A 72,089-nucleotide genomic window follows, 5' to 3' on the forward strand; every position below is an offset into this window, starting at 1 on the left:
GGTAGAGTATGGCACAAGCCCATTTCTGATAGTGGAAAAACAGAATAAATCTTAAGTATAGGTGAAAACAAGAATCAGGGTTGTGTGGACATTGGAGGTTAAAAAGATGATGTGTAAGTTCATGTAGCAGTGACTTGTCGCTTCAAGGTTTCTTTTAAAGTTTATATTTCATGTATGGGCCTCCACAAGTCTTAAAAATGAAAGCTTTAAAATGTGGAGCCTGCAGGTTTATCCCATTCCCCACTCCTCAGGACTAAGGTGGTTAAGTCAAATAATGGAGAAAAGAGGACATGTACTTCTATTCATTGATTCTATTATGCACCAGGCATTTTTCACATATTATGATGTTAAATACTCAAAAAACATTTCTGTAAAGTATAATCTCCATTTTGCAAAAAAAAGGAATTATAAATTAATATTTATTTATGATTACTGTGAGGTATTCAAGTGAGTAAAATAAGGCTTAAAAGATAAGCTACTTGTCTGAAATGACCAGCTTGTGATCTGGTGGAGCCAAGGTTCAAAATCAAGATGTGCTAAACAGATATAACACAAGGTTGGATTTTGCATCAATCCATTCTTTTTTTTTAATAAATTTTTTTAAAGATTTGATTTATTTATTCATGAGACACACACACACAGAGAGAGAGAGAGAGAGGGAGAGAGAGAGAGAGGCAGAGGGAGAAGCAGGCTACATGCAGGGAGCCCAATGCAGGACTCGATCCCAGAAATCCAGGATCACATCCTGGGCCAAAAGCAGATGCTCAACTGCTGAGCCACCCAGGCATCCCTGCATCAATCTATTCTTAATGGTAAACTATACCTGATCTTGTGCCCAACGTCTTATAACTAAATTTCTACTCTGGACTAGAAGCTGCCTTCTAATAATGGAAACATGATCCTAGGACCTCCCCATCCTAGACCTAAGGCTCTACTTTCTTCTTGGTACCCATACCCCCTACTCAGAGTGGTATGATCCTGAGAGATTCCCCACTCAATGAATTAAAGCCTCACTTTCTGATTTTCCTGCACTAAAAAATTGCTAGACAGCCAAGGTTTTCAAATATAGCATCTCTTAGAATTCCCCCCTCAGTATTCATTCCTTATCCATTGGGACCTGATGTTTGAAACTGTGTTGCTCTTTTCCTGAAAATCTATATTCTGATATCAGTTTGGGAAACACACTTTGCTTAAAAATTGAACTTTGTATTAATGCTTAAGATAAGTGCAGTGTCTCCCTGCCATATAACTAACATATACTGCAATAAAATTCACTCTAAACTTCATACAAATGAAGACTACTATTTTTAGAATTTTCTTCCTATCACCTAAGAAATCTTAAGGAAGGTATATTTTCTGAGACATTAAAAACTCTAAGAAGTTAGAAGCCAGATTAGTGAGCATTTGATACATATTATGAGACTAAATATTTTATAGTCAGTCATAATCCCTTTTAATATGCAATTAAGCCATAATAGCAAAAATACCCATTTTCAGCTTTACTATTCAGTATTATAAGCTTATATCCTTCAACAATGATCTATCAGCATTTTAGTATATGAAGAAAATTTTCTTTTATTCCCCTTAGTGGCCTCTTCCTCTTTGTTTCGTCATTTCTCATTAATTGTACTCTTACATATAATTTTATCTTGAGATTAATGTCCCACTTCAAGTAAGAATGATCATACTTGAAGAAAAAGCCAAGCTGGTTTCCTGCATTATGTTGTCTACAGAGGACAAATTAAATCACAGGAAATTGGTGCCTATCAGCTGAGTCAGATAAATGTTAAAGATCATATTTTCAAGTTTCACAAAAGGTTTCGATCATTCTAAATTTTTACATAAAGCTGTTAGATTCTTGGAGATGGTGGTAACTGATCTGAAAACAGCTTTCATTATAGAGGGCTCAAAAGTTTGAATCTCTATTGCTTATACCCATCAATTTAAAAAATTACAATACTAGTTTAACACACACACAAGAATATACACTTCAAATAGTAAATATAGTTTAAGATTATCAGATGACATCACTTCTGAAAACTTCAAGAAGCCTCTGAGAAATCTAGACCATCTATGACTGCTAATATCTGATCTTTTAAACTAGCATGTCATGAAAGGTGACAACTGTAGGCAACAGATTGCTTCTCTCTATTCCCTATAAACTTAGTACTAAATTATGTCACTGACTAATTTAAAATGTATAGTTACCCACTCTCTCCTCAGTTAACTTCCTTCCTCATTCTTTATCTAGAAAAGATGTGCTTCGTTTATTTCAGGAACAATTAATATTCCCAGAAAACAAGCATCCATATCTGTCACTAGTTTCATACAAAACAGGAATTTTGTTATCATTTCAAGTTTAAGAATGACCCCTGGACACCCATAAGTTTGTTTTTAGCTCTCTGAAAATAAATGATATATGATTATTTGTAAAAATGTATTTAAATGTTGAATTACCCAACCTATTTCTAAAGTCCTAGGAAATGTTTACTGATGAGGAAACTGAAAGAATGTAAAACTACCAGCAACTAATTAAAACATATATATGTGTGCACACACTCTCTCTCTCTCTTTCTCTCTCTCTCTCTCTCTCATACACACACACACTTTTTTATATTAGAGTAATTCCTGAATAAAGAGTAAATAAGGAGCCATATTTCTTTGCATGTATTGTTTATCTTAATGGTAATGCTTTAGTGCTTAATTCCCAAGCTAATGAAAGGTAGCCATGAATATATTTTGCAAGATTTACAAACCCATATAATAATATACCTTATGTTCATGTGTCATTTAGTATTACATTCTCTCATTATCACAATAAACTTCATGAGAAATTTTGTAATCATATATTATCTATGTTTACAAATGAGGAAACAACTAAGACTCAGACAAATTAATAGATTTGCCTAAAGCCACAAAGCTACAGTGTCAGGAATGAGACTCCTTCCTGGTCTTCTGCCCAGAGTCTGGGACTGCTTATTCCATAAAGGCTGCTTCTGTTCCCAGTGAAAAGTAGCTTCTCAGACATAATCCTAGAACCTACACATGGTACAGAACTTGAGCAAGTTACCAAGAATAGGGTTTTTTAATTTTGATTGTTATTTATTTGAGAGAGAGGGAGAGAAAGGAGAGGGAGCATAGGCAGGGGGAGGGGCAGAGGGAGAAGTTGACTCCCCACTGAGTAAGGAGTCTTACTCAGGCTTGATCCCAGGACTCTGGAATCATAACCTGAGCTGAAGACAGATGCTTAACGGACTGAGGTGCCCCAAGAATATGTTTTAAAATGAGTGACGGAGGAAATGCTACATAGCATAGTAAAAAAAAAAAAAGAGCTTTGGACTTTGTCAAGACTTGATTCACATCCTATCTTCTAAACTAGCTAGCTCTGGGACCTTGGACAAATTATTCAACATTTCTGTATCATAGAAATTGCATGGAATTATTGTTAGTAGTAAAGGTAAAGTACCTGCCTCATTATAAGCATTTACACAATGGCAGTTGTAAAAAGAGCCAGATACCCCAGCAGAGGTGGAAAAATCTGATTCATCATCCGAGTCACCTGTAGAACATTGGAAGACCATAGATTTCTGGGCCCCCACCCAAATAGAATCTGAATCTGAATCTGTAGAATCTGAATCTCCATAGATACAGCCTGGGAATCTGTCTTTTTACAAGATGTTTTAGGTGATTGTGATGAACAGCTAGATTTGGAAAACCTTGATTAATTCATAGAATATAAACATTTCCTCTTATTCTTGTTTTAGCATTGAAATGATAAAATATAGAGAATTGAGACAGAAACCAGACCAAGCACTTGATAGCAATTTATCACAGCAACACAACGAGATAGAAAAATTTTTAAAGATTTTATTTATTTATTCATGAGAGACAGAGAGAGAGAGAGAGAGAGGCAGAGACATAGGCAGAGGGAGAAGCAGGCTCCATGCAGGGAGCCTGTTGTAGGATTCGATTCCGGGACCCCAGGATCATGCCTTGAGCTGAAGGCAAACGCTCAACTGCTGAGCCACACAGGCGTTCCAATGAGATAGAAATTATTTTTCCCTAACTAAAAAAACTGACACTTGGTGAACTGAAAAATAATGGAGCCAAAACTAGAACTTAAGTCTATCCATGTATTTTCACTCCACATATCATGTTTCTACATATTCATGTTGGCTGCAGTTATAACATATGTTGTCACTGAAACCGCTCTCCAAAGTTAATGTGATTATAACAATGACGTACTCTGAGCCATAAAATTGTTGATTCTAATTAATGCCACATGAGGTGAATAGAGTGGAAATATACAGCATTGTGTAAATCGTTAGATTTTCTTTTTAAGGACCATGATTGTTTACTTATTTCTCAAGACTGGGCTTCTGAATATAGATCATTTGCCTGAAATGAATCATCTCTTCTAGTGATATTTAGTATAGATGTAGTTTTCAAGTAGAAGCTTCAAAAACTTAACCCTTTTCAATAAAACTATATCTTATAGGCTGGGACAGCCCACCCACACAATCACAAAAATGTGTAGTAATTGACACTGTTTCACGTTACATGTTACATCATGTTGCAGATTATCTACCATTTTTGTAGGAAGTTTAACTGTTCCAATAAGATATTTCTGATGTTAAATTTGAACATGATAGTTTAATGTCTAGAATAGCATAGTCATTTATCATTCATTCCATTTTTCCTGGAATCATTAGAGGGAGTATATATATTATATTAAGAATATAATGATGAATAAAACCATCAAGTCTTCTTTAAAGGTTTCAGTCTAGGTGGAGAGATGATTCTTACTCAACTAATCATACAAATAAGTATTAAAATGGAACTTTTAGTACCATAAAGAAAAGGTATACAATAGTACCATGAAGGGTCTGATGGTTCATTTTATGTGTCAACTTGACTGGGCCACAAGATACTCAGGTATTTGATTAAACACAATTTCTGGATATGATATTAAACCCAGAATGGTATGTTTCTGGAAGAGACTGGCATTTAAATTGGTGAATGGAGGAAAGCAGATGGCCTTCCCCAGTGTGGGGGCATTTAATCCAGTGTGGGCTTCATGTATCCTTTTGGTTCTGTTTTCTTGGAGAATGCTGACAAATATAAGGGGTTATAATTGGAAGATTTTTTATGAGACAGTGACACTAAATGAGGTCTAAAAGATGAATAAAATTCATTAGGTAAAGAGAGGTAAGAATAATATGCCAGGCAAAAAGAAGAGTCTGTGTAAATGCTCATTTCTATGTAAAAACTAAAAAAAGGTGAGTATGAGTAAGAGAGAGGAAGCTGTGGTGGGAGGTAGGTGAGACCAGGTTATACAAACCTTGTCAACTATGTGAAGAATTCTTTCTTTACCCTAAGAGCATCCACAAACATTGAAAAGTTTTATGAAGATGAACTGTCAAATTTGTATTTGAAAAAGATCCTTGGCTGTCAGAGGGAACATAAAGGAGACAAAGGAAGGTATAAGAGAGACAGAAGGTATAAGTGAGCCAGAATAGTGGTGGTAGATTTAGAACAAAAATTACACACACAGAAAATATATTTAGGGAGTAAAATAATAAAGAAAGCTTTTCTAGCTAAACAGATCATACTATAATTCACTCAAAAGGGAGAAACAAAGACAGGCAGATTTGATGATAAGGAGAGGTCAAAGGACTCTTAAAGCTTGAGTCCCATTTTGGATACACCAGGTCTGAACTGGCATCATAATATTCAAGTGAAATAAGTAGGCTTTTTAAGATTTTATTTATTTATTCATGAGAGACACAGATAGAGAAGCAGAGACACAGGCAGAGGGAGAAGCAGGCTCCCTGTGGGGAACCTGATGCAGGACTCAATCTCAGGACCCCAGCATCATTCCCTGAGCCAATGAGAGATGCTCGACCACTGGAGTCACCGTGGTGTTCCTCAAAAGAGCAATTTGAAAAACAAAAATTTGGGGTTCTTGGGTGGCTCACTTGGTTAAACATCTGATTCTTGATTTTGGCTCAGGTTATGATTTCAGGGTTATGAGACCCAGCCCCATGTCAGACTCTGAGCTCAGGGGGTGTCTGCTTGAGATTCTCTCCCTCTCCCTCTGCCCCTCCTCTCCAGGTTTGCATGCACATGTGCACACACACTCTCTCTCAAATAAATAATTCTTTAAAAAATACTAAAAGAGAAAAAGATCAACAGCATCTTCTACTGCTATGAGATTAAGTATCATGAGGTCTCAAAAATGTCCAAAGTTGTTCTATTATTTTACTCCATATTGCATAATATATGCCTCTTTATTACTTTAAATATGTATAGCCCTATATTTAATTTCCAAAATAGTTTATGGAGTAACAAGGCATGAGAAACTTTTGTAAACAAAGGAATTTTGGGATCCTGACAGGTACTAACTAAAATAAAAAGCCGGACTTCCAGATTATTTTTCTCAAATTAGACAATGAACTCACTCACCATGTAATAATAACACATGCACATAATCCTAGAATCCCTGAACTATAAAATATCATGTGGGATCAAGAGCATTTTGGAAAGAGATTTCAGAATTTCTCAGTGATAAGTACATTTGTTAGCTAAAAGTTAAGTGAGAGGTATAAAATTCAGGTAGATCATAAAAACAAAACCTATCTACTTTATATTTACATATTTTTAAATATTTTACTATATGAAATAGTAAATATTTTACTATTTAAGAATATGTAAAACATGTATTTTTTAAAAGCATTTAAGGAAGACTAAAAGTAAGAGAACAGGAATGACATGGATGGATATATAGACAGATTTATAGATGAATAGATATGTGAAAAAGTGAGTATATTAAAATGGTATAATTTAGATAATGGGTCCTATGTAAAGACTGGTTAGCTTCACTGCATACTTGATAATTCTCATAATAAAATATTAAAAAGTAGGCAAATATTAATAAATCATAAAGTTCAGTCCTATCTACCATACATTCTCTAATCCCAATGTAATAAAATTAAAAATAATACTAACAGAACTTAAAAATTCCAAACCACTAACAAATATATTTAAATAAGAAAAACTCTCAGAATCAAAATTGCAGAATATCTAGAAGATAACAATAATGTAAATATTACATACAAAAACTCTTGACAAACAAGAAAAAGAACAAATTCAAATAAATTAATATAAACAATCCACTAAGTTTGAAAAAGACTATTAATTGCAAAAACATGAGGGAGGCAGAAGAAAGAAATCAACATGATAAAGTCAGGAAATACTAACCAGATAAGAGCAAGGGAAAAACTAAATAATAAACCCATGATCTACTTTTATAAACAAAACTAATTAACAAATCAACCATTAGCTAACATAGCTAATCAATGGAAAAATCCCCCAAACAACAATAAGAAATCTAAATGAGAGAAAAAATCATCACACTTATGTACTAGAAATTGCAATAATAAAAATTAAATTCTTTATTCCATTCTATTAAAACATTTGAATATCTGAATTTAAAAAATCTGTTGTGTTCAAAAAATGTAAAACATATCTGAAATAAAAAGGAAAAGGAAATTCAGTTTGTAATAGAAAAAAATGAGCAAGTGGTCAAAGACTTGCTTCCTAAAATGGTATCAGATAAACACAATTTCACAAAGCACTCAAGTAATTTATACCAGTTATCACTCAAATAACTTCAGTAGTATTTTACTTATTCCAGGGAGAATATTAGAAAACAGGCCTCCTACTTTTCAGGAGCCAGGGCTTCTGGTTTTGTCATTCAACACTGTAACCTCTGCATTGACTGAGGCATTCTCCATTCACCAAGCCAGCTACTTCCACTATAGAAACTGGAAATGCCAGTCACTCATTTTCCCAGCCTCCTGTACAGTTAGAGCTAGAATAAAACCCAGGTTCTGGGGCACCTGGGTGGCTCAGTCCGTTAAGTATCTGCCTTCAGCTCACGTCATGATCCCAGGGTCCTGGACCCAGCACTACATTGGGCTCTCTGCTCAGCGGGGAGTCTACTTCTTCCTCTCCCTCTGCCCTTACCCTCCATTGCTTGTGTGCACAGTGTCTCTCTCTCTCTCTCTCTCTCTCTCTCTCTCAAGCAAATAAATAAAATCTTAAAAACAAACAAAACAAAACAAAACAAAACAAAAACACCTAGTTTCTGCCTGGCAGATGTTCCCAGGTAGACTGTGAGTCAGCCAGTGACCCAGAACCAGAGCCTATACTAAATAAAATCTAACAGCAGAATAAAATGACAGCAGAATTGGTTGTAGCCATTTCTGTTTTCCAGAGATAATGGTGGAAGCAGATCCCCTCTGTGGCACCATTGAGATTCCCGTGTTCATCATGTGGGCTGTTCAAGTCACAATGTCTGGTGCTCCCCAGTGGCAGATGTGGTAGTTTCTCTACACTATCCTGGACAGTGTCTTTGGGTCATTGCTCTGGCTATGTAGTCTCCTGGTCTAGTTCTCGGTATTCCAAGATATTCTCTGAGCCTCACAAATGCTTTCATGAATCCCCTTTCCAACACTGTTCAATAAGTTTCCATTTCTTCCAGTTAAGAATCCAGACTGGTGGTGCCTGGGTGGCTCAGTCAGTTAAGCATCTGCCTTCCTATTCAGGTTGTGATCCCCGGGGGCCTGGGATTGAGCCCCTTGGCGGACTCCCAGCTCAGCAGGAAGTCTGCTTCTCCCTCTGCCCCCCGCCGCCCCACACTCATGATCTCCCTCTCTCAAATAAGTAAATAAATAAAAATATTTAAAATAAAAAAAAAATCCAGACTGACGCACAATAAGACATTGGTAACAGAAGCTGACAGAAACATCTTTTAAAACTGCAGATCTATCTCACATGCAAGTATCAATGTTAATGTAAAAATCATTTAATATAATCTAGAAGCTTATAAAAGGAATAATTCATCATGACTCAGAGGGGTTTTTCCAATGATTTCTCACTGTTAGGAAGTCAGCTATAATTGATATGGTTAAAAGGTCAAAGGAAATAAACCATTTAATAATCATCACTATAGTGATGCCAAAAAGACATGTGATAGAATTAAAGATCCATTACTGATTCAAAATACAATCTTCATAAATCTTGAAGGATATATTTTAACATAATAAAATATATTTTTTCAAACTTAAATTACATTCATATCTAACAAGGAAGCTATATTCATAAGCTCACTAACATTAGGAACAAGATAAACATGCTTACTACCTTAATTGTTACCATAATTTTTGAAGAACTGGACAAAGTAACTAGAAAAAAGAAGAGGGGCCCTTGAGTGACTCAGTTGGTTAAGAGTCAGACTCTGGGTTTCACTCAGGTCATCTCCAGGTCCTTGGATTGAGCCCCACTTTAGGCTCTGTGCTCAGCAGGGAGTCAGCTTCAGGATTCTCCCTGTCCCTCTGTGCCTCCCCCAGCTTTCTCTCACTCTCTCTAAAATAAATAAATCTTTAAAAAAAGAAAAAAGGAGTCATAAAAATTGAAGAACAAGTGATAAAGTGTCATTTATTTCAGATGGTAAGTTTGTATGTCTGTAAGCTCAAGGGTATCAATTGATTTTCGATTGTAAATAAAAATAACTAAGCTGGCTAAGAACAAATCAATTTGCAATATCAACATCAACAGTTTTCCTCCAATGCCTTTCTTTATAACCTGTTAGGAAAATGTGATAAAAGAAAAGGTTTGATTTACAATAGCAACAACAAAAATATCTAGGAATAAACTTAAAAGTGTAGAATTATATGATGAAAACTATAGCCAAAGAGACATAAATAAAATTGAATACATAAATTAAATTGAATACAATGAAACTCGAAGTTTCATTGTTACGGTTGTGTTTGCTCTTCTCAAGTTATTTTACATTTTACAAATGCAATGCAATCTCAATAAAAATAAAATGTCTTTTGAGGGAACAAGACAAACTTACTATGAAATTTGTATAAAAAATAAAGATGGTAATAGGTAAATATAGAAGTAATGAAGGACTAGTTTTATCAGATATTTAAATCCATTATATAATTATAGTAATTATAGCATATGATAATAGCAAATAAAAAAGATCAATGCAATGGAGGCATTCAGAATGAGAGCCAAAGAGAGAAATTTATTTATGCTAAGGCAGCGTTTGCAATAGTGGAAAATGGCAAACTATCCAATATATGGATATTCTATCTATCTATTTTGAAATTGTTTGGCTACTTAAGAAAGGAAAAAATAAGCTATTCCTACCCAATTCCTCAAATGTTGATAAATTCCAAATATATCCAACATTTAACATAAATAAATAAAAACTAAAAGTGTTTTTTTCTTCTTCTTTTTTTTTTTTTATTAAAAGTGTTTTATGAAAGCATGAAAGGGTTTTAGTGGAGATGCCTTTCTTCACATTCAAACTATAAAAGGCATATTTTGACAAATATGAGTGCATTAAAATAAAAGTTCTAAACAATGATAACAACTATGTATACACAAATGTATAACTGCAAATATCAGTATGACTGTGTACATTTTATGTGTGTATGCATGTCTGTTTGTATAAGTGCCAATAACTACATGAGATAAAAACACCCTGAGAGCAAGTCTGGCAGGAGCTCATCCTGAGAAAGCCTGAGCCACTCCTGGCTAAACCTTGAGGAAGATAGAAAGGAAGATGATGAAACTCATTCTCTCTCATTCTCTTTCCAGTCTCTCCTCATGGGGGACATGAACCATCACACATGAGAAGGAGTTAGGAAGAGCTCAAGGAGAGACTGGGTCTATTCAAAAGCCTCCCCTCCAGTCTTGAATGTCTGACGCCTAGCTCCAGGGTCCTGCTGGGTACAAGTAGACAGTGTCTTAGCTCAGGTTCCTCAGGAAACACTGGAGGCTTTCACAAAGGCACTTTGCCAAAGAATGCTCTGAGAAACAGCATCCTTAGGTGGTCAAGGGAGTAGTAGTAAGCAGTGGAGTCTTTGAACTCACAGGTGTTAGCCACCAGCCCTCCCAAAAGTTGAGATATTAAATTCCTCAGCCCTGAAGGGGGATCCAGGCAATGCTCTACAGCATCTATTACAGACTGCAAGGGTGCCTCAGAAAAGCCTTGATTTTGAGATGAAGAAATGTAGAAAAAATATTTTCCGAGCATATAACTTTTGTCACCTAAGTCTATTGAACAGTCTCAAACTTGCATTTTATTCACTGTTATATCCCTACACATACATGCATGCATACACATATACACATAGATAGATGCATATATAGAAAAATATCTTAGATTCAATAGATGACTAGTTAAAAGATGTTGGTTGAATGATTGTATAAATAAATAAATAAACAAACAAACAGGGGAGCCTAAGTGGCTCAACTGGTTAAGTGTCCACCTCTTGGATTTCACTCAGGTCATTATCTCATGGTCGTGAGTTCAAGTCCTGCTTCAAGCTCTGCCCTGATGTGGAGTCTGCTTGAGATTCTCTGCCTCTCCTTATCTCCCTTTCCCCCAACATGCGTATATGTGCATGCTCTCTCTCTCTCAAATAAATAAATAAAACCTTATAAATAAATCAAACAAATAAGACAATTCTTTCAACCAATTGGCAATATCTATCAATGTTTTTAATGTATTATATCCTTTAGCTTTTCAATTTTATATCTAGGAATTTTTCCTATAGTTATATTCACATAGATGAAGAAAACATTTGTGATAATTACTTGCAGCATTGTTTATAATATTAAAAGACTGCAAATGCTATAAAGTTTACAAATATGTAACTGACTTTAATCACAGAACAACATGATGCAGTGAGTACCATGCAGCTACTCTAAAGGAAGTGATAGGATGTGCTGAGGAACTATTTCCAAGGTATATTTTGTAGTGATAGAAGTATGGTGCAAGACAGTGAGGATAGTGTTCTCATGTTTGATAAAAATAAAAAATATACATAAATAAAAATAAAAATCAGGTAAGAATATAATAAAATAAAGTGATGGTCTCCTGTTAAATTTCTCTTGGTTTATCAAAGGTATTTGTCATGCTTTTAATCTTATCTATTAAAGCTGTTTCTTTTACCCTAGTGTTACTTTACCCCTCCCAAATGCTCTCAGAGCAGTTATATCATATTTATCTAGAGTCTAATTTGTAATCATTGCTGATTTCAGGCACTCTTTAAATTTAGCACTTTTCTGATTTCAGCTTTACAAATTAATAAATAGATGTCTCAGCATTTCTTACTACATATAAGCTATATTGTTGATCTACATGCATTTTAAATGCACTCTTTTATTTTCTAATTTGTTTATTTCCTCCTAGTATTTTCCTTCTAGTATTTCCTTCTAGCATTATAGGAATTTTTATAGCTGAAATAAACTCTAGAAAACATTTTTGATGTGATGACTCTGGCCCATAGAGATGAAAAGCATTATCCAAGATTTAGTGCGACTTCGTACCAGAGGCTGCTAGAATGCCACATATCTGAAAGCAAGCAGTCAAGGGTTCTCTTTGGTACAAAACAATCTTTCCGTTAGCTTTCATCTGGCATGAGCTTCCTGACCTGCTAAAAATAAATTGTGATTTGGCGAGAGGAAAATATTAATCATCTAGTATAAATTTCTTTTCAGAGATAACATGGCAAAAGTAATCACCCATTGTGTAGTTTATACCTAGGCTAACTAGGTTGATTTTTACAGTGAGAATATAATATAATATAATATAATATAATATAATATAATATAATATAATATAATATATACTATTATGTCTTGAAATAAACATCCTGAGAAAAATTAAGAAAAGTGTTCTTGTAGGACTCTATTAAATAAATCCTTATGTAAATGCTCTACTTTTTTCCCTAAAAGAGTTTATATTTCTGTTTAAGTAGAATGTTTGAAAAAATATATCTGTAAAGCTTCCTCTAAAAACTTAACAAAGCCCAAAGCTTATTTTTAAAGAACAAGAAGCTTTTGCCCTTTTCTGTTAGCACATGATAAAGAGCACAAATGCAATCCCTATCAAAATATCAATAACGCTTTTCACAGAACTAGAACAAACAATTCTAAAATATCTATGAAACTACAAAAGACTCTGAATAGCCAAAGCAATCTTGAGAAAGGAAAAAGAAAAAAAAAAAAGCTGGAGGTATCACAATCCCAAATTTCAAAATATACTACAAAACTGTAGTAATCAAAACAATATGGTACTGGCACAAAAATAGACACATACATCAATGGAACAGAATAGGCAGCCCAAAAATAAACCCACAATTATATGGTCAATTAATCTACAACAAAGGAGGCACAAATAAGCAGTGAGAAAAAGACAGTCTCTTCATTAAATGGTGCTGGGAAAACCATGCAGCTCATGCAAAAGAAGGAAACTGGGCCACTTTCTTATACCATACACAAAAATAAATTCAAAAAGGATAAGACCTAAGTGTGAGATCTGAAACCTTAAACATCCTAGAAGAAGAGATAGTCCATAATTTCTTTGACATCACCTGTAGAAATATTTCTCTAGATATGTCTTCTTTGATAAGGAAAACAAAAGCAGGGGCACCTGGGTGGCTCAGTGGTTGAGCATCTGCCTTTGTTTGGCTCACGTCATGATCCTGGAGTCCTGGGATCGAGTCCTGAATCGGGCTCCTAGCAGGGAGACTGCTTCTCCCTCTGCCTATGCCTCTGCCTCTCTCTGTGTCTCTCATGAATAAATAAATAAAATCTTTAGAAAAAAAGGAAAACAAAAGCAAAAATAGACCATTGAGACTTCATCAAAATAAGACTCCTGCACAGCAAAGGAAAAAAAAATCAATGAAATTAAATGGTATCCTATGGAAAGGGAGAAGGTATTTGCAAATGACATATCTGGTAAGTAGTTAGTATCCAAAATATGCAAAGAACTTGTAAAAGTCAACACCCAAAACCAAACAATCCAATTGAAAAACGAGCAGAAGACATCAATAGACATTTTTCCAAAGAAGACATATGGATGTACCCCTGTATTTATCGCAACATTATCTACAATAGCCAAGATATGGAAGCAGCCCAAGTGTCCATTAGCAGACGAATAGGTAAAGAAGGTGTTGTGTGAATCTGTATAAAATGTATATATACTTATATATAAATATTTATATAAATTATGTTATTATAATTATGATACAAATTATTTTGCTTATTATACATTGATAATATATTGTATTTATATATAATTTTTAATATATATTACTCAGCCATAAAAAAAGACTAAAATCTCTTGCCATTTACAAACGGATGGATCTAGAGGGAATAATGCTAAGTGAAAAGAGTCAGTCAACAATAGCCAAACTGTGGAAGGAGCCTCCGTGTCCATCGAAAGATGAATAGATAAAGAAGAAGTGGTCTATGTATACAATGGAACATTACTCAGCCATTAGAAATGACAAATACCCACCACTTGCTTCAACGTGGATGGAACTGGAGGGTATTATGCTGAGTGAAGTAAGTCAATCGGAGAAGGACAAACATTATATGGTCTCATTCATTTGGGGAATATAAATAATAGTGAGAGGGAATATAAGGGAAGGGAGAAGAAATGTGTGGGAAATATCAGAAAGGGAGACAGAACATAAAGACTCCTAACTCTGGGAAACGAACTAGGGGTGGTGGAAGGGGAGGAGGGCGGGGGGTGGGGGTGAATGGGTGACGGGCATTGAGGGGGGCACTTGATGGTATGAGCACTGGGTGCTATTCTGTATGTTGGCAAATTGAACACCAATAAAAAATAAATTTATTATATATTAAAAAAAGAAACGAGTCAGTCAGAGAAAGACAAATACCATATGATTTCACACAGATGTGGAATTTAAGAAACAAAATAAACAAACAAAAAATAGGCAAATCAGAAAAGAGACTCAACACTAGAAAACAAACCAATGGTTACCAGAAGGGAGGTGGGTGGGGGGATGAGTGAAATAGGTGAAGGGGATTAAGAGTGCACTTATAGTGATGATACTGAGTAATGTATAGAATTGTTGAATCATTATACTGTACACCTGAAATTAATATAACACTGCATGTTAATTATACTAGAATTTAAAAAATTCCAGTGTGTATATGTGTATCAAACGAGTGGAACAATTTGAGCCATTACAGTGAAAAATTACCCTTGCAGCCCAATAAAGATGCAATTGCACCCACCCTCCAAAAAAAAGAAAAAAAATTGCCTGTATCTATGAACAAAATTAAGTATTCTTAGTATCTAACAGAACACAGTCTACTGTATCACACTCTTTTGACACTGAAATTTTAAATAAAATTGTAAAATACTTATGTTTATAAAAGTGATATAGATTTGTTTAAAAATGTAAACAAAAGATTAGCAAAAAGATAAAACTTAAGGTTATCTTCGGTAGCAACACTAAGAGATAGTTACTCCCAAACAAACATTAAGTGCTCATTATCTACCAGATAGGACACAGTCTCACAGACCTCATCTCCTAAGAGCTCCTTCACTCCCTGCCTACCAGGCATACTGGCCTTCTTGTTCCTTGAACATTCCTAACAGTGACCATTTTCTCTCCATTACAGATATGTGCGTAAAGATATAAAAAGATTTATTTGCATTTAAAATCTCTCTTCATTACAGATACGTTTGCAAAAATGTAGATAGTATTCATTTCATTACTAATTATCAATTTTTCAGTTATTTCTGAATTTTATTTGCATTTCTTTGTTTCTTAGTGCAGACTATATGTTCTTATGATTATTGCCTTATGACTTTCTTATGGGATTACTAACCAAGTCTTATGATTAGTTTCTTATTATTTTCTTATGGTTACTAAGCGATTGTCTATTGAATTAGTTGATCGTGGCTTTTGCCTGTATACCAATTGGCATGTTCAGAATTTTTTATTCATTTGTAAGTGTTCTTTATTTAATAATATTACAATTATTTGACAAATAAAATTTCCATAATCTTTCTTTTACTTATTTTTTTGTTGTATTTAAAAAATACATAAGTATTAAATGATTTTATCAGGGACACCTGGGTGGCTCAGTGGTTGATCATCTTCCTTCAGCTCCAGGCGTGATCCTAGATCCCACATTAGGCTCCTCACAGGGAGCCTGCATCTCCCTCTGCCTATGTCTCTGCCTCTCTCTCTCTCTCTCTGTCTCTCATGAATAAATAAAATCTTTAAAAAATAAAAAAAAAAAATAAAAATCTTTAAAAAATAAATAATAAATAATTTTATCTAGTTAACATTTTTTTATATAACCATTGGCTTGATCATCACATATTCTTTTTTTAAGTTTTTTTTTTTTATTTGAAAGAGAAAGAGCAAGCATGAGTGAGGCAAGGCAGAGGGAGAAGGAGAAGCAGACTCCCCACTGAACAGGGAGTCCAATGAGGGGTTCGGCTCGATCCCAGGACACTTGGATCATGACCTGAGCTGAAAGCAGATGCTTAACCAACTGAGCCACCCAGGCACTCTGATCATCACTTATTATCATATTCTTATTCCTTTGTTCAAAAAATATTTTGAGCCTTGATGTCCATCAACAGATGAATGGATAAAGAAGATATGGCATATATGTGTATATATTTATATACAATGGAATATTACTCAGCCATTAGAAAGGATGGTTACCCACCATTTGCTTTGATAGATGGAACTGGAGGGTATTATGTTGAGTGAAGTAAGTCAATCGGAGAAGGACAATCATCATATGGTTTCAATCATACGGGGAATATAAGAAATAGTGAAAGGGATTATAAGGTAAAGGAGGGAAAATGAGTGGGAAAAATTAGAGAGGGTGACAAGACATGAGAGACTCCTAACTGGGAAACAAACAAAGGGTAGTGTGGAAGGGGAGGTGGGTGGGAGGATGGGGTAACGGGGTGATGGGCACTGAGGAGGGCATTTGATGGGTTGAGCACTGGGTGTTATACTATATGTTGGCAAATCGAACTTCAATTATATATTGAAGTTGATATATATATATATATAAAACAACAGAACAAAATTATTTTGAGAACAGACCATGAATTGGGTACATGTATTTGGTGTTAGAGATCACAGGAGTGAACTGAAGAAACAAGGATGATACTCTCACAATGAGTATATTTGAGAGAGGAAGACAATAAGCAACTAAGTAAATTTAAAAAATTAGATTGTAAAAAGTAAGATGAAGAAAAACAAGAATATATAATGGAGAAAGAAACTGGGGTTACATTATTTGAGCTGATAGCTGAGAATCAAAAAAAAAAAAAAACCTCAGAAAAACCACTCTGGGTAAATAATAGCAAATCCAAAGGCCTTTCAGCAACAAAAAGATGTGGCTAAGACACACAAAACCCGTGTGACTGGGTCATAGTGAGGGAGAAAGTTTATAGGCCATTGTAAAGAGTTTAGATTTTATTTCAAGAGTAATGAGAAGCTATTAGACCTAACAGATGGGACATGATGGTTATTACCGCTTTTAAGACCATATGTTTTAAAACAAAGATTAGTAAAAGTGACGCATGTTCAGCCCAACTGCGTATGTATAGTTATTGGAACTCATTTAGCAAAAAACCCATAGGTAGGGCAAACTCAAGGGTAAATTGACCAGGACTCTATCTCAGTAATGCCATCAAGGACCCAGGTATTTCTTAACCTTCCATTCTTATACCATTGATATATTGACTTGTACAAGACGGCCAAAGCAGCTCCAGGATTCACACAGCTAGATGTTGCCCACAGCGTCTGCCATAACCACTGCATTTTAAAGAGCCTTAAAAACGTAGATTCCTTTGACTTGAATATTCCAACTTTAAGAAATGACTACAAGATGAAGTAAAAGTCATCTCATTTTTAAAGTCTATTTCACAAAAGATAGATTCACCCATTTATTCAATAAAAGATTTATTGATCTCTAGTAGCACTGTTCCACACACTTGGAATCAACAGTGAAAAAAGCACCTATATTTGTAAACTTTACATATTTGGTGGGAAAGAAAGACAGTAAACAAAGTAAGTAAAATAGGTAGCATGTAAAACGTTGATTAATACAAAGACATAATTACTCTGGGTGGGTTGTAAGCTCGTTAACTCCAATGGAGAATATGAAAGGAAAATAGCTTTTTGTTGATGATCTGTTTGGTTTTTTTTTTTTTTAAAGGCTTGAAATGTATTTTAAAAGTTGATGCTGCATTACTGCTCCATTTCTCAGAAAAACTCCAAAGGTATCAGGGACAAATGAAACATGGTACACCAATAGAAAAAAAAAAAAAAATGCACGGCATAACTACCTAAGATGGCTAAGAGCTACTGTCTAGCCTTCAGCATACAGCAACCCTGTTCCCAAGATTGTACTAGGTCTATCAAAAGCTGTGAACAGCATCATAGATAAAAAAGGGCCTTTCCTGGGTTGTCCTTACCCAGAAAAAAGATGGAGGCAACTTAACACAATATTTTTTTTAAAGATACACTAAAATGAAAATCTCTAAGAGAAAGGTCTTCCTTGGGACATGAAGGGGTAATATACGGGATATAACAGAATCATATGTATGTTGTCTGTGATCTCTGTGGACATTTGCCTGATTTCCCACCTGTGAGTGAATGGAATGGGGCTAAGGTCATTGGGGGATGTTTGTTTTTGTGGTGTATGGAGCAGTGTCTATGGGGTTGGAGGATATAAGAATGAGAATGCAAAAAGAACAGGATGGACAAGAATGGAATGATCAAGATTAATGAGGCTCTAACTGGATCCATTTTGCCATGGTTCCACCCCCACCCCCCACCCCCAAGACCCTTAAGAATCACATGAGACTTCAAGAATGCACCACACCGAATCAGTTAGTTAAAGGATATACCACACAGAACTGATTTGTTAAATATCGCCCCTCCCTTGCCTTCAGCCTCCAGTAAACGCCCTTGAAGTAGTACAGGCAAGAAAGACCTCACTATTGGGAGGAATCCGTAACACTTTTCCAGGGCAGAATTCTGGGTAGTCCAAAAAAGGTACTGCTTTTAAGAGTTTTGGGGCAACTAGACATTGAAATTTTTATTAGTATCGGCGACGTTTGTTTGGAGCAAATTCAGCTCCAGGCGCTGCATGGTTGAATGCAGGAGGGGTTCCACCAATTGCCCCAATTCCTTCCATTGTAGCAGCCTGGCCAAAGCGTTCAGTTGTTGGTGGGGTCAATCCCAAGGTTCCATCTGGCATCATAGTGGCAGGTCCTGGAGGAGCTGGGGTACCAGCTGGCACTAGAGCAGGGGGCATGGCACCTCTATTGTTTATGCCCATAGCACTGCCCATAGCCATCTGGCCCATCCATATCTCTTGTTCTCTTGCATTAGGGAATGTTCCCTTGAATCCTTCCTGCTGCCACCGCATCTCTTCCTCTCGACACCTGCGCTCCTCCTCTTGTCTGAGCTCCAGTTGCTTTCATTTTTGCACTTCTTGGTTGTACAGCTCCTCCTAAGTTCTTCTTGACGTCTGGGTGACTGCTCTCGCTCCTTGTGAAATTGCTGGTTCTTTATTATTTTTTTTTAAGATTTATTTATTTATTTATTCATGATAGAGAGAAGCAGAGACACAGGCAGAGGGAGAAGCAAGCTCCATGCAGGGAGCCCAACGCGGGACTTGATCCTGGGACTCCAGGATCGCACCCTGGGCCAAAGGCAGGCCCTAAACCGCTGAGCCACCCAGGGATCCCCAGTTGCTGGTTCTTTATAACCAGTTTCTCTGGAAGTCCCTCTTCATCATCCAACTGGGCCATGGGCTCCACAGTCACAGGCCGAGGAAATGTGGTTAGCAGGCAGGAGCCTTCCCTGCACCTGTCCAGAGCTTTCCAAGCAGCTGGCTTCCCTGAGAATTCAATAATGCCTTTTCCTGAGGGCCTTCCTCGATCATCCACAATGACTACAGCCCTCTCCACCTGGCCAAACACGGAAAAGGCTTCCTCCAGCACTTCACTGGAAACATACTGAGGAAGGTTTCGGACTGTAAGGGATGCGCTATGGTAGGCAAAGCGCACACGCAGCTGCTTTCCACGAAGTGGCATGTTGTCCAATTCTACTTCGGCAATCTCCACCAAGGTTCGGGTTTCCAAATGGATAAAGCCAAAGCCCTCATCCTTATGAATGAAGACTTCACCTGCTTTCCTGTATTTCTCAAATAGTTTCCTCATCTCCTCTTCAGTGATATCAGGAGGAAGATTGCCCACGAAGAGCTGGCTACGTTGGGTGAAGGTCTTCTCTCCTGGTTTCCTAAAATTCTTCAGGTCAATGGTCAAGCCTTCATTTTGGCTACTGGCTTGTTGCCCATTTGCAGGTATTGGTGGCGGTGGTGGCTGCTGCTGTTGCTGCTGGTGGTGCTGCTGGTGGTGATGCTGACGATGCTCCCTTGGAGTATGGTTTTGCTTCTCCAAGTTAAAGGTTTTATTACTCTGCGTTTTTGCACCCCGCTACCGACTCTTCTCTCCTCAGAGTAACGGTGACCCTGTTTGGTTTTTAGTATGGTCAAATGAAAAGATCCAGTTGGAAAAGTGGGTTTGAAATTTGGATTTGATTCTGAGGTACAGATACAGCTTTAGAAGCAGGAAACTCAAACTCCAGTTGAAGCAATTGAAAAGGAACCAAATATCTAAGACAAGAGAATATAGATTTTCAACAAAGGGAGAAAGAGGCCTTTTGTGAATGCTATCTCTGGATAGGAAAGGAATGAGAGAAGGAACAAATTCTTCAGATATTTGCAAGGGAATCGTTGTCCCTAGGGTAGAGTAAGATCTTAGTTAAGAAATGAGCATCTGACATTATTCATCCTGCAACATTCAACCTGGAAGATGTTTATCAATGATAATGAATAGTCAGTAAACAAATATGCACTGCTTCCAGCAAAACAGTCTTGTGGCTCCTGTGGTGGAGATTGTTTTCTTCTATCTCTAAAAATGAAGTGAAACATCTGTGAGGGGAATAGAATTCATAGGTTAACAAGTTAAAAAAAGAAAACAGCTAAAACCAAAAGCCCTGATTTATAGACTGAGGTTCCTTTTTTTAATTAATAAACTTTAATATTTAGAGCAGTTTAAGGTCACAGAAAAATTGAGTGGAAAGCACAGAGTTTCTACATCCCCCATCTTCACACACACACACACACACACACACACACACACAACCTGCTCTACTATCAACCCCCAACCCAGCCAGAGTAGTACATTTGTTACAGTTGATGAACCAACATTGAGATGCCCTTATCATTCAAAGTCCCTGGTTTACGTTAGGGTTCATTTTTGATGTTGGAGGTTCTTTGGATTTTGACAAATGTGAAATGAATGACACATATACACCAGTGCAGTATCATATAGAATAGTTTCACTGCCCTAAAAATCCTCCATGCTCTGCTTATTCATCCCTACCCCTCCCTTAACTCCTAGCAACCATCACTCTTTTACTGGTTCCATAATTTTGCCTTTTCTAGAATATCATATACTTGGACTTATACAGTATCATAAGTATTTCAGATCATAGTATTCTGTTAATATCCTTTTAATTTCCATGAGATATGTCATAATGTTCCCTTTTTCATTTCTAAAATTTGTCATTTGTGTCTTCCCTCTTCTTTCTTAGCCTAGCTAGAGACATGGATTTTACTGATTTTTAAAACAACCAGAATTTGGTTTCATTGACTTTCTCTGTTGATTTCCAATTTTCAATTTCATTGAAATTGGAATTTCATTTCTGCTCTAATATACATTATTCCTTTTATTCTGTTTACTTGGATTTAATTTGCTCTTCTTTTTAGGGTTCCTAAAGTAGAAACTTAAATTATTAATTTTAGATTTTCCTTCTTTTGTAATATATGCATTCAACATTGAAGCACTGCTTTTGCTGAAACTCACAAGTTTTAAATTGTATTTTCATCTTCATTTAGTTCAAAATATTTTAAAATTTCTCTTAGTATTTCTATTTGACTCCTGTGTTATTTCAAAGTATATTGTGTAATCTCCAAGTATTTGGGGATTTTCCAGTCATCTGTTATTGATTTCTGGTTTAATTCCATTGTAGTGTGACAGCATACATTTCTTTATTGTTCTAAATTTGTTAAGGTATTTTTTTTATTTTATTTTATTTTATTTTATTTTATTTTATTTTATTTTATTTTGAGAGAGCGTGTGAGAAAGAGCACGAGCAGGGGAGAGGGGCAGATGGAGGAGAAATAGGCTCATCATTGAGCAGGCAGCCAGCCAGGTGGGTTTCTTGTAAAAATCATATAGTTTGGTCTTTTATGACCCACGCTGATAATCTCTTTTTTGTTGTTTAAAATAATTATTGATGTAGATAGATTAATATCTACCATTTTTTTTTACTGTTTTCTATTTGTTTTTGTTTTGTGTTCCTATATTTGTGTTCCACTCTTTTTTCTGCTAATTGTGATTTTAATTGAGAATTTCATAGGATTCTATTTCTTTTTAATGCATCAATTACACCTCTTAAAACTTTTTTTAGTGGTTGCCCTAGAATTTGCCATATACATTTACAACTAACCCAACTCTATTTTCAAATAACATTATACCATTTCATGGGCAGTACAAGTACTTTATAGTAACAAAATATTGCTAATTTCTCCCCCGGGTCACTTGTATCATTGCTGTCATTTATTTCACTTACACATAAGCTATAATCTTCAAATACATTTTTGTTATTATTTTGAACAAACTTATCTGTTAGATCAACAAAGAATAAGAAAAATAAAAATTTTGATTTTACTGTCACCTATTCCCTCTCTAATGCTCTTCCTTTCTTTAGGTAGATTCGAGTTTCTGAGTTATCATCATTTTCCTTTTCTCTGGAGAATATCTTTTAACACTCTTCTTGCAAGGCAGACCTACTGGCTACAAATTTCATTCAATTTTTGTTTGTCTGAGAAATTTTTTCTTTTTGACTTTTGAAGGATAATTTGCAAGGGTACAGAATTCTAGATTTTTTATTTTTTTTGTTTGTTCCATACTTTAAATATTTTCCTGTGTTCCTTTCTATTTACATGGTTTCCAAGGAGAAGTAGAAAGTAATTCTTACCTTTGTTCCTCTAAAGTAAGGTGTTTTTTTTTCCTTTACCTTCTTTCAAGATTTTTTTCTTTTTTATTTCCTGCAATTTGAATACGATATGCCTAGATGTAGTTTTTTTTTTTTTTTTTTTTTTTTTGGCTCTTTGCTACTTAGTGTTCTCTGAGTTTTCTGGATCCGTGGCTTGGTATCTGACATGAATTTCAGGAAGATTTCAATCAATATTGCTTCAAATATTGCTTCTGTTTCTTTTTTCTCCTTCTTATATTCCCATTATGCATATATTAAAGTTTTTGCAGTTGTCTCACAGCTCTTGGATATTCTGGCGGGGTGGGGGGGGAGGTCCAGTATTTTTTTTCTTTGCTTTTCAATTTTGAAAACTTTTCTGACATATTCCAAAGCTCAGAGATTCTTTGCTCAGCCATGTCCAGTCTACTAATAAGCCCATCAAAGACATCCTTCATTTCTGTTGCAGTATTTTTGATCTCTAGCATTTCTTTTTGATTCTTTCTTAGAATTTCTTTCTCTCTGCTTATATTTTCTGTTTCTGCATATTATCTCCTTTTTTTTTTTTTTTTAACGAGCCACCTTAGCGTGTTCATTATAGTTGTTCAAAGTAAGAGTTTGTTACTTCCAATATCTCTATTATATCTGTGTCTGGTCAGATGCTTGTCCTGTCACTTCAAACTGTGTTTTTTGCCTTTCAGTATGCCTCGTAATTTTTTTGTTGAGAGCTGGACATGGTGTATGGGTTGAAAGGAACTCTCGTATAGGACCCTGGCAATGTGGTGGTGAGGTATGAGGTGAGGAGAAGGTTCTATAATCCTGTGATTAGGGCTCAGTCTTTTAGTGAGCCTAAGCCCTTGAACTGAGAATGTCACACTGCTTTTCAGTCCCCCAGTCCCATGTCTTATAGATGGGGCTAAGGGCTCCAAGCTGGAGTTGAGTAAGTAGGCAGGATGGAAGGCTAGAGAGGATGGAGGTGGGTATTTCCTTTCCCCTAGGTTAGTTTCATTCTGATACAATCCCAAAAGTTGAGGCTCTGGTTCTGGTGAAATAGTTTCTCTTGAATGCAGGCCTTACTGAAAAGAACAGAATGCTCTGGCATATTTCAAGATAGTTACTTTTCCCCTTTCCCTATCAATCTCTCAAGGGTCCTCAAGGGTTTTTTTTTTCCTTCTGATATTTGCTGTGTGAGAACCTGGTAGAGCTTCAGGAGGTGAAACTCATAAAAGCATGGGCTCCTTTCCCTGAGGTTTTTAACTCTCAGACTTCTCCACATTGAGCATCCAGAATTTGTCAATTATACCTTGAATTTTCCAGTCCCAGTACTGGTTTCAGTGGAGGTTTCTGCTTCTGAGTTTCTGCTCTGCTAAGCTGTGCTTCTCCGTATGGCTTATCTCTCAAATTTGGGGCGGGGGGGAGCATTTTATCCTATCACCTCACTGCCCTAAGAGATCTAAGAAGAGTACTGAGCTTTCAGTTTGTTCAGATTTTTACTTGTTATTAGGATAAAGTGGTAAGTTTCAAGCTCCTTATGTGCTGGTGCAGAGATTGGAAGTCCCAATCCTGATATTTAATAGGTGAGTGTGTTCTCACTATGCCCACCCCTGTTCGACCTGCTTACACACCCCTGCACTTCCTTATTCCCTTTTGAAATTCCCAACTCTAACACAAGGACTGGTTCAGTCTACCTTGGCTCATCTGAGTAGTTATGACATACAACCATGAAAAATGAAGAAAAAGAAAAATCAAGGGCGAGGGTTATTTGACAGAAAGAAAGAAGACCAGCTTTTCATAAAACTCAGAAATGGTTATTATCTGGTATTTCTTCATGGGTTTATGTGACAATATTTTTTTTAATTAAAAAAAATATTCTTTATGGCCTTAAAACTTCTATCTTATATAGCCAGGAATGGCTTTTTGTAAGTAGCATTTCTGTCCTTTACGGAACAGATAGACTCTGGCATACCTTTGCTAAAGTAGCTCATAAGAATAACCCTAATGCAGGATGGCAAAATTTCTCTTCTAGCCAGCATGTCATGAATGAAAAGATGTGGGGCAAATTCCACTCCCTCTGAATGAATCACTAAATCAACCAAAGTAGAAGGGAGGGTCATGGAAAGAGCCTCCATGCCGGAGATAGTAGATCAGAGCATTCTTGCATGTCTGAGTGGTAAAACCCTGTTCAACAATAAAAATATGTGTCTCAAAAACGTTAGTTCATTTAGGGGGCACTTGGGTAGCTCAGTTGGTTAACAGTCTGCCTTCAGCTCAGGTCATGATTCAGGAGTCCTGGGATCCAGCCCCACTCAGCTGGCTCCCTGCTCAGCAGGGAATCTGTTTCTCCTTCACCCTCTGTCCACCCACTCCCCTGCTTTCTTCCTTTCTCTTTCTCTCAAATGAATAAAAAAATATATTTTTAAAAAATGTTATCCCATTCGGAATTTGGGGTATTAAGACTCCTTATTTTTTATTTTCTTTTAACTCATATAAATGGCTTATCACTTCAATTAATAAATATTTCATTCCCTTTTCGTATACTCAGGAGTTAAATCTAAAATAAGCACTGTACATGTAGACTTTTGTGACCATTATAACATCAGACACAGAAATCTACCTACCAATCTCCACAGCATCACAAAGAAAAAGAAGTTGATAGAAATTCAAGTAGCAGAAGGGGGCAGTAAAACTCAACAGAATACTCTGGCAGATTTTTAATATGCTTTCTTATTTTTTCTTCATACAGAGAATTTCCCAATACATTTTGGAGACTAACTTAAAAAAAAGTCTGATATATATATATATATATATATATATATATATATATATATATTTTATATATATATAAAATATTAACAGAACACTAAATATACACAAAAGTGAGAGCTATGATTTTACATAATCAAAACCTTATTTTTTATTGTGTGATATATCATTGCACAGTAATCATAGTACTTTTCCACATAAAACAGGTTTAGCTGTTTGGATTTGGTTTGGGACATTTCATATCCCCTCATGACCAGGATTCCCAAATGTACTATCCACTCTATGTCATGGTCTCAGACTTGTCAAAATTACTTAATAAATGATATCCTAATGGTTTTTCCTCAAGCCCATACTTGGACTTCTTTCTAGTGTCCATCCTTCAAGTGTCATTTTCTCTTTGAACTCTCTTCTGACTGTAGAGGTACATGGAAATCTCTCCATTCTATCATGCCACTGAAGTTACAGGTTAAACCAAGCAGTTGAACCACATAGATTTTTTTCATTGAACTTCCACTGTGAGCAAGAGTTCAATTTCTTTACGTTCCAAGTAGTCTAAATGTGATTATTCTCTAGACTGTTTTGTCCTCATCTTTGAATTCATTCTCCACATTAAGATCTAATAAAGAGGATATCGATGATGAGGACTTCAACACGAATTCAGGATTGCAATGTAAAACTTTAGTACACTACCAGAGTCAGAGTATGGACTCCTACATGACACCTAAAAATTAAGCTCAAATGAGTGGCCCTAAATATCACTCTAAAATTTGAATACATACAACCTACTCATTTAATAGAAAATGGAATTATTAAAAAATTATGCTCTTAGTTAAAATTTCACGTAGGATTTAATACAATAAATGGGAGTGTCACAAATCGAATGATTAAATATGACTAGAGGAGGAAAAAGGCTTCTTGGATGAGATGGAATTTTAGTCATTTGTGTCTCATGTAAAAATCAGATACCGTGTACCTTAAGCAAAATGGTAAGAAAAAAAAAATTCCAAGTGAGTCTCTTTTTCAAGACTCCTACAGACGGAGGTATCCGGTGTCGTTTTACTTTAGGTTCTATGCTGTTATTTCTATTAGTGCTAAGAATGTATGGCTTAACTGAACTTGTTATTCTCCACTTTGCTGCTGGTAACTAACTTTCCTTTCACTCTCAATCTCTCTCTCTCTCTCATTTCGCCCTTACATCACCAACCAAAAGATATTAAATAAAAGCAAAGGACGATGACATTTTAAATTGTCAAAATCATCCATCTTTTCCACCCATTCTACTCAGTTCCTCATCAAAGTATGTTCCAAAATGAGAATAGAAAATTTGCACTCTTAAGCCCCATTGAAAAAAAGTAAATGCAATGTTGTACTTTGATCCACCGGCACAGTCCTCCTCGTCTCTGAAAAGTGGGCAGAAAGACAAAAAAAAAGCAAACTTAAAAAAAAAAAAAAAAAACTAGATTCTTGTCCGTGTATCTCCTGTGAAGGGCTGGTGGCCAAAGTGGTGAAAGAAATGCACGGAAGCAGATGTGCTGAGCTTTTAGCATCCCAGCAGATCCCTCATCACAAGAGGGGAAACACTGTAGTTTAGCTCAGATGGACTGTTGGCAGGATCCCCGCTTAGGAGCAGTCCTGGGGCGAGGAACCAGCAGCCTACAGATGTGCATACTGGCTCCAGCTATTCTATTTCATTCAGCCAAAATTTTTAGAAAATCGTGATGTATGGATGTATGTGCTACATATACACTAGGTGACGGGTCGCCACGAACATCACGACATGTTTGACATACATGACATGATGTAACCCGTGTCAGCCTTTCCTGGCCCCGTCTGTCCAGACTGTGACTCCTCGGCCCCGCAAAGACCTGGGCATGAGACGCGGGGGTGGCCGCGCGGGGAGATTCCCTGCGTCCTGGGACCTCCGGCCGTCGGATTCCGGGAGAGGCGGCCCCGGATTCTCCCTCCCGGCAGGGGGACCCGCCGCGCCGCCCGCTCGCTCTCCGAAGCTCCAAGCGCCCTCCGGAACCGAGGGGGGCAATTCGCTTTGCACCCCCTTGGGGAAGTCCAGGGCAGCTTCTCGGGTTTCCGATTTTCTCATTTGCGTGGAGTAAAAAAAAAAAAAAAAAAAAAAAAAAATCCTTACGCAATTATTAAGTAGACAGGGGGAGGGGAGAGTGATGGGGAGGGGGGAGGGGGGTGGAAAGGAACAGTCATGCGTCACGTGGGCTTAGTTATCATGCATAAAAGGAAGGTTCCGTCCGTTAGCGACTAGTTGTCAAACAACTTGCAGCGAGCGCCTGGAGCACGCTCGGGAACTTCGCACAGCGCCTCCTCCAGCGCCGCAGCCCCGAGCCCAGGACGGGAACGCCTCCGCCTCCGCCTCCGCCTCCGCCTCCGCCCCCGCCTCCGCCTCCGCCTCCGCCCGCCGCCGCCGCCCGCCGCCGCGATGCTGGCCCGCGCCCTGGTGCTCTGCGCCGCCCTGGCGGTCGTCCGCGCAGGTGGGTACCTGGCTCCCCGCCCGGGGGCTCCTCGGCTGGGTAATCGCCGCGGAGCTTCCGCTCGGGGCTTTAAACAGTCCGGGAGAGGAGATGATGATGTTTGACCTGGTGAAGAGCTTGGACCGTTTGGGGCCCCAAGGCCTGGGTGGCCCCCCGAGCTCTGCCACCTGCTCTGCTCAGCCTGAGCCAGTCACTTAGCGGGTGTGGGTCTCCCTTCTCATCCGCTAATAAGTAGGAATGAGTAGGGATACTAATTTGCCGATGGTCATTATGATAAGGCTCGGGAGCAACCAATATAGGAGATGTTCTGCTCTTGGGGTGGGAGGAACTGGTTTACGTGCCCTAGTTGGTGCTTTCTGGACCCAGGAAAGCCCAGGTTACTTTTTGAAGATAAGCAAAACGTTTTAACAATACGCTGTTTTTGCGCTGAAATTTCTCCTACATTTTGATTAATTGTACTAGGTACCTCCACTTGACTTTTGAGGGTGCTACTTCTGTGAGCTCCTTAAAAATGCTAATTTGAACATCTCCAAAGTTACTGAAGAAAGCTTGGCAACCTCGCTTCCCTGGTTGAACGTTGTTGGCCTTATTTAGGATAGTATTTTCATTATAATTATTCTGTGCCACAGGTTAAAAAAAAACTGTTTGCCCATGACTACCTGTAGATTTCTTCTTGAATTTATTTATGTAAAGTTGATCCATACAATTCAATGCTAAATGAAGATTAAGAAAGTAAAGAATGAATCATTTACTGTCCTTACTTTTTTTGTAGCAAATCCTTGCTGTTCCCACCCATGTCAAAACCAAGGTGTTTGTATGAGCATAGGATTTGACCAGTATAAGTGTGACTGTACCCGGACAGGATTTTACGGCGAAAACTGCTCAACACGTAAGTGTGCCCTTGGGTGCCCTCATTTGGACTGGGGATATGGCCAGTTACCATTTTACCTACTAGTGTCTCATAATGGGTCCTATTAATCTTTCCCTCTTTCTTCTGTTTTTGCAGCTGAATTTCTGACAAGAATAAAATTATACCTGAAACCCACTCCAAATACAGTACACTACATACTTACCCACTTCAAGGGAGTCTGGAACATTGTCAATAACATCCCCTTCCTGCGAAATACAATTATGAAATATGTGTTGACATGTAAGTACAAGTCTCTAAGGTTTTCAATTTCCTCAAAGAAAAATGTTCTTTATGAGACTTTAGATTATTAAACCTTTTAAGATTTTATTTATTTATTTGAGAGAATGAGCCTGAGTGGGGGGAGGGGTGGAGGGAGAAGCAGACTCCCTGCGGAGCAGGGAACCAGACATGGGACTCAATCCAAGGACCCTGGGATCATGACCTGAGCCAAGGGCAGATGCTTAACTGATGGAGCTACCCAGGCGCCCCTTTGCCTTCTATCTTAATGGCCCCAAATGTTGACATTTCCGTCCCATTCAGTTAGTAAAGTTCTGTCTCAAATTCAGAATTCTACTTAACAATCCTGTATACCTCTTCTAAAATTCACTGCTCTTGCCAATCTGAAGGAAGCGTGGTCCAGTTGTTAATTGAATATCCATGGACCACTGGTTTACAATAGGTTATCTTTGACTGATGGAATTAAATTCGGTCTTTAGTGCCACTTTGCACATTGTACAGTAAAAGTGAACATTGATATGTCTTGCGTATTGGAACAAATAAAACAATATTTTTTTTTTCTTAAATTTCAGCCCGGTCACATTTGATTGAGAGTCCACCAACTTATAATGTGAACTACGGCTATAAAAGCTGGGAAGCCTTTTCTAACCTCTCCTATTATACCAGAGCTCTTCCCCCTGTGCCTGATGACTGTCCAACACCCATGGGCGTGAAAGGTGAGTACGGGGAGGCAGTTAGAGATGTATTCATTCCAATAGGGATTGGATTGGAACTATCATTTATTTGTTAATAAAAGCATGTTTTTTGCTTGAGGATATCTGTGAATCTCTAAACTATTAAACTATCCTATGAAAGTGGACATTTTGGTATAATATCTTCACATTTTCAAATTCCTTCACTAAAACCAAATTAATACTAGTTAAAGTAAAACTATTCAGTGTTTCCCTATATCTTAGAACTTCCATTTATATTATAATCCTATTTACACAGATGAATACAGTTCACACCTTTATTTCTCCTGTAAATGAAGAAAGCCCCAGAGTAAATTGACATTCACTGCTTGCTTGAACTTGAATTCTTATCTTAGCTTTCTCATTCTTCAGGCAAGAAAGAGCTTCCTGATTCAAAAGAGATTGTGGAAAAGTTTCTTCTGCGAAGAAAGTTCATTCCTGATCCACAAGGCACCAATATGATGTTTGCATTCTTTGCCCAGCACTTTACCCATCAATTTTTCAAGACAGATCATAAGCGAGGACCAGCTTTCACCAAAGGATTGGGCCATGGGGTAAGAAATTCAAATTATAGCAAAAGTCACACTGAGTACTGATATGAAGGAGATATATATACACACCAAATCACCCCCTTGTTAAAAAATTCCATCTATAAAAACCTTAGTGGAATTTCCATTTTAATTCACTTGTTTAGTAAAAATACTCATGCACACACACATGCATATATACAGACATTATTATTTGTAATTTGAATCTTACATTTTTACTTTAAAATATTAGCACTGCAAAAAGTTGCATCTTCAAAAAAGCTATTTGTACTCTGATTATGCTGCTTTAAATATTGAGATTTTTGCAGCATTATTACACAGTTCCAACTTACCAGTAAGAATTTTATATCAATAATATATTCTGATGCTTATTAAAGGAAATACCATATAGTGAAGCATATTATATACTTATAACTCTATGAGCTATAAAATACCTTTCAACACAAGAGACATAGGTTTGTAGTGTCAGAGGACAAACTAATTTACTATTGTGGTTGTGAGAGAAATATGTTTTATCAAATTGTTAATTATTTAATGATGAATTACATTATAAAAACTTTAGAACTTCAACAGCAACAAATTAAAATTTTTCCATAATCTTCCAGGTGGACTTAAATCATGTTTATGGGGAAACTTTGGATAGACAACATAAGCTGCGCCTTTTCAAGGATGGAAAAATGAAATATCAGGTTTGTTCCATTGGAATATTAATAATTATGACTCACAACTAACCCATATTTAAAAAATTTAATGTTTGTACTCCTGTTGTTTCTTAGGTAATTGATGGAGAGGTTTATCCTCCTACCGTCAAAGATACTCAGGTCGAGATGATCTACCCACCTCATGTTCCTGAACACCTGCAGTTTGCTGTGGGCCAGGAGGTCTTCGGTCTGGTGCCTGGTCTGATGATGTATGCCACCATTTGGCTGAGGGAGCATAACAGAGTGTGTGATGTGCTTAAACAGGAGCACCCAGAATGGGATGATGAGCGGTTGTTCCAGACGAGCAGGCTAATACTGATAGGTAAGCAAGAAGAGAAAATAGTTTCAATAAAACCCTCTCCCCCAGAGAAAGCTAGCATGTTACTTTTGATCTGTTTTAAGTAATTCTGGGAGAATGTAGTGAATGGAAAATCACATGCTCTATATTTCAGTCTTTGAGCATGATTGAGGGTATTAATACTTTTCTGTTTTGTTGGTATACCAGGACAAAATAGAAGTGAAAGAATAGCAGATTAACAAGATTGCATTTCAGTTGCTTGATCAGAGAATTAATGCTCCAATTTTTTGTGTTTGTAAATAGGAGAAACCATTAAGATTGTGATTGAAGACTATGTACAACACTTGAGTGGCTATCACTTCAAGCTGAAGTTTGACCCAGAGCTGCTTTTCAACCAACAATTCCAGTACCAAAACCGTATTGCTGCTGAGTTTAACACACTCTACCACTGGCATCCCCTCCTGCCTGACACCTTGCAAATAGATGACCAGGAGTACAATTTCCAACAGTTTATCTACAACAACTCTATATTATTGGAACATGGCCTTACCCAGTTTGTGGAATCATTCAGCAGGCAAATTGCTGGCAGGGTAAGCCTTGTTATTGAAAAAACAAAGGACTAATCAGAATTTCTGATCTTTCTGAACTCTTACTGAAAGTTTAATATTTTGCTAGCCAATTCTTCTCTTTAAAAAGCCTCCCAATTTTAGGAAGTCTAAACTTGTAGTCTCCAGCTATCAAATAGCGATATGTAGTCATAGCTTAAAAATATTTTTGAAAACTATTCTATAATTACAGAATCTGTAGATTATAGAAATATTTCTAACTTAGTTTAGGTCTCAGCTGGGAGCATTAGTCTTCCCTCCTTTGTACCCAAGGAATGAATGCTTTTAAAGTAGAGATCATCATAAAGATGCCTAAGACCTTATTCTACAATTTAATTCATTTCCCATAGGTTGCCGGTGGCAGGAATGTTCCAGCTGCAGTACAACAAGTAGCAAAAGCTTCGATTGACCAGAGCAGACAGATGAAATACCAGTCTCTTAATGAGTATCGCAAACGCTTTAGGCTGAAGCCCTATACATCATTCGAAGAACTCACAGGTGAGATTCTTCTTAAAAGAATCAAGGGTCAAATGGAAACAAGTTGAAAGGGAATTGAGCAAGGGGTTAAAACTTTTTTTTTGGTATAAAGTTTTTTATACATTAGTTGTATATCTGTTTTGTCACCTTCACAGGAGAGAAGGAAATGGCTGCGGGGTTGGAGGCCCTTTATGGTGATATTGATGCCATGGAGCTGTATCCTGCCCTCTTGGTAGAAAAGCCTCGTCCAGATGCCATCTTTGGTGAGACCATGGTAGAAATGGGAGCACCATTCTCCTTGAAAGGACTTATGGGTAATCCCATCTGTTCACCTGACTACTGGAAGCCTAGCACCTTTGGTGGAGAAGTAGGCTTTAAAATCATCAACACTGCCTCAATCCAGTCTCTCATCTGCAATAACGTGAAGGGCTGTCCATTCACTGCATTCTCTGTTCAAGACGGACAGCTCACCAAAACAGTCACCATTAATGCAAGCTCTTCGCACTCCGGTCTAGATGACATCAATCCCACAGTCCTACTGAAAGAACGGTCAACTGAACTATAGAAGCCTGTTAATCCTATTTATTTATTTATATGGACGATTCCTTTTAACTTAATTATTTAATATTTATGTTAAACTCCTTATGTTACTTAACATCTGTTAAGGAGAAAGGGGTCATACTTGTGAAGATTTTCATGTCACTATTTTAAAGATGTCTTCAGGTTAAAGAGGAAAACAGTTTTCTGTTTTATAAATGAGTTTGACATCCTTTTACTTGAATTTCAGTTTATATTATTATTATGAACAAAAGCGAAGATGTTGGATATTTAAATGCTGTTCCAGGATGACAAAATGCTGCAAGTTTTTTTCCTACACTATCGGGATTTCTAGTGTATCTTCCCTGGTGCATTAGAAGCAACTACCTGCACACTGTTTCTTTTCTTCTGTTAGCCACTGTGCTGGTAGAAACTCTCTTCTGATCAGTTTACTTGTTTCCTTGATTTTTAAGATCTGAGTACACCTTTCTTTGGACTCTGTCTATACTTTCTTACCTGAACTTGTGTAAGTTTTCAGGAAAACCTCAACTCAGGACTACTAGTAATTTAGCTCCTCTTAAGAGGAATGAAAGGAAAAAAAACCAGCCCTTAAAGGACTCTATACACAACAGTATACACTTATTTAAGTGAAAGGCAGCGATCTTTTTGTAAATTAATTTTAAATTGCAACAGAAGGCTTCAATGAGGCTAATGACTGGTAAAGAACTGTAGGGGGTTCTTGATGGAAAAAATTCGTATTTCTATTATGAATATCCTTTCTCATTTAAAAGCAAAGTCAAATTCTGAATAGTTCCCGGGAAGATAATGTTTCTTTTCCGCATCTCATTGTCAGCTGACATTTGCTGGTACTGTATACTTAATTTATTGAGGATTATTATTTATGTTTTGTTAGGATGTTATTATAAACTAGGTTTAAGCTGCAATCATTTTTTTTTGCATTATGTGAGAATCAGTATATCTTTGAGATTAACTCTGAATTATTAAACACTAAGAAATTATTTGAGATCTGTGAGTAAATTTTCAGGAACCCAACTCTGGTATATTGAAATATGAAAGTTGGAATTATAGATTTACCTATATACCAGCCCACAGAGAATACTGTGTCTCATTAACCTGCATGTACCATAAGACCTTTTATACACTTTTGAGGGACCTATGGATCCTTCATTAATTCATTCAGCTATAACTTATTGAGGACACATGTGCAAATCACTGTGGGTTTTAATATTGTTTGTGGATTCTAAAATTTTTAAATCATGCACTGATTACAGATAACATCAGTATTTGTAAATGAGGAAGCATGTCTTTTAGGTAGAGAAAGAAAATGACATTTTATTAAAGGAAATAACTCAGGGGAATTTTTAAGATTTTATGTTTAAAAAGTTAAGAAATAGTCAATATTAGAAGGGCTTATGTAAAAAAATCCTTTTTAACTTCACTGATTGGAAGAAAAAATTTGTTATTAATATCAATGCTGACTGAATTTGGAGTATAATATATGAATGTTTTGGTGCCTCAGACAAATGTGTATTTAAATTAACTTATGTAAGTGTTAACAAATGCCTGTTTATTTTTATACTATCTAAGAATGAAAAATCTCTTCTAAAATAAATTTTGACTGTTTCCATATATCTTTGTCATGATGTATGATTTCTCTGAAGCATCTATTCCAAACCAGACTAGTTGTTAATGAAATGATTCTGCCTCCATCAGAGGTTTCCTAGGATCAGTTATCCCTTGTTCACTATAACACTGTATTGGAAAATGTGTGCTTTGTGCTATCAGAGATAGCAACAATGGTGTTTTCATTGCCTAATCTAGAAGGATAAAAAACAAGTACAAAGTACACAGAAGGCAAAGAATAAGACAAAATGTCTTATTTTGAAGGTACAAAATAAAGAAGGTAAAAAATTAAGAAGGTACAAAATTAAAAAGTTCAAAGAGATGTTCTATTCAGTTGATACCTGGCTCACGGACTTCTGTTGTTTTCCCAATCATGGTAATTTGATAATATCAATATCCACATGGACCACCACATGGTCCTACCCGGCTTTTCTCTTCCTTGACCTTCTTCATTCCTGTGATGGCTATACACGTATCTTGATCTTATCATCAGTTGCTATACCATCACCAAAATCTTGATTTCAAGCATCTTCCTTGACTCCCCTTCTAACTCACCTATCTTAGTACTCACACTTTAACATGTTACTCACTCTCTAGTTCCACTGAGCCTACTGATCCATTGGCCTCATCACTATTCATTACCCTCATTTATCTCATTTCCTTACAATCACTCCTTGTCTACTCTCTCCATTGCACTTAACTGGCTTGACTTCATTTCTGCCATCCTTATCTGCTTATTTGACTTCTTAGTAGCATTCAGCACAAATGTCTATGGTTTCTTTACTGAAAGATTTTTTTCCCCTTGGTTTCTTGGTTTGATACTCTCCTGGTCTTTCTCTACCTTCAGACTTAAAAAATCTCATCCTCCACTGTATCTATAAATTGTAGTATCTTAATTCCCTGCTTCTTTTTATCTGCCCTCTTCCAGGTTAATCTCATCTAAGCTCATAACTTGAAACATTATCACTCCCAAACATTTCTCCAGAACAATCTCAAACTGTCAATTGACAAGTTATCCACTCAAATCCATACATTTAATGTCCTATTTTACAATCTCTGCCCTCTTTGTACCAATCCAAAATAATCATCCAAAGGACACCACCGTGTTGTTCTCAAGCAAAAAACCCTGCTTTCCTTCACACCCATAGTCAATCCCACAGCAATCTTGTTGATTATAACTACAAACAAATTCTACACCTCTCACCTTTTCTCTAACTTCAATACTACTAACCTAGTTGATACAGTTCTCTCTCAACTGGCCTTCCTTCTATTCTTGCCTCATTCCAAACCATTCTCCTTATAATGATGAGAGTGATCATTGTCAAACATACATCAGATATGCTCCTCTCCTGGTTGAAATCTTCCAATGACTTCCTATTACACAATGGATAAACTTAAACTCCTCATCCTATCTTAAAGTGTCTCAGTAATCAGACCCTTGCCTAACTATCTGATCTCATCTACCATAATGTCCTATCTTTGTTCTCTGTGCTCCAACCACATCTGCTTTCTTCTGATTTGTTCACCATCAGGGGTTCTCAAGCTGCTGCCTCTGTTTAGAATGCTCCTTCTTCTGATTTCCACATGGCTAGAACCTTCTCAATGTCCAAATCTTGGCTCAGATGTCCGCTTCTCAGAAAGGCCTTCTCCAATCACCAAACTAACTACTCTTTAAGCTCTTTCATCATCTTTTTGGTGTTTGTTTCTGTTATTATCTTGATTTGTATGTTTATTATCTGTGTCCCCTCAGTAGAATTTCATGTCTATGAAAGCAAGGACCTTGTTTGCATTATTTACTGCTCTCAGAACAGTGTCTGGTACTTAAAGGGCATTACAAAATATTCAGTAGGTGAACAAGAATAAACTTCATGAAAAAAGTAGAATATATGGTGATTCTTAAAGAAAGAGTAAGCTCTTAGAAGACAGAGATATCCACTCTGGAAAAAATATTTGGAAAGTTTTTCTAAAACTAAAAATTCCCTTACCATGTATATTAGTTTTCTATTGATGTTACAACAAATCACTACAAATTTACTGGCTTCATACAACACAAATTTATTATCTACAGTCCTAGAGGTCAGAAATAAGACAGATCCAATGTGTTAAAATCAAGGTGTCAGTAGTGTTGTGTTTCTTCTGGAAGCTCTAGAGAGAATCTGTCTCTCACCTTTTCTGGCTTCAAGAGGCTAACTGCATTACTTGGTTCATGGTCCCTTTCTTTATCTTCAAAGCAGCAGGATAGCACCTTCTAATATCTCTGACTCTGATCCTCTTGCCTCCCTCTCATCAGGACCTTTTTTTATTACTTTGGGCCGATAAAAATAATCTGGGAAAATCTCCCTTCCTCAAGATTCATAATTTTTTTCACATACACAAAGTCCCCTGGGCCCTGCATGTAAGGCAACATATTCACAGGTTCTAGAGATTAGGGTCTAGAAATCTTTGGAGGACCATTATTTTACCTACCATATTATACAAGCCAGCAATTGTACTCTCAGGCATTTATCCCAGAAGAATAACTATGTTCACATAAAAATTTGCGTATGAAGGTTCATAACAACTTTATTCATAATTGCCCCAAACTGGAAATAATTCAGATATCCTTCAAAAGGTTAACTGTTAAACAGACTGTGGCAAACTGTGGTAGATCCACACCATGCAGTACTATGTAGTGAAACAAACACAACTAATGATACATGCAACAACTTGAATGGAACTCAAAGGAGTTATGCTGAGTGAAAAAAAAGCCAGTCTCACAAGTTTATCTATTATGTGGTCATATATATATATGATCTGATATTGTGCTGATTGAATATTTTTGCAACTTGATTGAGGTGGTAGTTACACAAAGCTACAGATGTGACATAATTGCATAAAACTATGTACATACACTCACACAAATGCATGTATAAATGGTGAAATCTGAGTAAGTCTGTGGGTTGTACTGAGGTAAATTTCCTGATTTTGATATTGGATTATAATTATGTAAGATGTCAACATTAGAGGAGGTGGTATGAAGGTTGCATGGTACCTCCCTATACATTTCTTTGCAACTTCCTGCAAATTCATAGTTATTTAAAAATAAAAAGTTTTTTTTTTTTAAAAAAAAGGAAGAGATGCAATGTCATTCTTGGTGGCAAGAATAGGTTTACAGGCCACTTTTGTATCATTTGATTTCCTTGACTTTTATCCAAACTGCCGCAATAGACTGTCCTAGAGTGGATACCTAACCAAGCTGGGAAAGTAAAATTCTCTCTTGAAAAAATTCAGAATTAGGATGGAGATTCTAGTTCAGTCTGACAACTGCATAGTTGACAATGGTAGCAATGCAATCTAATGGATAAACCAACAAAAGTCTTTTCAAAAAATGATATGAGAACAATGAGATTAATGAAGTTTACTTCATAAAACTAGAAAAGTTGCTCATCAAAACACTATGCTGGGAAAATGAATAGACATGCCACAGATCAGAAAATAGTCACGACACACACATTTAACAAGGACTGGAATATAGAACATATAAATAACTCTAAATAGTTAAAAAAATAATGTAACTATTTAGAGTTAAGCAGAAACTGACTGAGAAAGATATATGAATATCCAATAAGTATATGAAAATATGTTGAACATCATTAGTCATCAGGGAAATGCAAATTAAAACCATGGTAAGCTATACTAGACACTTATTAGATTCATTAAAATTTAAAAGATTAAGTGTAATGGTTAATTTTATATGTCAACTTGGCTAAGATACGGTGCCCATTCGTCTGGTCAAACACCAGTCTAGATGTTCCTGTGAAAGAATTTTTAGATATAATTAACATTGAAATAAGTAGACTTTGCGTAAAGCATATTATTCTCCATACTATGGCGAACCTCATGCAATCAGTTGAGGGCCTTACAAAGCAAAGACTGACATTACCCAAAAGAGAATTCTCCTTAAGAGTGCAACACAGGAATTCTACTTGAATTTCCAGACTGTTGCCCTGAAGAATTTAGACTTGACATCAATTTCTACCTGAATTTCCAGCTTGCTGGCCTGCCCTGAAGATTTCAGGTATCCCAGCCTCCACAGTCCCTTAAAATCTTTCTCTGTTTCTGTCCCTGTCTCTCTTACTTGTAAAACTGCATCCCTGATGTTCTCTCACTTTCCTTCTCAATTTTGCAAGTAATAGGGAGATTGAGAAAGAGAGAGAGAAAAAGAGAGAAACAGAACCAGTATGTATCATTGATTACCAAATGTTCACAAAGACTGGAATAAATGAAACTCATAATTGCTGATGGGAGTGTAAAACGTTATACCCACTTTGGAAACCAACCTGGCAGTTTTACATAAACACAAATGTACCCTATAATCTAGCAATCCACTTCTAGCTTTTACATAAGAGAAATGAATAAAAGTGCACACAAAATACTTGCACAGGAATGTCCATAGCCACTTTATTCATAATACAAAAAAAAAAAAAAAAACGGAAAATAATGCAAATTTCCATCAGCAAGAGATGGGATAAGGTAAAACAGGTGGTGGTATCTCCACATAATGGAATGTTATTCATTAGTAGAAAGTAATGAACTACTGATACTTTCGATAACATGGATGAATCTCAAAAACATGTAGAGGGGAAAAAAGGCACAAAAGAATACATATTGTGTGACTCTAATTATATAAAGTCCTATAAGGAACTATCTAAAAGGAAAGTAATCAAGAATCATACCTGAGGGAAAGGGAGTAGCAAAGATTACCTGAGAAGGTGCATAAATAACAAAGCTTTCTGTAGCAGTAGAGTGGGATGAGTGACACAGGTATATCTGTCCTAAAAAGTCATTGAACTGTCCATATAATCATGTGCATTTTGACAAATACAACTTATATCCCAATATAACTTATATCCCAGCAATAAAAAAATGAAAATATGCTGGGACGGAATAGATAATTCCCAACAATATTTTTGGGGTCTATGTTTATTTTCTGCATATATTTGTTATCTATTATATACTCATCATCTTATTATAAATGCTACTTTTATTCTATATGACAATCCCATGGAGAAAATATTGTTACTATCGTTTCACTAAGATAAAAACAAGCTTAGAACCATTCCATAACTTACCCAAGCACCCACAGAGCTCAAATGTGTTTAATTTCAAAGCTCTTTCAATTATGAGGCACAGCATGGACAACAGTGGTCCTCTATTAATATTTCAGTTACACAATTAGTTCCCTGGCTGAAAAAAATCAGGTTTTCATCTTGCATTCTTCTTTTCTTGAGAAATATTACAATTGTACAACCATATAACTGTACTAACGATCATTAAATAAAGAGATGACATGACTTCCTTCAGTCACTGGAAACATCGATTTTTAAAACTTTTCCTAACAAGAGACTCACTAAACCCTCAAACCACTCCCTTTTATTTTGTCTTTAGACATTGGAAAAAAATAGCTAACAAGGGAAGTCAATGAAATGCAAATCTCATATATTTGAATGCAGCTATTATCATATCTTTCAGTTTTCTTATCAGGAGAAATAATGATATTCCTTTTCTCTTTTTCTTCTTGAGGTTACATTATTTAAATGTGACTGCTTCGTATCCATTTACCTTCCCTAACACAACTTAAACGAACAAATTAAAACACACACACACAGAATTATGTCCTCTGTGTGTGCCTTCTTCCAAAAAAGTTTAGTTCCATAACTTAAAGCGGCGTCCTACCTAATTTTTCTCTCCCTCCTCCTAAAAACATGTGGACTAATATCTGGACTTTATGTGTCCTGGATGTACTAACATCACATTATATTATATCACACACTAAATATCCATTTCAGATTGGATTTATTAATTTCCAGCTTATGTATTACATATTTCATACTATCTACATGATCACGTTAGTAATCAAGAAACAGTTACTTTCAAAATTGACTTTCTGATGTTCCCTCATTTTCCTCCATTCCATATAGATAGATAGATGATAGATAGATAGATAGATAGATAGATAGATAGATAGATATCTTTGACATGTGTTATAACTAATTTAATAATGTTTTAAGAACATAATATCACAGACTTAGAGAGCTCAGAGCTGCTTTATTTCCTATAGCTTTCAACAAAGCTGAGGGTAAAAAACAAACAAAAAAAAGATCTGAAATCACAATTGTCCCCCAACCTCACCTCCAATTCCAATGTACTATCAAGGACTCAAACTTTGGTTGCATTTAGCCACAGTCTGGCTATGAAGGAGAGGAGAGTCGCTTAAGATAAACAGTAAACAGTTTGGTAAATCATTCTGCTTTTTAAGCCAGACATAAATCACTACTTTCAAGGATCCTCAATAAACACAACTGTCAATCAAAAGTGATCAGATTGTTTTCATTCCAATAATTAATTTGAATGCCTAAATTAGGTAAAATTTATTTTAGCATGCTATGGAAACCCAGAAAAAGAAATGGTCACACTGTCTATGAGCTGAAGCCACAGGGAAAAAAATTCAGGGAAAAGATCGTTATTTGATAAAGATCACAGGGAGAGTTATTGTCAGTTTACTTCTCTGTTTCTTTCCTAGATGTCTCCTCACTAAAGTCAAATGGAAGAAGCTTAAGATTTGAGTTGGTCTGGTGCCACAGCCTCTATGGCTTCTTCGGCTTCCCCTGCATCTGTGCCTTTTTGAGAGTGAACCCTGGCCAGAGAACACTCACTTGTTCTTTCATGTTCCCAATTGTGTCTAATAGGTGATATGGAAGCAGCATAGCGTGACTTTCTCTGGCTATTACTCAATACCTGTGCATGATGACAACATTCATAAAGCACAGGGTGGGATATATTTTACATGCTCTTGAAGGAGTGTTTTCCACTTACATATTACTGGGAAAGAAGCAAGGAAGAAAGGCCAAGAGGTAAACAATCTTTCTCTGTAAGCAAAACACAGTTGGAGGTGATGCAAAGCAAAAGAATGTTTCTTTAGCCCATACCCGGAAGCCTACCATTTAAAATGTAAATTTTCTGTAATATTGTCATGGTATATTTTATTTAGACTTGGCTTAGCGCTATTGGGTAATAGGGTAATAGTCTAAATATTGAGTTACTGAAATGCCGTTTAAATTGGAGGAAGCCTGCTTCAAAGAATGAGAGCCTTCAAATGGTAGAAACAGAGTAACTGTATTAAAGCTCCCAACTTTGGGGAATTTAACACCAAATTGATGCAGCGCTCCCTTTTCTCATATTAATTCTCTTTATTATTTACAAGGTTATATACATCATAAATATTCTCAAGTAACTTGAGGTTGTAACATTGGCTTTCTGTGACATGGAGAACTAGAAATCCCTCTGGATTTCATTTTATTCAATTATACTATGAGAAGTTTTAGAGAAGGCTACATAATTCCTCGTCTCACACCTGACTCCAAAATTAACTTAATATCTACGTATTCTGGGCACCTGGGTGGCCCAGTGGATGAGCATCTGCCTTTAGCTCAGGTCGTGAACCCAGGGTCCTGGGATCGAGTCCCACATCAGGTTCTCCACAGGGAAACTGCTTCTCCCTCTGCCTATGTCTCTGCCTCTCTGTGTCTCTCATGAATAAATAAATAAAATCTTTAAAAAATATATCTACGTATCCCGTGGTAACAATATAGTTCTTTGTTTTTCAGATGGTTTAACGGGCATAAGAGACTGGGGATAAGAAGCTCAAAAAGATTTACCCTGTCATAGTGTTATAGGAAACATTACACAGTGTTTTTTATCTTGGTAGTTGTGGTAGACAGAATCATGTACCCCACCTCCTCAAAGTTGTCCAAGTCCTAATTACTGGAATCTGCCCTACATTGCATAACAAAGACTGCAGAGGAATAAAGGTTGCTAATCATCTGACCTTAAAATAAAGACCATCTTGGATTATCCAATGTAATCATTGTAGTCCTTGTGTGTATGTGAAAGAAGGAGGCAGAACAGTCAGTGTCAAAATGATGCAATGTGAGAAACACTCAACGAGCTATTACTGGCCTTGAAGATGGAAAGAACCTAGGAAGCAGGAAGAGGCAAGAAAAGTTATTCTCCCATAGAGCTTCCAGAGAGGAAGGCACACCTTGATTTTAGCCCAATGTGACCATTTAGGACTTCCAAACTATAAGCTTATAAGAGAATAAATTTATTAATGAGTTACAAACAAAATAAATTTGTTAATAAATTGCCACTAAATTGGAAGTAATCTTATTACAGTAGTAATAGGAAACTACTAACATAGTAGTTAATGAGGACAAGAGACAAATAGATTGGGAGTAATAGGCCCACATCCTAAACTGGAAAGTAGGCATATAAATTACCTAACTTAGATATATACAAATGGTTCACCACTCATAATGGTTCAAGTTAATGATTTTTCTTTTTTAAAAAAATATTTTATTTATTTATTCATGAGAGACAGACAGAGGGACAGAGACATAGGCAGAGGGAGAAGCAGGAAGCCTGATGCAGGATTTGATCCCAGGACCCCGGGATCACGCCCTGAGCCAAAGGCAGACACTCAACCACTGAGTCACCCAGATGTCCCCAACTTAACGATTTTTCAACTTTATGATGGTGCATTCAGTAAACATTGTACTTCAGATTTTGAATTTTGAACTTTTCCTGAGTGATGCTCTCTTGTGATGCTGGGCAGCTGTAGTGAGCTGCAGCTCCCAGACATAACCTCATTTTATTTTAAGTCGAGGAAGATATGTACATATGTACAACAAATTGTATAGTGCAGGGGTGCCTGGGTGGCTCAGTCAGTTACAAGTCTGTCTTTGGCTCAGGTCATAATCCTAGAGTCCTGGGATGGAGCCCTGCACCAAGCTCCCTGCTCAGTGGGGAGTCTGCTTCTCCCGCTCCCTCATCCTGCAATGAGCTCTCTCTCTCTCTGTCTCTCTCTCTGTCAAATAAATAAATAAATAAAATATTTTTTAAAAAATCATATAGTGCATTTTGAACTCAGTCTCTTTCTAGTATATGTTAATGTTTTGGTCTTTTTTGGACCTGTTTGTGGCATCCCACATAGACTGGCAGGGTGTGTGCTTCCTGTTTCAAGGGCCTTATTATTTATTTGTCTTAGGTCTTATCTCACACATTTGCTTTAAGTATAGTCTTTAAGTTCATGTAATCATTATTGAATTTCTTCAGAGATTTTTCTCCTTTTTTGAATTTTCTCTGCAAATACTGGCTGTGGAGTTGATTAACTATCTTCCTTACCTGTATGCTCACTCTCTGCTATATCTGTCAGGATCAACTCTAGTCTATTGTGAATAAATTGGAGGAGATTTTTAAAAAAGAATGTATAACTTCTTTCTTGGAATTAAAATTGAAGAAGAAAGTTTCTATGTTTATTGCAGCACTATTTTTTAAAAATATTTTATTTATTTATTCATGAGAGACGCAGAGAGAGAGGGACAGAGACATAGGCAGAGAGAAAAGCAGGCTCCCTGTGGGAAGCCTGATGTAGGACTTGATCCCAGGACCCTGGGATCACACCCTGAGCCAAAGGCAGATGCTCAACCACTGAGCCACCCAGGCATCCTTATTGCAGCACTATTTATAATAGCTAAGGTATGGAGGCAACTCAGGTGTCCATCGATAGATGAAGGGATAAAGAAGATGTGTACATATACACAATGGAGTATTACTCAGCCATAAAAAGGAGAACTTGCCATTTGTGACAACATGGCTGGACCTAGAGGATATTATGCTAAGTGAAATAAATCTGACAGAGAAAGACAAATATCATATGATTTCACTTATATATGGAATCTAAAAACTGGGGACCCATGCCACTGCCTGCTTTTCTTCCGACTCTCCTCCATAATCAGGGTTGTGGGATCAAGCCCCCTGTTGGGCTCTGCACTCAGCATGGATTCTGCTTATCCCTCTCCCTCTGCTCTTCTCCCCCACCCCTTTGCATGCTCTCTCTCTCTTTCTCTCAAAAAAAGTGTGTACATACACATGTATGTGTGTGTGTGTGTGTGTGTTACATATGAAAATCAGTCTGCATTTTCATCAATTTGGGGGACCAGAAGTCAGTAGAATTGAAAGAATTCTGGCAGCAAACGGTCTTCTCTAGATATTTTCTTAAAGCAGTTAATTCAACCTATTTAAGCCATATGGGTTCCTGGACGCCATTAGGCAGAATCCTGGTGTCCACAAAATACTGAGTGAATATTGAAGGACTATGGAATCAGAAGAAGTGAACTTCAGGACGGAAGGGAGGGATATACTACCAGGATTACTTTTACTGCATTTAGGAGAGGGAAAAAACAGTCCTAAAACCTGCACTAATTATGAGCACTGATTACAAACATAGGACCACCCATGGGAAACTGACTATAAATTTGTTTTCATTATAACTTCAGTGTTTCGTGGGTCTTTGTTTTGTTTTGTTTTGTTTTGTTTCTTTGGAGGGGCTGCAGTGTGAACAGTTTAGGTAAAGGGTGGGTGTGGAAATATTTATAAAGGAACATAAATAAAATGAGTTCTTACGTAACTTCCTCTGAATGAATCTTGCTAATGTTTTCTTGGCTTCTAAGCAATCTTTATCAAACTAGGAAGTGGTCAGCCAGACCTGGGGGAGACAAGACAATCAGTGGGTTTGTAAACAACCCTATGTAAATCAGTAGGGGACTTATACAATTTCTTCTTCTTCTTTTTCTTTTTTTTTCCCAAGGAAAATGTAAGTTTGCTTTATTTCAAAACAGTAATTTCTTCCATTGGAGCAGTGGCCAAAATTCAATACTAATACAAATATAAATTCCTTAGGAGGTCAGAATATGTAATTCAGGCAAAATTTCTGAATTTTTTTAAAGGCAGAATTTTTAAATCATCAATTAGAAACAATGTAATCAACATATGTAAAATAAGTCACAGTTCAAATTTAAGCTGAATAACATTTGCTAATATTGAGAACATTGCACATATTTTCAATAACTTAGATGTCTACCTATCTCCACTTCTTTTTGCTAGATTTAAATAAATCCAAGTATTTACTCATGGTAGGAGATTCTGGCATTAACTATAGCTAAGTTTAACAGAAATACAGAAAACCATAAAGATTTATCAAACATTCACGAATGATCACTTAACAGCAATTCCTCAGAAGCTCTCAATGAGAAAAGCTGTTCTCCAAATAGCACCTAAGGTTTGCTGTATAACGTAATTCAACAGAACAGCACTCTGACCAATGATAAACAACTTACAGGAAATTCTTTCGCCTATTCAATGTTTCACTATAAAGCTACTATATTCAACCAATATTAAAAATTTTAAAACCCTATTATGCTGCCATTTCCCATTAAGTATTAATTTTGCAATGAATCATCTTTATGATGCCATTTATTCAACTGGAAAAAAAAAGATGGCACATTCTGGTTTTCACTTGTTACAGTGAAAAATCAAATTATTGAATTAAATCTCTATGAAACCTACATTTTTTTTTCTCAATCTGAACAGCACTGAAGTGAAAGCAGCTTTCATAGTCTTGGCTTCCCTTTAAATGAAAGCATTATGGAATTTTCAGCAGTAAACATTATCTGGTTCCTACTTGAACCCCATCTCCCAAGGAAATGAGATAGAAAATCCAAGGTAAAAGCCTTATTCAAGGTAAAAGGTTCCAATCCTAAATATTTCACTCCAACAACCTGTGTTCCATCACTGAGTAGTAAATGATTACTGACAACTAATGATGGTAACAGTACTACCCTCACTGATGTCATTATTAAATTTTACATACTATGTTATACCCAAATATATGCATATAAAACATTTGCACAGATAAATTAGTGTTAGGAATTAAAAACTCACAACTAAAAATGTCCTTTCTTCTGAAATCTATATAAATGTTTTCAAGCCTAGAAACCTAAACATTATGACTACACATTAGAAACATGTTATCTCTGAATACACATTATGGAAAACTTCAGAACTAATCTCATAAAATAAGAGAAACCCCACAAACTTAGGGTGCTTTTGTTATTGCTGAATCTAATTAGACTTAAAAGGATACCACTGAATACTAAATTCAGGTATTTACTAAATACTGTTGATTTCTACTAGCCAACAGCCCTAACCAACCAACAGCTGGAACAAGGATAGTTTTTCTCGGCTCACTGTCTATTAGGAAGTTGAAACATTTTCAATTAAAGCCTTCATTTTTCCTGTAGACTTCAGCATGTGTGGCCCAAACAACACTGTTTCTGAGGTGACCTCAGATGCAGGTTTTGGAATTCCTTTTTCAAATTCACCTTGACTATCGCTTCGATATCGATAAGCAAATTTCTTTTTCAGAGCCTCTGCTATGAGGGCAGCAGGGTAGCCCTCATAGCATCCACCGGTTTGGGCTTTATATCTTGTTCTGACCTTTTTTTACTGACTGCAGTTTTACACTATTCATATCTTTAAGGATCTCTAGCATTTTTGGCATATCAGATTTCTTTGGACTGCTCTTAACCAGTCTTTCCAGCACAAGCTTTTTTCTCTCTTCGCTCTTTTATCAAGTCAACAGAAGACACATTTTGGTGGAGCCCTGATGGGGGGAGGGGTGGGGGAGGTGTCAGAGGCTGGGGGGACAGAGGGTGGTGCTGCAGCCACAGATGTGGTAGGTTCTAAATCACCTGCAGTGAGATTTTGCTGTTCTTGCAGGGTCACAATTTTGGCAATCTGTGCTCTGAGAGCAGCAAAGTTCATTTTCAAGGGCACAGATCTTCTGCAATACTTCCTCATTTGCTAGTGCGGTCTTCTGTTGAGGCTCTTCTGGAGACAGACTTGGTAAGGAAAACTGTCTGCTTGGCTGCTTCTCAAAGAAAGGAATGTCATCCTGAAGGGGTTGCCTTGGTCTGATGTCTGTCCTTCGTCTCGTTGAACACTCTCCTTCTTTAGCTAACCCATCCAACATCAGCAAAAGACACCACTGCCTCTTCTCCTGGATGGCTGGGGCTCTGTTGTAGGTAAGCTGAAACCAAATTCTTGGACCAATATTAAAAATTGGTCTTGGACACTGGATCAGAGATAAGTTAGTACCAATTTTTCTTACGATACTTCGAGATGAACCATATGGCTTCCCAGACCAGAGTACCGATTGCATGCTTACTCCAACCTGTTGAAAAACCATCCTAATTAGTCGCTTAATCCAGCCAATCATTTAGATGGCAAAGTGTCTCCAAATTTGCATTTCAAGTACTTCAGGCATATATAGCAGCACATGGTCCAATAAGCACACTTTGCCTCGTGGCAGCCAGGTGCCTTCTTGAGCTGCTCCAGCTTCCAGCTTGGCTCTCCCAGGGAGGTACTGACTTATACAATTTCTTAGACTTGAAAAGTTTCTTATCATACCTCAGCCTCTCCCGACCTTTTCATTTTCCTTTACCCTGAATTCATTGATACAATTAGGTATGCACACAAATTAGAGTTTGAAACACTCAAGAGCAGTTTAGTAAGAAAGTAGAGATTTTCAACCCTACATAAAATGTCTGCCATGTAGATGAAGCTAAGCAGAGGAGAAATATAATAATAATGCTTTGTTAAAAATATGATTCTTAAAAAAAACAAAAAAAAATATGATTCTTCCTAGATTGATCCTAAAATTGCCATTTATAAATTGCCCACTTTAATTACAGGTGAGTACAGTGGGATACTTCAGTGAATAAAGTAGCAAACCCTAGAGGTGTGGTCCACCAATTCCCTAGTCCACATTATCTTTGGACAATCTTTAATGAGATTTTGAGGATTTTGATATTGTTCAGAGTCTTGCACATCTGCCCCCCTCCCCTGCCAAAACTCTTGCCCACTTTTTAGATTACAAGGACTGTGTAGATAACCCATTCAATGGTCCATGATTTTCAGTACTACTCCATTTCAGTCACCATCTTCTCCTTTCCTAGGCAACCGTTATCATCGTTTAGCTCTGTACTAGCTCATAAAATTTAACCCATGATCTTTTCCACTAACTTCTATACTTTTCTTTCCCACCTTAACTTATACTTCATTACATTCCTACCGCATGCAAGCTTAATTCCTTATTCCTCAATTTTATTTCAGTCAATCTTTTGAGTTTTCTTTCTTTCTGATCACACATTCTTATCACCCAGAGTTAACTTTTCCCAATATTTTGGTATATAATATCAAATATCTTAACTTGAACAGAAATTTTGTTTCTTTTTTATGAACTCAAACCCATGAATTCTTTATTGCTTATAACTTTAAATCTTTTAAAAATATATTTTATTTATTTACTCATGAGAGACACACAGAGAGAGGCAGAGACATAGGCAGAGGGAGAAGCAGGCTCCATGCAGGGAGCCTGATGTGGGACTCGATCCCAGAACCCCGGGATAACGCCCTGAGCCAAAGGCAGACGTTCAACCGCTGAGCCACCCAGGCATCCCTATAATTTTAAATTTTGATGAAAACTCCCTCACTATAAAGTCTACATCCTATCCTATACAAAGCTAATTATATAGCTTTTCATTTCACAATTGGGCCTTCAGTACAATCAGGAATTGACTGAGAGAAAACTCTTTAATAAGCCAATAGCTGAGAAGCAGCAGAGAGTGAGGTGGCACAGGCTAGGCAGATTAACAGGACATCAGTTGGCTCACTCCCCACCCTCTGCAACCATCCTTCCTTTAGCAAAACCCCTACCTTAATTTCAGGTGAGAAATTTTTACTTTCTTAAAACAAAAGATAATTCTTTACAATGAACCAATCATCAAATGAAAAGAATTTGTAGAAATGAAACACCTGATGCTGACAATAATGAATTTAGTATGTGTAGGAAACTGAACTCAAGAAATTTTTCTGGAAAGTAGAATAAAAGATATGTGAGGAAAATGGGAAATAAAAGATGAAAGAATTAGAGAAATCCAGGAGATCTAATTTTAATAAATAGGAGGTTTGCAAAGAGAACAACAACAACAATATAGGGAAATTTTGCTTTACACATTTTAAATTATACATAAAATATCTGACAGTATAAAGAGGTTAATGAGTACCAACCTAAAAAGTGAGAACAGACTCAAACCATAGTGTTATGAAATTCTGGAATTTCATAGTGATGAAGTGATGAAGAATGAAGTAATGAAGAAGAGAACCTAAAGGTTTCCAGAGATAAGGTGAAAAGTTAAGTCATAATTAAAATCAAACAAAATCGGGGCACCTGAGTAGCTCAGTTGGTTAGGCATCTGGCCCTTGGTGTCAGCTCTGGTCATGATCTCAGGATTGTGAGATTGAGCCCTTCATTGGGCTTCATGCTCTAAGCTCCTGAGCTCCATGCTCATCACTAAGTCTGTTTGAGAGTCTCTCTTTTCTCTCCCTCTGCCAACCACCACCACCCCCCTGCTGTCCCCACTGCTCATTCTCTCTAAATAAATAATTTTTAGAAGAAAAAAAATCAGATTGCATTAGGCTTCTCAGAAAGAGCATTAGACACCAGGAATCAGTGGAAATGTACCTGTTAACTTCCAAGAGAAGGCTATTTCCAAGATGAAATTCTATAGTAGCCAAAGTCCAATCAAATGTGAGGCTAAATAAGGGTTTTTCAGACATGCAAGAACCAAAAAAACCAAGCTAAAAAAATGCCTCTGTTAAGTACTCCTTTATCAGAAGCTATTAGACAATTACTATAGTAAAATAAGAACATAAAACAAGAAAGAAGAATATAATGGGTCTTATTAAACTAGATATCCATTATAGCAAAATGACAAAATTCAGTTTTACTTTGATGATAAAGCTTAAAGAGCCAGGATGAGACACTCAGCAGGCCTAGAAGCAACTGCTTGAATTGGAACAAGATAACAAAGGGCTTGGGGGTTGTCTCCAGAAAAAAATGGGAATTGAGAGATTATATGACAGGTTGGATATTTTGAAAAATAATATCGATAGCAATTTATTTAGAGACAGTAAAAATTTAATAAATATAATGGAATATTAACAAAAATGAAGCACAGATATTAGAAAAAAATCTAAACAAATGAAAAAGCTAAGTAAGTTTGAAAGAAAACCTAAATTTGGGACAAACAAGAAAAGCTAATTAAGCCCTCAATGCTATCCTTCATTTAATCATCAAAGTGATCTTAATTATGTTTCCTCTTCTACAAAACCAGTGGTTCTCCAACCTGTGTATCTGTGTGTGCATGACCGATTTGAGAAAAGGAAAATGTTTAGCAATGTTAATTTAAGAATAAAAAGAGGGGTGCCTGGGTGGCTCAGTGGTTGAGCGTCTGCCTTTGGCTCAGGGCATGATTCCGGTGTCCCAGGATCGAGTCCTGCATTGGGCTTCCTGGATGGAGCCTGCTTCTCCCTCTGCCTATGTCTCTGCCTCTCTCTCTCTCTCTGTCTCTTATAAATAAATAAATAAATAATAATAAATAAATACATACATACATACATACATACTTACTCAAGGAACTCTGAATAATTTGGCAATAATTACAAATCAATTGTTAGCACATTGTCACAATGGATGTCAAATTACATTCATGTATCCAATCAAAGAATAGTTACTGAGCCCTCACTACTATGTGCCAGAGGATATGGGGGATCATGACCAAAGCAATAGAGTCCTTGCTTTTACAGAGTTTTACAGTTCAGTGAATGAAAACAGACCATCAACAAATAAACAAATAGGTAGCGACAAGTACTATAAAGGAAATAGAACATAAATTTGGGGAAGTTATTTTATTTAGGGAGTACAGTAAAAGCCTCAATGATTTGGTGAATAGAGACTTGAAAGAAGTTGAGAGTGTCATGTGGGTCATAGGCAAAAAGGAAACCAGTAGAAGATGAAGTCAGAAATGAAGCCATAGATTTGATCATCTAGGGCCTCGTAGGACTTATCTACTTTTTAAAATTCTTACAAATCACAGCCTCTGACATCTCTTCTGTCTGTTTCTGCTTACTTTGTAAAGAGAGGATCTTAATGTTTGTTGATTTAATAGGGCAAGTTTGAGAGGAGAGAAAGAATAGTAGATGGAAATCTTCAGTCCAGATGGAGGACCATTTTGTCTTAATCCACAAACAGCCCAGAATAGAGAAGATTGATTTTCTTTCAGAAACTTATTGCAATTGAGAGAGTCTACCCATTTACAAGTCTTTGACTTTATATTGCAAGTGCTAATATTAATATATCTGATGTAAATATGCAAACAGAATATTCATTCCATCTTTCCACCCCTGCTTTAGGTTATATTACAAAGCACTCCTGAGTTGACTGACAATGAAGAGTGTTACACCCAAATTATTTTTTTCTCATCATGTACTAGTTTTTCCATGTGGCAAGAAAGATGATTGATGACATTTCCTGATTACATACTTCCATCTCCAAGACCCAGAAGAGAAATCTTCTCTAGTTCCAATAAAAAGCTCCCAAATGAAAGTCTCAGGTTGGCTTGACCAGGATCACATGTTCATTTTGGCCCAATCACTGCAGCTGGAGGAATGAATGAGTCACTCTAAGAGGCCAAGTACAAATCAGGTACTCAACCCAGCCCTGGAGAGAAGGTACTATGATGGATAGCTGAGCAGGAAGGGCAGGGAAAATGAGACAGATAAAATATATAAGCATCTACTATATATGGTAAACAAAGTTTTTGACAATCTGAAGACTGTCTATGTCTATAGCCTTATCTCCTTTCACTCTAGGATTATATTATACTCCAGAAGTTGATGGAATGCACTTTGAGATAAAGCAGATCTAAGTTTGCATCAGAAATTTGCAATTTACTATTTATGGCTTTAGGTAATTTTTGTAACCTCCCTAAGCCTTAGGTTCATAATTTGTTAAATGTGGCAAATAATTGCGCCAAAGGAAATGATGCAAGAAAAACACTTGGCATGGGGTTTTCTAGGTACCAGGTGTGAGATTTTAGGAAATTGATAAATAGCATCCTTCTTTTCCTCTTAAATTTGTTTAATTTATTTTTTTTTTTTTATTTTTTTTTTTTAAATTTGTTTAATTTAAAGAGATGCTAAAGAATCATAAAATGGAAATACTTTTAAAAACATGTCAAGTCATTTTTATGCTTAAAACCCTCAGAGATTTCCCATTTCACCTAGAGTAAAAGCCAAAGTCCTTATAGGTCTACACAACCCTAAATTCATCCTCCCCAAGCTCTAGTTTCTGTTACCTCTCTCCCTCATTTCCTATGGCTTCCCCTGTGCTCACTTTACACAGCCACACTGGCTTCATTACTCTTTAAACTTCTAAGAAATCTCCTACCTCAGATCCTTTGTCCTTGCTTTTCCCACTTTTGGCCAAGAGCACTGTAGGCCCATGCATACACATGGCTTCCTCCTCACTTAAAAAGGAAAATAGACATAGTCTCTGTCCTCACTACACTCATAGTCTAGTGAGTAGATGAGCATTAAATGCACAAACAAACAAATATGACATGAGTACAAAGTGTGGTGTTATGTTAGAAAAAACCTATACTCTTACTCCAACAGAGAATAATGGAGCAGAATTGAAGAGTTTAGGATCATAAACAAAGGAAAAGCCCTATAAGGAAAGGTCATTTAAGCTGGGAATGGTATGCAAATAACACAGTCAGAAAGTACAGAGTTTGTCTAAGACCATTATCCAGCCTGGTAGAGATAGAACAATAATGAAGCATGACCTGAGAGCCAGGTAGACAAGTCATTAGGATCTGGAATGTTCAATCACACCCAGGCACTGGCTGATGCAAGTTTAGGAGCAGAAAATTCGGTAAATGAGGGACTCCAATACAGAGATAACCAGTCTAATAGGATCAGAGTATAACCAAGAGCAAGATTCATTCAATGCTCTACTGAGAGCTATTCACTGGCCCTTCTCATAATCTTACAGAGAATGTTCTTAGAATAGAGTGGGGCCCTTTCTTTACCTTTCAATCAGAATGCAAATAAGTAAAGATGATATTATTTTAGAAGTGATCTTAATTCTTTTCAAACTGACTTGTAAACTCTTTTATTTTTTTTTAAATGATTTTTTTTTATTTTTTTTTTAATTTTTATTTATTTATGATAGTCACAGAGAGAGAGAGAGAGAGGCAGAGACAGAGGCAGAGGGAGAAGCAGGCTCCATGCACCGGGAGCCCGATGTGGGATTCGATCCCGGGTCTCCAGGATCGCGCCCTGGGCCAAAGGCAAGCGCCAAACCACTGCGCCACCCAGGGATCCCTGTAAACTCTTTTAAAAATAATTCTAGACACAGGAAGTTGCATAAGTAGTACATACAATCCTGTGCAACCTTTGCCTAACACCTCCTAATGGTGACGTCTTATATAAATATCTTACATACACAATATCAAAACCGGAAATTGACATTGGTACAATACTGCTGTGATGGTTAATTTTATGTGCCAACTTGATTGGGTCACAGGATGCCCAGATAGCCAGTTCAAAAGTATTTCTGAGCATGTCTGTTTTAGTGTTTCTGGAGGAGATTAGTATTTGAATCAGCACACTGAGTAAAACAGATGATCCTCTCCAACAGAAGTGGGCATTATCTAATTCCTTAAAGGCCAGAATGAAACAAAAAAGTGGAGGAAGGGGGAATTTATCCTCCTTCTTCCTGACTACATAGTGGAGACAAGGTCCTCATGCCCTTAGTGCTCCTGGTTTTCAGGCCTTCAGATTTGGACTAAAATTGACAGCATTGCTTCCTTTGGTTCTCAGGCCTTCAAACTACACCATTGGCTTTCCTAGGTCTCCAGCATGTATATATTCTGACTCTTTTTCTGAAGAATCCTGACTAAAAGTACAACTGCTAATTAGATTACATACCTTATTCAGCTTTCACTAGTTTCTCAATGCACTCATTTGCCTGTGTATATTGATGTGTGTGTGTTTACTTCTATGTAATTTTGATACCATAAACAAATTAATGTAGCCACTATTAAAATCAAAATATAGAACTACTCATACAACTCAATGTCAAAAAAACCCAATTTGATTAAAAATGTGCTGCTGATCTGAATAGATATTTTTCCAAAGAAGACATACAAATGACCATTGACATATAAGTGTATGAAAAATGTGCTTGATAACACTATTCATTAGGGAAATGCAAATCAAACTCACAAAGAGATATAACCTCACACCTGTTAGAATGGCTCTTATCAAAAAGATAAGAAATAACAAGTGTTGGTAAGGATGTGATGAAAAAAGAAACTTTGTGCACTATTGATGGGAATGTAGATTGGTGAAGCATTATGGAAAACAATATGAAGGTTCCTTAAAAAAATTAAAAATAAAAATGTCATATGATCCAGAAATTCCATTTCTGGATACTTATCCAAGGGGGAAAAAAATACTAACTCAAAAAGATATTTGTAATCCCATGTTCATTGAAGCATTATTTACAATGGCCAAGACATGGGAGCAACCTAAGTGTCTATTGATGGATAAATGAATAAAGAAAATAGAATATACACACACCCTCCAACAATGGAATATTATTCAGCCACAAAACAAGAAGGAAAAATCTGTCATTGGCAACAACATGGATGAACCTTGAGACCATTATACTAAGTGAAATAAGTCAGAGAAAGACAAGTAACATATTATCTCATTTATATATGGAATCTAAAAACAAAACAAAAACTAAAACCACAGACCTCATAGATGCAGAGAACAAATAGGTGGCTGCCAGAGGCAGGTGGCCCCCCAGAGGCAGGGGACAGAATATGGGCAAAATGGGTGAAGGGAGTCAAAAGACACAGACTCCACTATTAAATAAACAAGTGACTAAAAAATAAACAAACAAGTGATTGTAGTTAATGCTGTACTGTATATTTGAAAGTTGCTAAGAGAGTAGCACTTAAAAGTTCTCATCACAAGAAAAAAATTTCTAACTATGTGTGGTGATGAAAAATAATAAGATAAAACTATCCCAACAGTTTGTAGGAATTCTTTTTTTAAAGATTTTATTAAAAAAATAAAATATTTTATTTATTTATTCATAAAAGACAGAGAGAGAGAAAGAGAGAGAGAGAGAGGCAGAGACATAGGGAAAAGGAGAAGCAGGCTCCCTGTGGGGAGTCCAATGTGGAACTCAATTCTAGGACCCAGGGATCATGCCCTAAGCCAAAGGCAGATGCTCAACCCCTGAGCCACCAAGGGGCCTCCATCTTGTAGGAATTCTTCATGCTCCTCTTTTATAGTCATACCTCCCCAACACCGTCCCTGCCCTTTAATTTTTTCTCTACCTTCATAGTTTTGTCATGTGGAAAATGTTATGTAAATAGAATCATATAGTATATGGCCTTTTAAGACCGGCTTTTTTCCACTAAGTGTGATGCCCTTGAGATCCATCCAGATTGTTGCATGTATCAATAGTTCATTCATTTTCATTGCTAAGCAGTATCCCATTGTATGGATATACCAGTGTTTGCTTAACCATTCACCCACTGAAAGACATTTCAGTTGCTGCATTTCAAATTTTTTTAAGTAAATCATTTCTAAACTTCAAGTCTTTCACTTCTGTGAATAACTTCCAATCCTCAAGAGTGATAGATTCATTAAAAGTTTTTGAGCAAAGGGGAGTCTGGGTGGTGCAGGTAGTTCAGCACCCAGCTCTTGGTTTTGGCTCAGGTTATGATCTCAGGGTGGTGAGATAGATAGCCCCTGCATTGGGCTCCATGCTTAGGAGTCTGCTTAAGTTTCTCTCTTCTTTTGCCCCTCCCACCTCAAATAAATAAATAAATTTATTTATTTATTAATCCTTTTTTAAAAAGTTTGTGAGCAAGATAAATGCAGTCAAAAGTGGAAGCATCACTTGGGATGTCACTCTGAATACATAGGACTTTACAGGTATGACTTTAAATTCTCTAAGCACTAGTTAGTCGATAGCTTAATCCTAAACTGTGTCAAGTCTCAGGATGCTGTGCAGGGAGTGGACCAGAGAGGGTGGGCATGAGGCAAAGAGGGCTAATACAACTGAAATATTACATAGGACTAAAAAGAAGTATGACGGGGGAAACGTGTACATATGAGCAGAGTCTCATCTTTCCTGTTTTCACAGGAAACAGGAAAGATGACAACATGGGAGCCATTTACACTTCTCATTTCCCTCAAATGATCAGTGGCTGGACTGTCACTGCCTTTCAATGCCGCACCCCTTTAAATCTGCACTTTATGCCCAATAATAGCCATTTATGCCCAGTAATAGCCATTTCATTACTGATTTTGCAAAGCCATGTATGGGAAGAAAACAAATGAACAAAGGAAATGCTCTGTGTTATAAAAAATTCAGAAGAATGTGTTCTCTCTTAACTCAATGAAGTTTCTGTATATTTGAAGTTAGCTTTAGCTCACCTTGGGTAAATAACTGACCCCCAACTAGACCTAAAGTTGCTAAACTTGCAGAGAATATTCATATCTTATCATTCTGAAGGCAATGAAATGGGTCAAAAAAATTCCCTGAGGGGTGCCTGGATGGCTCAGTCAGTTAAGTGTCTGACTCTTGAGCTTGGCTCACGTGTTAATCTCAGGGGTGTGAGTTCAAGCCCCAGCATGGAGGCCACTTAAAAAAAAAAAAAAAAAAAGATCCCTGAATTCCATTTTCACTATTTTATTAAAATATTGTTCTTCCAACTACTGAATAATATCTCTGATGAACATGGATGCGAAAATCCCCAACAAAATATTAGCAAATGGAATGCAATACATATTGAAAAATCATTCACCACAAAATCAAGTAGGATTTATTTCCAGGATGCAAGGGTGGCTCAATATTGCAAATCAATGTGATATACCCCATCAATAAGTGAAGGAATAAGAACCATATGATCATTTCAATAGATGTAGAGAAAACATTTGACAAAATACATCTATTCATGGTTAAAGCTCTCAACAAACATACCTCAACATAATAAATGCCACATATAAGGAATTCACAGCTAACGTCATCCTCAATGGTGAAAAACTGAGATCTTTCCTTTTAAGATAAGGAAAAGACATGGATGTCCACTTTTATTCAACCTAGTGTTGGAAATCCTGGCCACAATAATCAGATGAGAAAAAGAAACAAAAGACATTCCCATTGGTAAGGAAGAAGTAAAACTTCTTTGCAGATGACATGATGCTATATATAGAAAAGCCTAAAGATTCCACCAAAAACTACTAGAACTGATAAATGAATTCAGTAAAGCTGGAGGGTATAAAATCAATGTGCAGAAACCCCTTGCATTTCTTTATACACTAATAATAAATAATATAATGAGAAATCAAGAAATAATCCCCAAACAATATGGTACCGGCACAAAAAGACACATAGATCAATAAAACAGGAGTGAAGCCCAGAAACAAACCCACAATTATATGATCAATTAATCTTCAATAAAAGATGCAAGGATATGCAATGAGAGAGGCACCTGGCTGGCTCATGCAACTCTTGATCTCGGGATTGTAAGTTTGAGCCCCATGTTGGGTGTAGAGATAACTTAAAAATAAAATAAGATGAAATCAGAGAGTGAGACAGACCATAAGAGACTCTTAACTATAAACAAACTGAGGAGGTCACCTGGGTGGCTCAGTGGTTGAGCATCTGCCTTTGGCTCAGGTCATGATCATGGGGTCCTGGGATCGAGTCCCACATCAGGGTCCCCACCAGGAGGATGCTTCTCCCTCTGCCTGTGTTTCTGCCTCTCTCTTTGGGTCCTTTATGAATAAATAAATAAAATCTTAAAAAAAAAAAAAAAGAAACAAACGGAGTGTTGCTGGAAGGGAAATGGGTGGAGGATGGGGTAACTGGGTGATAGGTATTAAGGAGGGCACTTGATGTAATGAGCACTGGCTGATACATGCAACTGATGAATCACTAAACTCTTTCTCGGAAACTAATAAAAATAAAAATAAATAAAATTGGAACCATATCTAAAGACATAAAAAATAATAAAATGGGTTTAAAATCTGAAAATAAAAAGAATATGCAATGAGAAAAAGTCTCTTCAACAAATGGTATTGGGAAAACTGGAAAGCTACATGCAAAAGAAGGAAACTGGATCGCTTTCGTACACCGTACATAAAAATAAGCTCAAAATAAATTAAAGACGCAAATGTGAGCCCTGAAACCATAAAAATCCTAGAAGGGAGCACAGGCAGTAATTTCTCTGACACGGCTGTAGTCACATTTTCCTAGATATGTCTCCTGTGGCAAGGGAAATAAAAGCAAAAATAAACCATTGAGATTATATTGAAATAAAAGGCTTCTGCACAGTGAAGGGAACAATCAACAAACCTAAAAGACAACCTACTGAATAGGAGAAGATATTTGCAAATGACATATCTGATAAAGGGTTAATAGCCAAAATATATAAAGAACCTACACAACTTAACATCAAAAACCCAAACAATTCAATTAAAAAATGGGCAGAAGACATGAATAGACATTTCTCCAAAAAAGACATACAGATGACCAACAAAACACATGAAACGATGCTCAGCATCACTCATCATGAGAGAAATCCAAATCAAAACTGCAATGCGATATCACCTCATACCTGTCAGAATAGCTAAAATTAAAACAACAACAAAAAACAAGCATTGGCAGGGATGTGGACAAAAGGAACCTTCACGGGTGCCTGGGTGTCTCAGTCAGTTAAGAGTCTGCCTTTGGCTCAGGTTATGATCCCAGGGTCCTGGGATTGAGCCCCACATCAAGCCCCAAATTAGGCTCCCTGCTCAGGGGAGAGCCTGCTTCTCCCTTTCCCTCTGCTGCTCTCCCTGCTTGTCCATTCTCTCTCTCCCTCTGTCAATTAAATAAATAAATTCCTTTAAAAAGGCAGGGGTGGGGGGACCCAATGCACTGTTGGTGGGAATGCAAACTGTTGCACCCACTGTGGAAAATGGTATGGAGTTTCCTCAAAACATTAAAAATAGAACTATCCTATGATATAGTAATGACACTACAGGGTATTTACCCAAAGAACACAAAAACATTAATTTGAAAGGATACACCCCTATGTTTATTGCAGCATTATTTATAATAGCCAAACTATGGAAGCAGCCCAAGTATCCACTGATAGGTGAAGGGATAAACGTTATGTGTGTGTGTATATGGTGGGTAGAGGGATGGGTGAAATAGGTGATGGGGATTAAGAATACACTTATGATGAGCACTGAATAATGTATAGAGTTGGTTTTTTTTTAAATATTTTATTTGTTTAGTCATGAGAGACACAGAGATAGAGGCAGAGGGAGAAGCAAGCTCCCTGTGAGGACCCCAATGCGGGACTAGATCCCAGGACCCCAGGATTATACTCTGAGCCAAAGGCAGATGCTCAACCATTGAGCCAATGTATAGAATCATTGACTCACTATATTGTACATCTGAAACTAATACAACACTGTATGTTCAGTATACTGGAATTAAAATTTAAATAGTGGAAAAGAATATATGGTTCTTGCAAAATATTCTATGGGAAAGAGGTTTTGTGAAGCTCTAGATGAACAAAAATTATTTTAGACACAGTCCCTGCTTTCAATAGGCTCACAATAGGAGAAAACTAATATTGGATGCAAAAAGCATTGAGCATATACATAAGCTCTTATTCCAGCAATTAGAAATAAATATTTCTTGGTTCCATGACATTCTCTTCTTCAATAAATTTTCCTTTACCTTAGTGGCCCACTTCCATAATTATCACTTAAAGTCCATGTGCTCTGTGACCATATCCCTTCTATCCTTCAAGATTGCTTCTGTGAGTACCTGGAACTCTTTGGGTTCTCCAGTTTTTTGAATCTCTGCTGTACTCCTTTTCTTCCACTCCCTTCTGTCTTTTGTCTTCCTTTTTCCAGAATAAATATAATGGTTGGCCACCTGAATAATTCTCTTGCCCAAACCTCAACTTTCTTGTTCCTCTCCATCCCCCCTTTTGGAAGAAACTAAATATCCACTTTCTCTACACTTTCTTCACATTTTCCCTACACTAACTTTACACTTTTTTCATACTTTCTGTACACCTACTCCTCATACTCATATACCAGAATTTAAATGAAAAAAGGCACACAAATCCCTACCAAAATACCATGGACTTTCTTCAGAAAGTTGAAACAAATAATCTTAAGATGTATGTGGAATCAGAAAAGACCCCTAATACCCAGGGGAATATTGAAAAAGAAAACCAGAGCCGGGGGCATCACAATGCCAGATTTCAAGTCGTACTACAAAGCTGTGGTCATCAAGACAGTGTGGTACTGGCACCAAAGCAGACACACAGATCAATGGAACAGAATAGAGAACCCAAAAATGGGCCCTCAACTCTGTGGTCAACTAATATTTGACAAAGCAGGAAAGACTAACCACTGGAAAAAGGACAGTCTCTTCAATAAATGGTGCTGGGAAAATTGGAGAGCCACATGCAGAAGAATGAAACTAGACCATTCTCTTACACCATACACAAAGATAAACTCAAAATGGATGAAAGATCTAAATGTGAGACAAGAATCCATCAAAATCCTAGAGGAGAAAAAACAAAAAAAAAAAAAAATCCTAGAGGAGAACACAGGCAACACCCTTTTTGAACTTGGCCACAGCAACTTCTTACAAGACACATCCATGAAGGCAAGGGAAACAAAAGCAAAAATGAATTATTGGGACTTAATCAGGATAAAAAGCTTCTGCGCAGCAAAAGAAACAGTCAACAAAACTAAAAGACAACCTACAGAATGGGAGAAGATATTTGCAAATGACATATCAGATAAAGGGCTAGTTTCCAAGATCTATAAAGAACTTATTAAACTCAACAGCCAAGAACAAACAATCCAATCATGAAATGGGCAAAAGACATGAATAGAAATCTCACAGAGGAAGACATGGACATGGCCAACATGCACATGAGAAAATGCTCTGCATCACTTGCCATCAGGGAAATACAAATCAAAACCACAATGAGATACCACCTCACACCAGTGAGAATCGTGAAAATTAACAAGGCAGGAAACCACAAATGTTGAAGAGGATGTGGAGAAAGGGGAACCCTCTTGCACTGTTGGTGGGAATGTGAACTGGTGCAGCCACTCTGGAAAACTGTGTGGAGGTTCCTCAAAGAGTTAAAAATAGATCTGCCCTACGACCCAGCAATTGGCCTGCTGGGGATTTACCCCAAAGATACAGATGCAGTGAAACGCCGAGACACCTGCACCCGAATGTTTATAGCAGCAATGTCCACAATAGCCAAACTGTGGAAGGAGCCTCGGTGTCCGTCGAAAGATGAATGGATAAAGAAGTTGTGGTCTATATATGCAATGGAATATTACTCAGCCATTAGGAATGACAAATACCCACCATTTGTTTCAACGTGGATGGAACTGGAGGGTATTATGCTGAGTGAAATAAGTCAGTAGGAGAAGGACAAACATTATAAGGTCTCATTCATTCGGGGAATATAAAAAATAGTGAAAGGGAATAAAGGGGAAAGGAGACAAACTGAGTGGGAAATATCAGTGAGGGTGACAACAAGAGAGACTCCTAACTCTGGGAAACAAACAAGGGGTGGTATAAAGGGGGATGGGCAGGGGGATGGGGTGACTGGGTGATGGGCACTGAGGGGGGCACCTGATGGGATGAGCACTGGGTGTTATGCTATATGTTGGCAAATCGAACTCCCATAAAAAATATATGAAAGAAAGAAAGAAAAGAAGAAAGAAGAAGAAAGAAAGAAAGAAAGAAAGAAAGAAAGAAAGAAAGAAAGAAAGAAAGAAAGAAAAGAAAGAAAGAAAGAAAGGAAGAAAGAAAGGAAGAAAGAAAGAGAAAAGAGGTACACAGGAGAGAAAGCTGATACCCCTACAAATTTATGATTACTAAATTCAAAGGTGGCTTCAGTATTTCTAGTAACCACATTGTGTTTCTCTGACCACCTTTCTCTCTCCTTTAGAAGAGGACTTTTCTACACCTCTCTCTTCAAACTTCTGCTATAGACCCAATCTCCCCCTTCCTTCCTGAAAATGACCTACCTTCATCTTAACAGAGAAGAGAGAGATCAGTATCAGTAAACTCCCACAAGTTCCTGCACCTAGAAAATGTCTCTGCACCTGGCTCTTCACTCCTATTTCAGCAGTTGTGCCCCACCTCCTATTCAAGGCTTAGCTTCAATCTCAGTTCCCACTCTCCTTTGAGCCCCATACCATCCATTATCTCTCCTTTCTCTGGTCCTTTGCCTCTGCATGTGTATTAGTCCTTCTCACCAGTGTTTAAACATGCATGTCCATCTCAGAACAGAACTCTTCCCTTACTCTCACTCCCTACTTTTCAGTTACTATTCTCCTTCTTCCTTTCCCTAATTTATCATGAAAAAGGTTATTTTTTACTAGAATAACTATAGGTTTTGTCCCACAGCTGTCCACTACTGCCATCCTCCCAACCAGTTTTTTTCTAATAAAAGACCATGTATTCAGCCACAGAAGTCCCAGGCTTGGCCAACTGTGGTCACTCTCTGGCTTCAGCAATTGGTGATTGGCCCTGTGCCCAGTATAACCCAGGGGCCAATAAAGTAATCAGAAACCACATTGGATATTTCAAAGACAGAAAGGAACCCACTCAGAGAACTCTTCCCATAAGCATGGAAAGGCTGAAAGAACAAAAACTCTTGGTCTGCAGAAGCAAAGAGGGGTGAGGAGTAGAAACACAGGAGTTCACAAGAGGAAATCTTGTAGACCTGGTGCTCCAGGATGTAGGGGGAAGATCTCCAACTGGGGTGTGGACTTTCAGGATGTGGCTGACCATATCCTGGCTGGCCCACTAGGTAACATGAAGCAGAACAATGGTTAGCTCCAACTACTGAGGGAATACATCTTGGTAGCTATTGGTTCTTGTAAGGAACACAGTGAAGGGAGTGTTGGGGGTTCAGAAAGAAGCTGGAAGCTAGAGCCACTTTCCCCAGTTGCTGGAGTGATGAGATGGCAATTAATAAAAGGAGAAGAAATTCCTTTCTTCCCACCTATTGCCTTCTAATGTTCCTCTAGACTTCCCATTCATAGAAACTGATAAGAAACTAGCTAGCAAAGGAATCTGAGAAATGCAGTTTCCAGAGTCCCAGCTCCCATACTTCAAAGCAACATATCAGTCTAGAGTTCCTAAAAATGTGGCATATGACCTAAACTGAAATTGGCTTGTAAATCCAGATCAATAGGAACTTCTTTTTCCTCCCAACGCCTCGGGCGATGAGGATTGATCTCAGAGTGTAGGCAGCACGTGGAAAAGCCTGACCGAAGATAACAGTGGAATGAATCAAGTAGGAGCATGTGAGTCCTAGCACTATCCTGCCTAGCTTCTAAGTCTCTGAAATTCTAAGATGTAGTGGAAAAGGGGTGTAAGCACCATCAATTCCCACCCAGGATAAGGGAAGACTGACCTACAAATAAATTTTAGAGTAATAAATAAATTTTAAATTTAAATAAATTTTAAATAAAAATAAATAAAAATAAATAAATAAATATGAAAATAAAAAATATTAAAATAAATTTTAAATAAAAAAATAAAAATAAATAAATTTTAATAACAGAAGTTACATTTTGATTATGTCAAATATGCTTTTCAATGTAATGGTTACTCCAACAGCTTTGATGGCGGCTGGAAAAGGAAAAGCAAGGAAGGGAGACAGAGAAACTCTTGTCAAGGAGGGATGAGAGATCAAAACAATGTTGTAGAAGTCAAAGGTGAAGAGTCTTTCAAGAGCTAAACAGTAATGTTCAATGTCATTGAATGAATTACCCAAAGAGGGATTAATTAGGCTAACAGTCCTTATTACTAGTGGTGTACCGTGCTCAATTTTAATCATCTTTGTATAAATTCTTTCTAGTTTCCTGATTCAAATTGAGGGCAAGATTCTTGGTTTATAGTTTGCAGAATTCCCTTTCTTCCCCTCTATGAAAAATCAAAGAACTAAGTTCAAGAGGGAGTACCTTAATTTATACTATCACCCAGAGAATGCACAGAAAAAAAGAACATGGCTCAGCCCCTTTTTTTGAAGGAGTTTACAGTCTAGCCAGGGAGACACTTATTTAAATTGAGGAGCTCTGAATCTTCAGCCAACTTCAGAATTTGTGAATTTTATTCTTTAAAGCAGACATATTGCTTTATTATTCTTTTAAAAATCCAAACATACTTGCTAGGTCATTTTTAAAAATTTTATATCTGTACATTCATTCCCTAAGGCTGCCATAATAAAATGTAACATGCTGAGCAGCTTAAACACAAATTTATTTTCTCACAGTTCTGGAGGTTGGAATTCTAAAATCAAGGTGCCAGCAGGTTTGGTTTCTCCTGAGGCCTCTCTCTTTGGCTCGCAGATGGCTGCCTTTTCCCTGAGTTCTTCCCCTGATCTTTCCTCTGTGCATGTACATGTCTGTGTCCTAATCTCCTTTTTTTTTTTATAAGAATACTAGTCATATTAGATTAGGGCCCACCCCTATGACCTAATTTTACCTTAATTACCTCTATATGGTCCTAGTTCTAAATACAGTCGCATTCTGAGGTACTAGGGGTTAGGATTTCAACATATGAATGTGAAGGCAACACAATTTAGGCCATAACACCCTGAACACCAATTCTACACAATGTGGTGATTTGTACAGTCATATTAAGATGATTCATAAGAGCAGTGGATATCCCAACTGGATGAAGATAGTTTTCTAATCCAATAAAAAACTTATGGGTTTTTTTAATCATATTACTTGAAACCAAACTATTAAAAATTATCTGGGAGGAAATATCATCTACCTAATAAATATTACCGCTTATAATAGTGTTCCCTTAACTTTCAGCCAAGCTCCCAGTTGACATGAATCTTCTCTGCTTGGATTAGTTCTCCTGCTTTTCATGGCAACAGTTGGATGTGATGCCTGCTGTTCTCATTCCAGTAGAGACTCTTTAAAGAAAAGCCCTTGGGAGTGTGTATATTGTTTACTTTTTCAGCCCTGCATGGCAACAGGATTTAGTGTCTCCCTCATTTTAAAAGCTCCTTTCCACGCCCCTCACAAGGCCCTCTAGGAGAAAAACATTTTCCACATATTCTGCTTATGTATCTTAGTAGCTGATTATACCTGTATGTTTGTTTCCAAAATACTACCCGTTACAACTTGCACAACTTGGAAGCTTGCATATCGGTTCATTATGCAAAAGTCTACATTTACACAAAAATTGTCTCCCTTTTCCTCCAGGCATCAAGTCGCAGAGCCCTGCCCTTTCACGCCATTCATCCGGTTTGAAAGGGTAGGGCAACAGCAGAAACCATACTCATACATCATTGCCCTAACTGAAGAACTGGCTGGTCTTCACACTCTCCAAGGGAAATTCTGTGTCTTCTGTTAGAAAGCAGGGAGGGAAGCCCTACATCTCCTACTCCAAGAAATTCCTTTGGAGAACTGGATGATGCTATAACCTGCCACATAGGATGAGACCATGCCTAGAAACAGTGAAAGCCAAACAAATACGCAAGCAACATCCTCTTTATTAGTGGCAGATCATTACATTAATTAACATCAAAAGTGAATGTGCAGATATTAACTGAATCTGAATCTGTGAAATCTATTCCTATTTATTCTCAATGTGATAAATGTAGTATTTTAGAATTTAGACAGAGGAAAAGTGTTTCCTCCCCACTCCCGGAGAAACTAGGAGACACCCTTTGCCCTAATAATGTCAACTATGTAACAGATTTTCCAACCATGATGCCTTGGCTCAGGAGTATACGGAGCATTCATAGGTGTGTCCGAATATTGATCTTCTCCGCCCTCAGGTTATCTGGATCCCTGGGTAGATAATGCAGGCATGCAGGCGCCTCTGTTTCCTCCTTTGTCCCTTAAAATAATTATAATGTTCAGTTTATAATGTCAGTTATGATATAATAGGTAAAAAGCCCTGTTGTGACTGACCATATTTTCTCTTTTTTTTCCCCCTTGTATATCAGGAATATCTGAAACAAATATGAAATTCAACTACATAAATTATTATAGAGTTAGGATATTTTCATTTTCTTTTATCCCTTTGCTCCAATTTACTATTTTGTTAACCTTATTTTGCATGTCTTTAATGAGGATAAGTCCTTTTGGAAAAAAAATCATAATAAAAATTTCTACTAATGGTATTAGAAAAGTTGATATATAAAAGGTAACCATACAAACATCGTCCTGGTTGCTTTATGTTATTCATCAATTCATGATCATCCTAACGAGAAAAATGACCTTTGATGAAAATCTTACACTAGACTGCAATTAAGCACATATTTTCATATCTAATTCTCAGTTGTTTCTTTCTTCCACATGGTCATTTATTATATTGCTAAAAAAAGTATATTTAATGGCTCCTAATATTCAATTGATATGTGCAGTACATCACTGAATGAAAAAATACATGATGATATACAGTGGCAGAGGCAATGGAGCATGTAGGGAGCTTCTAAGATGAAGAACTTGAAACTTATAACTAAAGTTTCTTTTAAAAAATCTCTATAATTCTCTTCTACCATATTCCACCTTCAAAGAATTTCTCCTTTTCACCAATTTATTATTGCATTACTGATCAACATCTTGATATATCAAAGAAATAATTCTTAGAAATACTGTTACCATAGTCCAGAGTATCAAAATATATAACGACTTATTTCCCCTACTACTCCTTTCCCTTATTACAGCGTTATTTCCCCCCCAGTAACACCAAGACACTATAAATCTGCCTAATGTCTATAAAACTCCAATCAAGGGGGATCCCTGGGTGACACAGCAGCATAGCGCCTGCCTTTGGCCCAGGGCATGATCCTGGAGACCCGGGATCGAATCCCACATCAGGCTCCCGGTGCATGGAGCCTGCTTCTCCCTCTGCCTGTGTCTCTGCCTCTCTCTCTCTCTCTGTGTGACTATCATAAATAAATAAATAAATAAATAAATAAATAAATAACTCCAATCAAGGAAGGCCCAACTATTCCTGGTTTTGAGTTCATAAATGAACCCTGTGTGGTGCAATAAAAAAGGAATATTTCGCTAATATTTTTCAATCTAGGCTAATGTATGATTCCAAAAATCAACTCAGTAAATCTGGATGGTTTCACTCAAAGAAAAAATAGTCTAAAAATGTACAGACTAGATATTCTTAATAGTCCAGAAATGTATATTTTTCTACCAAACTTCTAAGTTTAAAATAGCAAGAGTATGGGGTTTTTATATATTAATAAATGTGTGGAGTTCAGATACTGTGCATTAAAAGGAATCCATAGGCATTAATAGGAAGCAGAATTAGAGGCAAAATTTAAATTCAACAATTTATAACTTTAATTAGGACATAAGTCCAAATAAAAGAATACTGCATTTCCAAATAAAGGTAGATGCCTATATCAGTATTTTATTTTAATGAATATAGCTTATCAAAAATTTCCACAAAATCATATTTGTTTTTTAGTCCCTTTTCAAATTGTGTTTGTACTGTTGCTGAGAACATAAATCTCAAAATGAGATTTATAAAGTCATCATTTCCTTTCAAATGCTCATGATCAACATAATACTAAACACTAATATCATTTTGGACATTGGGAAAATTACCTAACTTTTCTAGCGCTTAGTTTTCTAGTCTATGTAATGGAAATGATAATAGTATCTACTTCATAGAGTTCTTTTGAGAATTTAGTAAAATTGGAAATATAAGACAATGAGTACAGAGTCTGGCATACACTAAATATTCAATAAATGTTAGTGCTAACATTATTATGATAATGATCTTTACCATCATTATTATGTCACAATCCTCTCTTCTGACCTTATAGTTAAAACCATCTCAGATTCCAGTTTCTTCCGATATTTTCTGTAATTCAGCCATGGAGACTCTCGGTAATATCCAGATGATGATGATGATGATGATGATGATGATGATGATGATGACAATAACTATATGACAATGTGGACAATAAAGACAAAGTCCCAGAACAGCTTGCTATGAATGATCATGTGAGTTAGGAGGATTCTTGTATTATAGCCAGAAAACCCAGGAGTGTTTCAACCTAGGCTTTGTTTCTTTTCACATGATATCCACATAGAAGAAATATTCATAAGAATCCAGGGGAAATGGCAAATAAGTTACCAGTTTATTATTAGCTTGTTCTGTACTTAAATTCCAAAGCAGAGATCTCTGGTTAGCTGTGTTAATGAATGTAACCTGGTGAAAAGGATTGCTTTAAGTGCTTTTTTTTCACTAGTTTAAGTATAAATCCATATTTTAGGGTCTTACTAACTTCAGGTTGACCATTTGGTACAAAAGACGAAAAAGATGAGAATGCTTGTGGATGCCAAGAAGGGCAAAGAGAGTAGGATGACTAGGATTACCTTTGAAGAAGACCCTTCAACACTTTCTCTGGCTCTTGCTTCATGATACAAGAGGAAGGAGGGAGATTCACAATTAAATGCAGGACCTTATATACCATACCCCCATCTACAACTAAATGTGGTCCAACAATGTTTAGGATTTGGCTCCAATTAGATTAATATTCCTTTGGAAAGTTAATATTTCCTTAGAAGAAGGAAAAAGAAATCCTTCTCTACTCTTTTTCCCAAATGGTGATTCAAGCACCTTTTGAGCCTATAATAAAAAGAAATGGAATGTAGCTCTATAACACATCAAAAAATAATAATTGCTAAAAAAAAGTCTGAAAAATAATAACGAATAATGAAATTTTGAGTTCTTGCCTTTAAGCACTCTAAAAAATTATGTTTTTAGTACCTAGCCTAGAAAGGCCTAACATTTCTGAAACTATATCTCTTCTTGAATAGAAATGAATAGATTTTTAAAAAAATCTTGTTTATCGGTTTAGCTCTCAACTAATCAATTAAATGCAGTTATTAATTGCCAATGAATATATATATATATATACACATACACACAAAGATGGAAGACCTCCTCTATGACAGCATCAAATGCAAAAGAAAAGGACAAAAATCAAATGTTTTTTGTAAAATCAGCATAACTAGAAGCTTATGCAGATAACAAACAACCAAATGATAAATATCCTCCAAGGCACTTTGTGCTCTTACAATCTTCTGGCCAATTAATTACCTTACTATTATATCATAAATGATTCTTAAACATACCCATAATTGGAAATTTCATTCTAATATTTTTTTTTCTGTTTTGAATATTGAATACATTTTCAAAACCTCTACAGACTGCAAGGCAAAATGACCCAAGATTTTCTTTACTTAACCACAGATCGTAAGAAGAGAAAAGAAAAGCTTTCTGACCGTTTTTTGAGTTGGTCCTCGGTAGGGTTGAATCACAGCAGTTTGTGAATGTTTCACAGATTCCTGAAAACATCAGTTACACTTCAATTGTTCAGATCTAAACTACTTTTATATTATAAAAGAGAAATAAAATTGGCTTAGACTTCCTTATCCATTCATCCATTCAAGATCTGACTCTCAGAAAGATACAATCTATGAAGCAGAGAGTTATTATATAATGAGGCAATTAATACAATATAGATGTAAAAGAAGGTATTTGGGAGTAGAGAAGAGGGAGCAAGTCACTCTGCCTGGGGGAAGGGGAAGGAGGTGTGGGAAGGATTCAAGGAGAAGATGGAAAAACTGTTTTCAGTATGACTAAGAGAACCAGGTGGACAAAGGCAGGGTACGAGGTGTGGCAGAGGTAGAGGAAAGGACATTCTAGGTGGAAGGAAAATCTTCATACATGCATGGAGGCATGGCAAAATATATATGTTTGGGGAGTTGATAATCCTTTTTTGCCAAGAAATCACAAGAGAAATGAAAAAATAGAAGGAAGAGAATGCTGGTAGATGATGCTAGAAAATTAAGCAATGAACACGCGGTGAAAATAAGGCACAATCAGGAGTTTGAAACTGATTCTCTGATGATTTCTGAAGGGGAATTAGTGATAGTTTATTTGAAGAATGTATTTTAAAAGAAAGATTAGTAGAGGCCATTGTAAAAATTAGCATGCAACTGAACTTTGGCAATGGAAATAGAGAGAAGGAGATGTTTAGGAGATTAAACACGCACACACACACACACACACACAGGTTAGAGGAACAGATTAGATGCTGAGGATGGAGGAGAAGGAACCATCTAAAATGAAGCCCTAATATGCTAATTAACAAATTATAGAAATACAGGAAAGATCTAATTAGTGGAGAAATCTGTGAGCCCAACTTTTCATATACTGAGTTAGAGGTGCTTCTGGGACAACCAGGTAAAGCTATTCCATTGTTATTTAGGTAGAATCTGTGGCCAAGAGAGGTTTGGGCACGAGATAAAGATTTGCAAATCACTGCCACTCAGTTGGCAGTCTAGGCTATGGAATTGGAAAAGACTGCCCAGAGAGAAATTGTGGAGAGAAGAGAGGTGACTCACTCTCATTGCATAATAACTGAGTCATCAGATGGTACATCAGGTCTGATTACTTACTGATTGTAATTTTAAAAGACCTGGGCAGGGCTGGATTGTCCCAAAAGGCAAAGAACAATCTCCTTAGTGCCCCTCTGGCAAGGGTGGAGAAGATACGAGAGGAGCTGTTGTAGTTGAAGCAGGAGTAGGATTGGGAGCACAGAGAGCCCACAGTGCACCTAGGGCTTCAGAGAACACACCATTAACTATATGGTAATATCTGAGAAGCTTTCAAATTATCCTTTTGATTGAATTTCTACCAGGTACATGTGTACACATGTGCATGTGTGTATGTGTACATATGTGTATATGTGTGTGTATGTGTTCATGTGTGATTTCCATAGACACAACACAGGAACTGGCAAACAGAATCCATTGATAAAACAATACACCATCCAATGTCATCTACTTTCTACCTAGGTAAGTATTCAGTTATCATCTCTTGTTGAAGCCATCCCTTGAGCTCCAATTCTTCCTGGAGGACTCTGTATCGCCTTTTTGGATTTGCTTCACTGGCTCATCATCTATATTGCCTTTCTGTCCCATTACACGCAAAATCATTCGTTCTTTCAACAAATATTTCATTTCAATCTACTTTATATTCCGATTCTTAAAACAGGGCCTAGTACAGATGGAGTTTATAAATTATTTAAAAAATTGAAGAATACTATTACTGTTATTGGTATTATTTTTATAGTAGTAACTATTATTTATTGAAAGGAGACCAGGAAAAAAAAAATGAAACGAGGCCAGGATCCTTAACAATTTATTGAGTAC

At 36.8% G+C, this 72,089-nt stretch overlaps 1 protein-coding gene and 2 pseudogenes across 1 annotated transcript; 1 reads left to right on the plus strand and 2 right to left on the minus strand.

The window, feature by feature from the left end:
- Positions 1-18,987: 18,987 nt before the first annotated feature.
- Positions 18,988-20,128, minus strand: LOC121471606 (annotated as a pseudogene).
- Positions 20,129-27,964: 7,836 nt separating this feature from the next.
- On the plus strand, positions 27,965-34,939 carry PTGS2 (prostaglandin-endoperoxide synthase 2). Its single transcript, XM_041767429.1, has 10 exons — positions 27,965-28,255; positions 29,028-29,144; positions 29,262-29,405; positions 29,975-30,118; positions 30,506-30,687; positions 31,287-31,370; positions 31,458-31,704; positions 31,984-32,270; positions 32,636-32,783; positions 32,918-34,939. Exons 1-10 carry the CDS (start codon positions 28,204-28,206, stop codon positions 33,325-33,327), a joined length of 1,815 nt encoding a protein of 604 aa, XP_041623363.1. The 5' UTR covers positions 27,965-28,203; the 3' UTR covers positions 33,328-34,939.
- Positions 34,940-47,009: 12,070 nt separating this feature from the next.
- Positions 47,010-48,099, minus strand: LOC121498925 (annotated as a pseudogene).
- Positions 48,100-72,089: the final 23,990 nt, after the last annotated feature.

This window comes from Vulpes lagopus, chromosome 1 (genome assembly GCF_018345385.1).
Source record: "Vulpes lagopus strain Blue_001 chromosome 1, ASM1834538v1, whole genome shotgun sequence".
Taxonomy (NCBI): domain Eukaryota; kingdom Metazoa; phylum Chordata; class Mammalia; order Carnivora; family Canidae; genus Vulpes; species Vulpes lagopus.

Bases quoted from the DNA above. Each gene is read 5' to 3' on its own strand.
- PTGS2 (XM_041767429.1), top strand. From the start codon at position 28,204: ATGCTGGCCCGCGCCCTGGTGCTCTGCGCCGCCCTGGCGGTCGTCCGC. The intron at 31,371-31,457 runs GTTTGTTCCATT...GTTGTTTCTTAG, and splicing joins ATGGAAAAATGAAATATCAG to GTAATTGATGGAGAGGTTTA. The intron at 31,705-31,983 runs GTAAGCAAGAAG...GTTTGTAAATAG, and splicing joins GAGCAGGCTAATACTGATAG to GAGAAACCATTAAGATTGTG.